Source organism: Drosophila busckii, chromosome X, assembly GCF_011750605.1.
Source record: "Drosophila busckii strain San Diego stock center, stock number 13000-0081.31 chromosome X, ASM1175060v1, whole genome shotgun sequence".
NCBI lineage: Eukaryota > Metazoa > Arthropoda > Insecta > Diptera > Drosophilidae > Drosophila > Drosophila busckii.
This window is the reverse complement of record NC_046608.1, coordinates 14,331,431-14,389,200: the sequence shown is the minus strand read 5'-3', so window position 1 is coordinate 14,389,200 and position 57,770 is coordinate 14,331,431. Positions and strand designations below refer to the sequence as shown.

At 40.8% G+C, this 57,770-nt stretch overlaps 2 non-coding genes across 2 annotated transcripts; one reads left to right on the top strand and one right to left on the bottom strand.

The window, feature by feature from the left end:
* The first annotated feature begins 39,933 nt into the window (after positions 1 to 39,933).
* Positions 39,934 to 40,015, top strand: Trnas-aga. The gene has a single exon. It is a non-coding gene; the product is annotated as a tRNA-Ser (tRNA).
* Positions 40,016 to 52,960: 12,945 nt separating this feature from the next.
* Trnas-aga lies at positions 52,961 to 53,041 on the bottom strand. The gene has a single exon. It is a non-coding gene; the product is annotated as a tRNA-Leu (tRNA).
* Between the last annotated feature and the right edge of the window lie 4,729 nt (positions 53,042 to 57,770).

Below are 57,770 nucleotides of genomic sequence, written 5' to 3'. Positions count from 1 at the left end.
AACGAAAATAAAATGCAAGGACTCGCTCCGCTCCTACGAGGCACACACACTGACAAACACACACACACACACAGATAGTTCTCGCACACTCTGACAGGATTACAAGAATGCTCGAAGGACCAACAATGCCAGGCCAGTGCCAACGGCAACAAAATGACTGCACTACTAAACCTAGTTCCCCCCACCCTCCAACCCCCTCCCCGACAACACTCTACTCCCCTGTCCTGTCAGGTCCTGTCCTGCTCTCGCTCCTTTATCCCTCTAGCTGACGCTTTGGAGCGCGCGCTGCTCATCGTCATCTTCTGTTCGTCCTGCTTGTCGCAATCCACTGTCTCTCTTTGTGTGTGTGTGTGTGTGTGTGTGTGTGTGTGTGTGTGTGTGTGCACTAGTTTTTGTCTATATTTGTTGCTTTCTTCCTTTTTGGTGGCAACTAAATTCACATTTGTTGTATGTTTACCTACGACGATGGCGTCGTGGCATAGAAAGCCCAAGCATGCAACAAATGCAACTGTAAAAACAAATTGCAACACACCTCGACCTATCCCCAGTGCCAAATGACAGCTGCAGCTACAGACACATATAGTGACTATATAGTATGCAGGCTAAGCATATTGCTGCTAACTTCACAGCAGAGTGACTCTACACAGCTATCGATAAACAACAGCGAATATCGAAAAGCGATAGATCAACCCTCGGATTTCTTTCAAGCCTAAAAGTTATTGCTCTCCCATTAGTAAACAATCAATGTATGTACCATACAAATGGCAGTGCCTTACCTTACCAGGGAAACCAGTCTAACCTAACCTGACCTTACCTCGGGTCAAATCGCGCTTAACCACGAAAATCTCACAAAAATCTGTTAGATTTCAGTTGGCAATTAGAAATATATATTTTAGATATTAAAATTACCTCTGGCATCGAAATAATTCTCATTGCGGAGCGATAAAATGAAAATATGTGTAGCTAAGTAGATTTTGTCTTTAGAGTTAATATAATCGTATATATGTACTACGTATACTTATACACTGATGTATTTATTCCTATGAAATTCTAGAAAATAACTTCAAGTGAAAGTTTATTTGGTGAAGTCATTCTTTAATGTAATGATTAATATGGAATTTATGTTATGGAAATAAAGAATTGTTTAAATTATTGAGTTGCGTATGGAGGTAGCAAAAATTTTACATAAATTTTTCAACATTTTTCTTATGAAAAACAATGCTTAACATTTGAGGCACAAAAACAAATTATGATTTAAAATTAAATTTGGGAATATATAAGTTACTAATTGTGCTTAAGCTTTCGTTCGTTAGTCCTTTTCTTTTGTGAGTATTCGCTTTTTGGCAGGAGGAGAAAGACTCCAGAGAGCTTACCTATCAATCTGAATCGAAATCGAAAGCAGGATCTATTTAAATAAACTGCTCAAATTACATGCTTAGAGGAGTAGGAGTAGGAATTCATAAAAAAAAACTCAAAATATATTAACTTAGCCACAAATTTGGAATCAGGATGATTTGAAGTTCTGGCTTGATATTTTTATAGTATGAAAATAAAGTTCCAATCACAGCTAAAAACAAATTCAACACTTTCAATGGCATTGCTGAAACTTTGTAAGGCCTGCGCTTAATTAAAAGCATTTCAAACTGTACGGCCACGCAAAATATCCAGTAGAAGTTGCAAGTTGCTGCTGCTGCTGTTGGTTGCTCTCTGCTGTTGGCTGCTGATGATGTTGTTTGGCTTAAATAAATTCAATTCAATTTTTTAAGTGCAGTAAGCCGTTGGGCGTCTGGCGCTCACCGACGCTCTTATATGTATAAGTGAGTGAGTGAGCGAGCCCACAAGCAGCTTTTGGCCATGTTGCGTTGACCTTTGCCAGCAACAGCAACAGCAACAGCAACGGCAACGGCAACAATAACAACTGCAACGGTAATCAGTGCCACATAACGCACACAGGCCGCAAACTAAAACGCGCAACGCAAAAATCGTGCGTGCCCTTAAGACGCTCATAAAATAGGCAAACAGCGAATGCTGTCCATGACCACAACAGCCAGATGAAGATGAAGAAGCAGAAGAGTGGCCAAGCGGGCGGCCCATAACATGAGCGGGAGTGAGCTGGAGCTGGAGCTGGAGTCTCAGCTAGGCGTGGGTGTGCAAGGGGGCGTGGTGCGCCTGTCGAAGCGGTTCGAGGGGGCAGCTGGTGGCAGGTGGACGGGGGCAGGGCAGCGCTGCTGCACGTAAGGCACGACTTTTTATTATGCTTTACGTTCTTCGCGCTCAGGCTGAGGCCAACGGCGCCCACCCGCCTGCGCGTTTTTGTCTCGTCTCAAGCATCAGCCCAAAGAATCTCTGTTTTGGCCATTGCCGTTGCCAATGGAATGCATAACAGCAACAGCAACAGCAACAGCAATCGGCAACAGCTTTCATTTGGTGTGTGTGTGTGTGCGTGTGTGCGCGCGCAAAGCGAGAGTTCACTGTAGATTGAAAATAGTGCAACGAATGTCATTCGCATTGCCGTGGCTGTTGGCTCTTGGCTTAGAATGTTTATAGCGCCCGCAACGAAATTGAATTGTGTGCCATCCACAATATATAAAGTTATGTGGCTCTCGCTCAACCGCCAGCCACTATCAAGTGACCAAGATAAACCACTCACAGCCACTCAATAGCATTCAAAATCAATTCACAGAGAGTGCTTGCTCCCGCTCCCACTCCCGCTCCCACTCCCGCTCCAGGGGCAACAAGTGATTCGCCCAAAATCCAATCAGTGTTATTAAAGCCAAACACTCACTTTGCCTGCTGCTGCTGCTGCTTTGGCTAAAAAATAGAACTATATGGCTGTGGCTAATCTCAGTTATAAAGATCCACTAGACTCACAAATAGTCAGAGCGATTGGCAGGGATATTTTCAAAGACTGTGACTGTTAAATAGTTTGGGATAGTCGTAGCCATCCGAAATTTAAATTCACATAGAAGAGTAGTGTGGCTTGAGCTTAATTCAATTTTCCAGTCACCATCTATGTCTATGACTATGAATCATAGGGCAAGAGTTTTGAGTCTATTTAATATAGTCTAATTAATATATAATTCTTAATAATTATTATGCATACGGAGCATTTCCCAATAAGAATCGTTGGCTAATTGTTTTATACGTTATATTGTGATTGTGATTATTGTTATTCCTATTATATATGTCCAATTAACGGTAAATAAGTAGACAAATGAGAGTTGGGAAATGCTAAGAGCAAAGAATAGTTTAAGTCACATGAATGTTTACTCTACCGAAATGTTTTGTTGCAGACGCAATATGAAGGTGGAAGATACTGAGATATCAAATTTTATAGACTTCAAATTGAATATTTAATTCAATAAGTAATGCACAAAGTATTCCTGCACATTTATAAAAAGGGTTAAAAAATTGAATTAATATTGTGACTTGTGTGTGTTAAATTTAATTCTAATTGTACTAATTGCAAGTGAAAGCTGCAGCATATATTTAATTAATATTTCTTTGTTCTGTGTTGCGGGAATTCAATTAATCTGTTTGCTAATTGGAAATGATAGCTGAAGCATATAGCTAACCTGTAAATCAGACAACAATCAGCCAATCGGTTGCAGTCATTCAATAAATATTGTATACCAATTAGCGTTGATTAATACACACAACTGACAAATGTTAACATCAATAAGCCAAACAGAAAGAATAAAAGGGTCCGTAGGGAGAATAGAGAGAGGGAGCACCCTCTAGTGGGTAGCTGGCAAAGCGGGGGCGGGGGTGGTGCAGTGATGCATTCAATCATTAGTTGATGGTCAAAGTCGCTGTACATAAGCTCGGGTGCATATAAGAAGACTTTATGTAGAGCCCAGGCTATATAGCATATATGATGCGTTCTATTGCGCCCATGCCACGCCCTGATTGTGAGGGCCTCGAGTGTTTGATTGGCTAACCAACACACACACATACGCACACACACACACACAAATGCAGAGTAATACACACAGCATTCATAGCAGAGAAAAAAGTCATACGGCAACAACAATTTTTGCATTGCAAGGCAACATACAGCAAAAAAAAAAAAAAATGCAAAAAATACAACATGCAATTTATATACCCTGGAATTTTAAGAAATCACCTTTAAACAGTTCAGGGTATATCGAATGCTTCGAAGTATTGCAAATATTGATTTAACAAGAGTTGAAAATTAAGTGCGTAAAATAAAAAATAAGACATATGACATATTATTTATTTTTTTTTTTTATTAAAATTCGTTTGAAAATAAATTTATTAAAATTATTACACTTTTAGTGATTTTTCTTCATTTCGTTAATGTTTTTATTTAAGAATTTAATATGAATATTTGAATTTAGTTATTTTTGTGACAACTATAAAATTCTTATACTATTCAGCCTTTGCTTTATTTGTGTAATTAAATAATAAATATATTTATATTTCTATGAAGTATCCATAGACAGGGTATACCAAAAGTCGTTCACTTCGATTGACGAACAAGAGTTTGCATACACACATACACACACACACACACATACATATCGAAACACACACTTGAATGGACATTTTTTAATTCTTACTTGGCTTTTTGCTGTTGTTGTTTTTGCTGCTGCTTCCTTTTGCTAATCAAAAAGCACAACAGGAACAGAGAGAGAGAGAGAGAGTGAGATGGAGCAAGAGAGAGAGAGAGAGAGAGAGAGAAAACGAGCGCAGAAAGAAGCTAAAAAGAAAAATGCACCCACCACCCACAGCACCCAGCGCCCAGTTATCAAGCACTATCTGGTTTAGCCTTCAGCCTTCAGCCTCATGCTGCCCATGCCGGTTATGTTTGCAGTCGAATAAACAGCATCAATTCATCACACACGAAATAGGAAAGTGGATGGGGCGGGGGGAGGAGTGGAGGTGTGCGGGTGTGGGGTTTGAAAATGGAAGATAAGAAACGTAACGTAACGAAAGAGAAGCAAGAAGACAGGCAGTAGTAAAACAACGGAGGCAAAAAGACAGAGGCGAAATAAACAAAGCACAGACACGGACAAAATGGCGCCATGAGGCTCAGGCGCCAGCACAGCAATGTGGCAGCCACCAAAATGCAGGCCATGCCACAAAAGCAACCCGCATGCAGGCAGCCACACTGAACCCACCCACCCACCACCCACTGCCCAAGCACTTTACACACACACACACCCATAGCCCAGACTCCAAGTGGAGCGCACTAAATCAACATTTCACTTTGATGAATGATGACCAATGTCCAGGCGCGGTTGATGTCCTGCATGTACTCGCTGCATGCAACAACAGCAACAACAACATCAGCAACAGCAACAGCAACAACGACGGCGACTACAAAAAGACGGCCAGCGAAAAAGCAAAGCAAGTGGCAAAAAATAGCTATAAAGCCGAAAGCTGAATAAAAAAAATCAGCAACAGCAACAACATTTGTGGGCGCACCAGCAGCAGCAGCAGCAGCAGGAAAGTGCAAGGGGCGTGTCAAATGCTTGCCAGCAGCACTGGGAGCATGTTAGTCGGGGCGGGGGGCGGCTGCTCAGCATACAACGCCTACACAAACGAGCCTGAAAATAGACACGGACACTAATCGAATTATTGCCACTGCAGAGGAGCAGCAGCAACGGCAACAGCAGCAGCCTGCAACTTTGTTTTGGTGGCAAGGTGGCAAGCTGCTGTTGGCTGCCTCGGCGCAAGTCCTGCGCGCTGAAGCGCTCACTCTGCGCTGCCTACACGAGCAACGAATTTTTACTGCAACCAGCAGCAGCAGAAAAAAAATGCAAAGAAAGTGTAATTAAAAAGAATCTCGCCTGATATGTGTGCGAGTGTGTGTGTGTGTGTGAGTGAGTGAAAGAAAGCATAGCATACATATGTGGGCAGCTGATGCTGCGCATCTGCATGCGTGTATTTGTATACATGTGTGTGTGTGTGTGTGTGTGTTGCATTGATGACCAGCAGCCAACCAAAATCGAACAGCAGCTGTAGCATATACACCAAATTGTAAAATTCCCAGTGGAGTTTTGGGCGTTTGGGATTGGGGATTGGGGGGTTGGGGCTGCTTTTTTGGGGGATTTGTTATGTAGGTGCCGCAATAAACAAAAACGCGCGCATAAATTACAAGCGAATGCCACACACAGCGACAATTTTCAGCAAAACCAAAAATAGAAAGCAGATGAAGAAAAATATTTCGTTGGGAAATGTGCAGCGCATTGAATTGCTAATCAATGCTATGGTTCGTTGCTGGGATGGGAATGGGCATAGATGGCTGCCAAGGTAACGTCAGACTTAAAAGCAGTTGCGTAACCGATGCAAATTTAAACTGCCAAACGTTTCATTGCGAAAACAAAACTATGTAACAATTCATAATTCAACTCATAATAATAACAAATATTCAAAATATTTAGTCACTATTATTTATGGAAGTGGATTGAAAGTTGTGTAACTCTCCTCAAAGAGAATTGTATACTGTCCACTTGTCTGTCTGTCTGTATGAGCAACCAAAACTCAGAGATTCTCAAAGCTAAAGGCACCGAATTTGGTGTGTAGATAATCCTTATTCCAGAGCAGATCGCTCATTAATTTGAACATTTAATTTCATCTCTAGTGAATTGAAAAAAGAAGATTTGTTTTCAATGCAGCACACACATAAATAAATTCGAAAATATTTAAATTTCTATTTATTGATTTGAGTATCAAAAGTTTCATTAATTGAAATTCAGTATCTATAATTTTTAGCAAGCTTTTTATTTAAATTTTTTTTATATATATAAATTGAGTAAAGTAAGTAAACCGCCAGCAGCAATTTTTTGCTTGTATTGTAAGCAGATTGATACATTGAATACAATTGCAACGAAATTTCGCACACAACTTGTAGAGAGCTTCAAATAAAGAGCATCCAATTGAAAAGGTTTTCAGCTTACAGCTTAAGCTTTCAGTTCAGTCCGTCGAAAGGATATTACAAAAAGGTATTCTGGTGAATCCATTTGAGCTTGGTCTCAATTGGAACAAGTGGATTAATTTTTGTATAGCAGAGTTGGATTTTTTTTTGGAATTTCTCTGCAGTCGAAGCAACTAGCAACATTAACAACAACAATAGATGGCAACAGCAATGCGCACATGTGTAGACAAACTTGTTGTTGTTGTTAAAGCAGCGAAATGTCAACAGCGACAACAAGTACAACAACAACAACAGCAGCAAGCGCACGCGCAAACAAAAAGTCAACAATGTTTTGTTGTTGTTGCTGTTGCTGCTGCTGCTGCTGTTGTTGTTTTTGTTGTTGCTTGCGCTGTTGTTGCAGTCAATTGCATTGCAACATTTCATTTTCTGATATGAAAGATTTAAAGTTTGCAACATAAAAATGTCACGTTTTTCATGGTCGCCACGAGACGACGACAACAACATGTTGTTGTTGTTGTTGCTGTTGGTGTTGTTGCTGGTTGCTGTTGGCGCTGCGCATGCGCATTTGGGGGCCAATGGCTGAAGCAATAGTTGTCGAGTGTGCAGTTGAAGTTGTGGAGTCTATTTATGTTACAATTTGGCTGCTGGCAAAGCAGAAAAATGTTGCCAACTTTGTTTGCAGCATTTGCTGTTTGCTTGTTTGACAATGCGCGTCGTGACATCTGCACTGAGAGCTCAGCCAGCCAGCAGGCTCAGACTTAACAGCAGCACCAGCAGCAGAAGCAGCAGCAGCAGCAGCAGGTCGGGGTCGTCTTTGTGGAGCTGGAGCTGGAGCTGCGTCTTGGCCAAGGGGCAGCAAACGGGTTCTCTCGCTCGTATTAATTTGCCAACGCAACATTACGCACCAAGCAACGCCAAGGCTGAGGACTGAGGCCTGAGCCTGAGCCTGAGATTGAGCCGCTGACTGCTGCTGGTTTATAAATTTTTATTACCCACAGTGTTGGCTCTAAGCCTGCGACAGACGTGCACCCAAAGATGCCACTGATATGAGACGCTTGCAGCAGACAGCAACAGCAACAACAGCAACAACAAGAACAACAGCAACATCAGCAACAGCCACAACAACAGTAAAGATTTCGTTTCGTTACGTTTTGTCACAAATTAAACACGTTTTTCCACAGAACCTAATGAATAAACTAGCAAAAAAAAACAAAAACGAAAACAAAAAGAAGGCTAACAAAAAAGCTTTGCTCCCCGCTTGGCCTTTTGCCAGAGACAATCGTTAATGTTTGGCCAATGAGAACAACAACAACAACAACAACTGATCGACTGATGGTTGCTCTCTTGAGAGTTTGCTGATAAACAGTTAAAGCTTCAGTAAGCTGCATTCTCTAATTTAATTCATAAAATTAATTGATGCTTAGCTTAGTCCAACACACTATGGAGCATTCGATCCGATTTTGTGTAAGTTTCTTTGGTGTTTATAAATTAAATGAAATATTCCAAAAGTTTGCAGAAAATCTAATACGTTAATTCCTGAATCATTTTAGTTAATTAGTTTGCTAAGTTAATATAGTTACTCAAATCAGATTAGCGAGTCAACAAATCCATGTCTGTCTGTATAAGCGCCAAGATTTCTGGAACTATAAGAGCTAGGGACAAGTACGTAGGTCCGTCTATATCCCAAGCAAATCGATCTTATCTAATAGTTTTGCTTTTCTTACCCCACAAATTAAATAGATCTGACACGACCGCATCCTTGAATATATCAGCTAGCGTTTTGATATATGCAAAGCTAATAAAGTTTATATTCTATGAATTCGATTGGAACTATAACCATATTTTCCTAAAATTTCTATGCAAGTCTTTAAATTATTCGCATTAATTTGCGCTGATTCAACAAGAATTAGCTGAATTTAATATTTGTAAATATGTTTAGCTCATTTCTGAAGTAAAGAAAAGTTCTGAGTCGAGATGGGAAGTAATTGAACTGTCTTAATTAGCAAAGGACTCCCTGGATCGATGGTATTCTCTTATTTCTATTTTATGTTAATTATTATTAATAACATACATATATGTTCTTGAGCAGTGTTGTACAAATATACATAAACATTCTCCACATAGTGTTGAATAATTAGACTTAAGCACTAGTACAATTGTAAAGGATGATAACTGTAATATGAAATTGGCAAGTACAAGACAAGTTGCAATTTGACTGATTGACATTGAACTTGGAAGTTGAAGTGAAGGAAAATATCTGATTAAGGAAATTAGCGCTCTATATAAAAGGATAATTACAGTCCACTCTTTGATTGAATTGCAAACAATGCAATTTGTTATACTCATCCTGTGTTAAGACTTTTTAACCAATTGCAAAGAGAGGAGTGTGCAGTTTCTATGGCAATGGCATTAGCTCTAATCGATTCATAGCTTGTTTATCTCAATTACTTATCATTCAAATAGCTTTGGGATTATTTGATATTGTTTTTCAAGCCTATCAAAGTGATAGCTCTTGGAATTGTGAATAATTTAAAGATGTTACATCAAAGTCAAGAATGAATGGGTTTTTGTTTGACTTTTTGTCTGCATGTCCCATGGTGCGATGCTAGGCCTAGTTATAATTTGTTTGACAGCCAGCCTGGGTTGTTGTTGTTGTTATTGTTGTTGGAGCTGTACATACATAAGTGTTAATTGAACATGCTCGCAGGTACGTGTGGCAGCAACATGTTGCCAGAGGGGTGTAGAGTGGCAAAGGGTCGGGGGGGGTTGATCACTCGCACTGCAATTACGCACATCTAATGCAATTTCAATAATTGGGCTGCGAATTTATGGCACATGCTGGCTCCGAAATTACGATGTGCGAACATGTTGAGATCATAAAAAGTAAATGTTGCCAATGCTGTTGTTGCTATGCAACAATTCACACACATACTCACACACACACACACACACACAGACGAGGTGCAACAACAAGAGCAAGAGCTCTGTAATTATTTCTATTAAAGCTAACCTGCAACTGCAATTGCTGTCAGGCTGAGTGCACAAACGGGCAAGCTATAAAAATATGAAATTCTTTGCCCCAGCAGCAGCAACAGCAGCAGCAACAACAAAAGCAACAATAGCAACAAGTTTAAATTGAATTTGCATGCGAAACGCGCACGAGAAATTCTATTAGGCAAAAACATTTCGCAATTGCGTGCTGATTGTCAGGTTCAGTCAGAGAGTCTCAGGCTCAGAGTCTGCGAGTCCCAGAGTCCCAGAGTCTTGTCGCTGACCGATAGCTCTAGGCCTCTTCTGTCTGCATGCCACAGGCGGCAAGTACAGCAGTGTGGCAAGCTCTTTGCATGCGCGCAATTATTAGTTACGGCCGCCTGAACGCATTTTTGCGCATCCCCCCACCCCCGGTCCCACTCTCTACCCCTCTCGCGCCAGCGAGTGGCAAAGCGTTTGCGCCTCTTGTAATAATCTTAATTAAGTTTAGAATTGTGTCTGCGCGTAATTATGCGAAACGCTCTCAAAGCCCAGCCACGTATGCAAAGCAGCAGTCGCTGCTGCTGCTGCCACGCCCACTTGGTCGGGCCGCATACTCGCCAAGCTAAGCCACAATTATGCTCAGCTCAGATTGCTACCCTTGCCCCTCGCCCCTTGTGGCCTTGGCCACCCACTTTCCTTTTTAAGCTGCCGACGCTTTGTGGCTTTCTGGTTAGCTGAGCAGCAGCAGCAGCAGCAACAGCAACAGCAGCTAGAAGTAGAAGCTGCTGCTGCTGCTGCTTAGTCGCCTCTCTAGCTTAACATTTTGTTTAGATTCGCTTTAATTTATTTATTGATTGAATACACTGAGCAAAGCTCTCAGAAGTCTCTCAGAGTCTCTCAGCTGTTGTGGCATGTGGCATGTGTCTGCCCACAGAGAGAGTCTCGCACTCGATCTGCAATTTCTGCTCTAGGTTGCGCCCACTTAAAGACTTATCTATCTATCTATCTATCTATGTGTGTGTGTGTGTGTGTCTTTGCCTTTCTCTTCCGACTGGTCATTATAGTAAATTTGATTTGGATGCGCGGCCTCAAAAGCTGCCCCAGCCACATCATCAATACCACCAAGTGACACTTGCAGCAGCAGCCACCGCTTGATGGGGGGCGGGTACCTGGGGGAGGCGGGTAATATCGAACACGTAGTTAATCAATCCATTGGTGGTCGAGCAGCACGACGCGCCAGCAATTACTGTTAACTGGGCCGCCGCACTCTACGCACTTCACATGCCGCGTGGGCGGCAACAACATTCACAGTTGGCAACATATCGCAGTTAGCCCCCCCCCCCTTGCCACCTTGCCACGTTGCCATGTTGAATGCTTTTTTGGGTCAACTTTGGCCGCCTTTTCTTCTCTTTTATTTTATTTTTTGTGTTTGGCTGCCGCAATTAAAATGTGCAATGTGGCACATGCAACAATTTGAGGCAATGTAATTATGTTGTCATTAGTTTTGAGGCCTAAACCAACGACCAGGCCAGGCCGGGCCAGCGAGCAACACACAGCGTGCAGTCACTCCATCACTCAGTTAATCAGTTGGTCAATTAGTCACTTGGCCAGTTGACTCGATTAAATGCCAGCACACATTCGTACGTACGTACGTGTGTGTGTGTGTGTGTGATAAAAGTTTGTAATTTATGCAACACTTGCCGCTCTCAGGATTTTTAGCTTGATATCAACTAATATATTAAAGTCAATTAAGTATATATTTTGGGAATGTTTCAAGCTTTCAAAGACTCCAATTTAGTGAAAACGAAACTCGATTTACAGAGTATAAAGCAGAGCAACTGTGACTTTTGTATTTAGCAGATCGAACAAAATCATTAATACGACATATAACTCTTTAGATGGCACAGCTGGATTTTTGTTTTGTATTCAATGCCAACCATGGATATAAATAATATTACAAATATTTAATATAAACATTTTAACATTAATAAGAAGTCAAAACTAATCATATAAATATTTTTATTATATTTTTAAATTATATATTGGCGATAGTACTCAGAGCCAAAATAGGATGGGAAGACCCATATCAGGTCTGGGTTAGTGACAGTTTATAATAGATAAAAAGAATACAGTACTTAATATGTATTACGACTTATATCTACACAAACTACTCGGAGGGGCTCACGGAAAAATTAAATAAAATTAATCAGTAAGTATGAGGTTCATTATTCACTTATTAGATCATAAGGCTTTCTGAGGTGAGTTTAATAAATATAAGTAAACTAAAATAACTAGGATAAGCTATAAAATCAAATTATAAAATTAACTTCTAACTTTATTCCTATTAACAACACTAGCTCAACCAGCAACCATTTGGATGATTTGACATTTTTATAACAAATGGCAAAGGGTATTATGAAGTTGTGCAAATATATGTAACAGCGAGAAGGCGGCATGTCAGAACCCATAAAGTATATATATTCTTGATCAGCAAGACAAAATGAGTCGATATACCCAAGTATCCAAATTTGTATTTTATTTTTATTTTTATTCGGCAGCGTTGCTACTGACGCTGCACTAAAAACTAACTGTAACGCATTAGCTATTTCGTTTGTAAGTGTTTATGAGTACATGTGTGTGTATTTGCTGCGATGCATTAGTAAAAGTATATATAAAAGTTGGTTGCGCCCACTTGTTTAAAAACTGCTTTCGAATTTTTTACTTTGCTATACTTTACAATAACTCACAATTCGCAATAAGTTTAAATGCGGATCATAATATAGAAATCGATTGTACATTTGTTATTTGATAGTTATGTATCGTTATTGAACTGCTCAATATGTGGGATATTATCTTTGTCAAGCAATTCAAACAGAGATTCAAATGGTTTAAGTTTTTTATATGTTGATCTAATACCAAAACTTTTGACTCTTTTCCCATAATCCATTGTTGAAATTTTCATGGGCATGTCATAGGCAGTTACCAATTTAATATGAATCAGCAATGAATTCACCAATATCTGTCTGCTCTGTTTCTTATCCTATTCTTCAATAGCAATACGTTGGTGAATTAACAAAATCACCAATCGCTACAGTCGCATGAATATTTATTGTCCTGTAAAAATAAGATCCTGTTCGATTTTGGGGCAAGTGTAGTTTTGAGGCTTATCAATTAGTTCCGCACTTGCTTACAACGGTTTCAATTAACAACGCAGTTGCAATTTATTAAGTTTGATTGATCAGAGCCAGAGGGCATGCCAGGCATGGGCGCTACCGAAGCAGCTCCGTGGACCCCAGAGTGGCAGCTTCGGAGTCTAAGTGGCTGGCAGGCCTTTGGCTTGGCTGAAATTTGCCTGCCTCGTTGGCTGATTGGCATTTTGGCATTTTTTGGCTGCCGTAGCCGTCGAAGGTTTCGCACCTTGAACACACGCACATGTGCGGCATGCGGCATGCGGCATGTGGCATGTGGCAGGGGTTGCAACTTGCCACTCGCGTTGTTGCCGCAAGCAAAGAGCGCTTCCTTGATCGCTCAACAACTTAATTGAAAGGCTGCGACTGCGACTGCGACTGGGGCTGGGGCTGGGGCAAGCTGCAGCTGCCTTATCAGCGCCATGCCAACAATTAATTCCAGCGATTTGCCTAACTGTAAACTTGTAAGTATTTCGCTCTCGCTTTCGCTCTCTCTCTCGCTCACTCGCTCACTCTCTCGCTGCACCTTTGTTTGGTTTTCACAACAAAACGTAAATCAAGAAATTTAGCTAGCCCACGCGTCAGTTCCCAAGTCTGTGACTGCGTCTGCGTCTGTGGCACGTTGCACGTTGCTGTGACTTTGGCTCTGGCTCTGGCAACAGGTGGCGCGATCTCTGCGTGCGCCTTTTGCATATTAAAAAATTGTTTTTGGAGCCGTCGTCTGTTTTGGGGGCTTCATGACTGGCCGCAGCGGCGACCTGCTGGTCTCCAGCTGAACGTTGCACGTTGCACGTTGCAATAAGACACAATGGGTGGTAAATTGAAGCTTTCAACTGTGTATGCCTGTAACTCCAGCTTCGACTCTAGCTCCGACTCCGACTCCGACTCCAACTCTGACTGCTGGCTGTTGTTTCCTGCTCTTTCAATTTCATTTCATTGGCGGCTGTTTTGACATTGTGCGCCGCTTTAATTGGAGCGCTGTCATTAAAGGCACGCAATTAAGCAAAAGCCTGCATTTGCATGTACTTGCATGCATTAACACGCATGCCTACATATGTATGTACCAGGGACCGAGACCAGAGACCAGGGACCAGCGGCCAGAGACTGGGGGAACTACTCGTACTCCAAGTGCCCAGGTTGCTCAACTTAAATATTTAGAATTGCAAAAATTAATACTCTTACGCATTTAACGAATCTTACGTCATCTTAAATTAAGGTTTTGCAAAAATAAAGCAATACCTAATATAGAGAAGTGCTAATGCTTCATTTACATTTATTTATTATTATTATTAGTTATTTTTCAAGTTTCTGAGAGCCTTCTTTGGGCTTAAAGGCATAGGGATATTTTTTGCTTCAAATTTAAAACAAAAGAATGTTTATGGGGTAATTCAAATACTCGGGCTTATCAAACGATGGGCTACAGAATTTGATAACCCTTACACAACAAAATTACTTTAAACATCTCTTGATTGTCCGATTCTGGAATATGGCTCTTGCGTTTGGTCTCCACAATACTTGGGCCACCAGAATAGTATTGAATCAGTTCAAAAAATTATTATTATTATTTGCTTTGCGAGGCTTTAACTGGGTTCCAGGAGTTGATCTACCATCTTATAGTAATTAATCTCCCATCGTAAGCTAATTGCCGGATTCTGTTAGGCGTCATGTTTATGCTTAAGTTAGTTAAAGGGGAAATCGACTCCTCATATTTGTTGAGTCAACTTGATTTCTCAGTGTTCGGTATCCTCGAAATTTTGTTCCTTTATCACTTAACGTTTGCACAACTTATTTTTCACTGCATGAGTCCCTTCGAGCTGATTACAATAAATTTTATTCTGCTATTAACACAGAGGCCGCTGATTGTATTACTAAAATATCTATTTTAACTAATAATAATTAACACTTACTAAAAAGTAGTAAATATTGTATTTAAATTTATTTATTTATACATTTTTAACTTGCGTTTTAAGAAATTTTTCTCAACTTTTTCAATTTGAGTTAGTGGAACTTAAAGCTGATCTAATGAGCAATGCTACGAGTTGCAAGTGGCCTCGTGGCAGCCACAAATTAACGGTAAACCATTTAATGGCAACTTGCCAGCTTGAAGTTCAGGTGTAAAATATCACACTGCCAACGGCAACGGCAACAGCAACACCAAAAGGAGTAACCAAAATTATTTTAGAGCTCCCAGACAGTTTATTTCATATCATTGCGCATATATAGGATAGAAATAGAAATAGAAACAAACAAGGAGACAACTCAAACTCAAAACTCGAAATGGCTTAATAATTAATTTCGACGGCGCTCGCTGTCCCACGGCGCAGGCATGTCCTTTACTCCACTCGAGGAGCAGAGGAGTATGAGCAGGGGTGGGGCTGGTAGTGGGAGTGGGAGTGGTTTACGGCATTTTGGCTGGCTTGTAAACAGCAAACGGCGACATCCGTTTGAGATTTGAATCTTGTGGCTGGCTGATTAGCCCCACTTAGTGGGAACGGTATTAGGCCACTTGACAAAATTAAAGGGATTGCGGCTTTGGGCCAAGTTGCTGGTGGCGTCACCAGCTGCGGCCAAGACGTGCCGAACACTGAACAGAATTCCAAGCCCAAAATATAATCCGGAAGCACGGACATAATGACAAACAGTGCGCTAACCCGAGACACTGCCAAAGACGTAAACCCAAACGTAGCTGGAGCCAACGCAAACAGACAGACAGACGGACAGACGGACGGGCGGACAAACGGACAAACAAATGTCGTGTACTCTACGCTCAGTTCATTTTAAGTCTTGTTGTTGTTGTCACAAAAAATAAAATAAAGAGATTATAAAATACAACGAGCCAGAGGCGGACGGACGGACGGACTGACTGTTACGGGCGTTTTGTGGCCCGGCCATGAGCGAAGCGTCTCGGCTTCATTTTGGCGTGCATAGAAATCGTTTGGGCTCACCTGGATCTCTGCGCTACTTGCCCCCAAATGCTCATGGGTCATAAACGAAGCGTAACCTCCATTCGTTTGTTGGACTATGCTTAAGCGCATCTGCTAGTCGCATAAGCCGCTTTGCCAAACACCTACCACAAAAAAAAAATAACAAAACTCAAGTGAATGTAATGCAAAACAACAAATTGTTCGGAGCTCAAAAGACATTCCACAGTGCAAAATGGAATAAATATCCCACAGTGCGACAAATAAACAAACAAAAGACCACAAATTGGGTTTGCATCATATATCATTAACATATATGTATAGTTTTAATATTTATTAAAGAAAAAATGAACAAAAAATATTACAAAAATTGTTTAAATTGTGTTTAAATATTATTATTATTATAAGACCTAGATATGTTTTGATTTGGAACTTCTTGTATTCCTTAGATTGCATAGAATGGTGCTCATTGATGGATCTATTGGAAATACTTGCTGGGAGCTCAACAACAACAACAACAACAACAACAACAACAACAACAACAACAACAACAACAACAACAACAACAACAACAACAACAACAACAGCAGCAGGAACAACAACAAAAGCTGCGGACACGCTATCAGCAGCACTTCATCTTGATTGACATGCGCATTGAGCGCGTTGACATAATGATGGACAGACTTGGAGGCAGCGAGTGCGCAGGCGCAGGCGCAGCATGAAGCATGCAGCATGCAGCAGCAAGCAACTTGCAAACTTGCAACAACAAGAGAAAAAACGAAGCGTGACAAACATTGCCGCAGGCCATGCGTTGACTCAGATGTGACCGCTGGGATGCGGCAGCGATCAGCAGCAGGGGCAACAAGCCCAGGCCGCAGCCGCAGCCGCAGTTGGGCCTGTGGCATGCAAATGGCAGCGCCGCTCTCTCATATATGCGTAATGAGCGCGGGCTGCTTTAATGAAGTCCATATCCGTCGGTGGGGACGTAAATCGTAAATGAAATCGAAATCAGCAAGCGGGCAATCGATCGATGCGACCTTTGAGATTCGCCCATCGCCCAGCCTAGGATATTTTTCAATATCAATTTTCATTGTTTCGTCTGCTGGCGGCGGCGGCTGCGACTGCGTCGTCACTCAGTCGGCGCACGATCTGGTAGACGATGTGCTATCTGGAAATAAATAGACGCCAATTAAATGCTTGATGGTCATGTTTTGTGGTCCCAACTGAAGAGCCCAAAAAAGAAAAACCCAAAAAAATAAGCGAACAAACTCCAAGCGAGCAGCAGAAGCAGCAAACGGAAATAATTTTACAATAAATTATATGAAATATTTTACGACAGCAGAAGAAACCCCAAGCAGCAGCAGCAGCAGCAGCAGCAGCAGAAGCAGCAGCAGCAACAAAAATAAATATGACACAGAAAGTTGCAGAACCCGTTCTGAAGTTGCCCCTTTTGTGGCCGTTGCCGTTGCTGTCGCCAGTGGCAAGTGGCAAGTTGCAGGCGAAAAGTTTTCGAGACATAACGGCGTCTGGCAGGAGTGCCGAAGCCGAAGCCTTCAGCAAAGATGTCCATGTCCATGTCCATGTCTTCGACAAGACCTCAGTGCAGTCTGCTGGGTGCGCTTCGCTCGGGACTGTGGGTGGCCGCTGAGCGGCGGGGAGCGGAGAGGAGAGGAGAGGGTGGGTGCATAATGATAGCAGCGACTATCAGCAGTCAACTCGACAACGACGACGACGACGCCTACGTTGCCGTTTATGGCGTTGCAATTGAGGGCGCCCCCTGATAACTTTTGAGCACAGTACGCTGCACAAGTATACACACACACACACACACACATACACACATTTATTATTGTTGTGCCAATATTTTGTTTTGCATTTTATATTTCATTTTATTTGTTTGTTGGCCTAAAATTGTTGCAACCTGTCGAAACTTTTCGCTGCAAATGCCACAGACCTCCCCAACCCCCGCCCCGCCCCAACCTATTGCGCTCATCAGTGTGCATAATCAGTTGCAAGCGTTGTTAACTCTGCTTGTGGCATGTCATTTGATTTTGTTGCTGCTGCTGTTGAACGACAAGCTACAAATTCGTTTCGATTGAAATGCACTTTAGCACTGATTAGCAACAAATAAAAACATTTCTGATGGTTAATGGTTTCCTTATGTTTGGGCATCTATAGTTTTTAAAATACAGTTTATATATATATGAATAGACTCAACATTCAATGTACGATTATTTAATTAATTCTAAAGTAGTTAACATTTTTAATTTTATGCTGTGGATACAAATGTCAGATTCAAGCTCTTGAACCTTTTCAGATGAACAGTGTATATATTATATATAAAATGGTTTCAACTGGACCAGAATTTTTACCTTGAAATCAAGTTCAATTCAAGAATTACAAAATAAAAGTTGAGAAAAATTGAACCCATGTCGCTTAGGTTGAATAAATATTGACACACATTGAATAAATAGTTATGGATACGATTAAATTACAAACATTAATGTAAGACAAGCAGCAATATATATTACAGACCTTTTTGTAAATAACTGAAAAATAAGGTGAATAGTAAGGAAAATTAATATTTTGTTGCATATCCGATCCATACTTGCCACAAGTTTCGGACAGCGCTTCTTCAACATTGAGTCTTAGAATCCGTCCACAAATCGAAAAAATTATTGACTGCGTTTCTTTTTATCACAACTTTTACATCATTCCATAAGCTTCATATAGAATTTAGGCGAAAGCATTGAGGCCAAGCCACTACAAAACTTTGATGGATTCGTTCTTCAACCACGAAATATTTTTTATTTTTATTTATTTATTTATTTAATGTCAACTACGAGCAGTCGACAGCAAAAGAAAAAATTACATTATAGAATTTATATACAAAATATGTAAAATTAATTGGATGTGATTTGCGTCGTTATCTTGATGGAATATTCATATCAGAGAAGCATTCTCAATGCATAGATCTATCTATAGATCAGGAAAATCAATTATGAATATGGAATACGTTTAGGGTTTTGGTTCACATTGATTTCGTTTGAAAAATTTAATTCTGCCAACTGACTTTTTGTCGTAATTAAATGCAAATGAAATGTTAAAGGAAATCGTTGCTACAGTCGTTTATGGATATGCAAACAAAGCTCCATACTACGTATACCTACGTATATATGAAAGGTATGCATCTTTCAATATGGCACAACATACGTGTGTGTGTGTGTGTGTGTGTGTGTGTGTGTGTGTATTGAATATGGCTATTGCTGTTGCTGGCATTGCCCAACATCCATATCCTGTTTAATTAGAATTTTGCTGTGGTCGCGCAGCGTTAAACCAACCCCACCCCACCGCTCCTCTTCGTAGCCCCCCTTTGATAGAACTCTGCCAGGAGCACGGCCGTCGTCACCGTCGCCGCCGAGCTGACCAAGCCGCCTTCCGCTTTGCATTGCTTTTTCCAATTCAATTATTATGAAGACGGGTTTTGGGTTTGAGCTGGCTTCGGCTGCGCTGAGTGCTTGCCACAGGACACAGCGTCCTGCTGGCATGCGAGTGTGTGTTTATGCATGTGTTTGTGTGTGTGTGTGTGAAGAGTGGAAAAAAAAACGCTGGAAAAACGCAGCGGCAGCAGCAAAGTATGTTAAAGAAAAATGGCAAATGGCTAGGCGGTGTGTTGAGGGGGGTGGGGTGGAATGGAAAATAGAACTGTAAATGCTCGCGATATTGGCATATTGGAAATTCACAGAAAGCTCGCTGTCTCGCTCGCACACACGTTTGCTGTCTCGCTTACGCGCGTGCGTTTCGTTTTGCTTTTTTCCCATTCACACAGCTGCTGATTGAGACTTCACTTTGCAATCTATTGTAAATTGATGAACAGCACACACACACACACACACACACTCACACACACACACACACATAGACATGGGCACATATACATGCTGCAGTAATTAACGTGCAGGCGGCACATAAGCAAAGCCAACCCAGACCCACACACACAGCCACACATGTATATAGACACCCCAGCTTTATGTGTGGGTGTGTGAGCCAACGCATGCAAATCCCAGCACAGCGCAGCGCAACGCGCGACTTTGGCACACACATCGAGTTGGCGGGGGGGAGCGTGGTGCACCCCAAACCGTCGCTGGCTGCGATTGTGGCTGGTAGCGTGTTGTCTGGCGCTGTTGCTGCGTTTTTTTGCACGCTGCACTCGCCCTGCGATTGGTCATCGATGAGCCCACGACGACGACGACGACGACGACGACGACAGCAACAATGGTGGGTCTCAAATGAGTGGAGAGTGTCGATGCGTTCTCAACTCAAGGGGCTGGGGCGGCAGCAAAACATAGCAAAGCGCCCCGTCCATGAGCAACAACAACAACAACAACAGATGCAACAACTGCCCCCAAAGGGTTGACGCTGCACCTTGCAGCAACAGCAGCAGCAACCCCAACTGCACTCGCCCTGCTGATAGGCTTACCAACAACCCACAACTAGCTTTATTAAACTCTCCGCTTAAAGTGCAAAGTTTATGGCGCCCCCAAAGCGGCCAGACGCTGCCACAAAGCACAAAAAATCGCGAAAAAAAAATTGAGTTGAGTTGAGTTCATCGTTTTTGGCAATATTATGAAAACATAGGCACGTTGCTGACTGGAATTTAATTTTGATAAAGGTACCAAAAATATTGACGATACATCAGAAGTTCACAACAGCAACAGCAACAATGGCAGACAGTAGACAGTAGACAGTCTGCCTGTCCGCCCAGAAGAATGAACAGAAATTGCCAAACCCACACACAGGGACAATGCGAAGTATCCATAGGCAGAGTCGACTAGATACATTACCTAAAAATTAAGTATATTTAAATATAAGCTTAGTTAAAATTACCAAATATAAATATATGTAAGCAACAGAAAATAATTTTTAAGCGCTTTGAAAATATGCACTGCAATAAATTTTCATTTATTATTAGTATTTCAATTATTATGAAAAAGTAATTAGAAATTAAGAATTAAATACAGCAGATATAAATTCCAATTACAAATAATTAAAATATGTTTTATATTTATTTCAGTATCACTAATCTAAAAAAAATATTTTTACAAATAAGACAGACAACTGACTTAACAAAACTCACTGATATTCTTTTATTCACACTATTGGTAGAGTTCTCATAGAGTTTGATGAAAATTCAAAAATATTCAGGATAGATAGATTGCTCAAAAAGTATCGCGAATTTCGTAATTGTTACGAAAATATACAAGCATAAAAATTTTGTTAACTCCAATGTAGCAAACCGAAACTTTTAAATTTAGTTTTAAAGAATAATTCGTAGTTCATAGTTGACTTGAAATAAATAAATAAAAATAAACTAAGATGGCACTTTAAAAAGTAATTTTTGTCTTATTGCTTGGCGTCTCGTTTGATATCAAAATATATCGAAAGTTGTTGGTAAACATTGAAATAAAATATTGTTATTATTATAATTTATATTCCTTTCATTTACATTGCATTTAAAATATATATTTCGTTCTTCTAAAAACAACTTAAATTAATTTTAAAGGTTAATTTTCAATGATTTCGTGTGAGGTTTCAGTCATAGATCCTCTTATCTATGGATCTTCCTCTATGTGGCTTAAAATTTCTTCAAATATTGCGGAGTTTGTTCCCAGGCTTCGATGCTTGAAGGTTCCATTAGAGTTTAACCCCGAACACTGCAAATTCCCAACAACAGGAGTGACCGAAAGTATTAAATATTGAAAGAATTTCATAAATTTTTAAGCAAAGCAATTTATATAAAATATTTTTAAAAACTTTTAACTTCTATCTCAAGTATTTTTTTTGGTTATATTTTAAAGACATGTAAATTTACTTACCACAGAAAAAGATAATTATTGCAAAAAAGTTGCTGAAATTAATAAAGATAAGTATGCAAAATTAAATGTAGTCCATGCTCTGGAAATTATTCCAGATAATTATATCTTAAGCTTCAGTACAATAAAATATTACCTAGAATTTTGGAATAGTTGAATAGGCGCATAAACTTGGCTTAGGGTATCGGATCGGCATAGAGCTTGGCCGACTGCTCTACACTGGGCTGAGCGCATATTTTGATGAAGCCCAGTTTGAGGAACAAAAGAGACCTCAATTTTATTTTTTTGTATGCTGTTTGTTTCTATATAGAAGATACACACGTTAACCAAATTTTTGCACAACCTGCGGAGACAGAGAGGGAGAGAGTAGGAGAGAGAGAGAGAGAGAGAGAGAGAGAGAGAGAGAATGTGTGTTGGTAGTAAGCATGCATATAAAGTAAAAGCAAATACGGCGAATATACGCATACATATGCACAACTATATGAACATACTAGAGCAAGAGAAAGAGAGCGAGAGAGGGAGAGAAAGCGGGAGAGAGTAAGAAAGAGAGAGGGATGTGTGTGGGCGCTAGAGAGAGAGAGAGAGAGAGAGAGAGTGGCATATGGGAAAAAGCCGTGGCCAAAACCGTTGCCAGAAACGTCCGCATTCGCGTTTACTTTTTGTTTTTTTGCATACACACACACACACAAACACACACGCACACTTGTACTATATATATATATATATATGTATGTATACATATATTGGTAAAGGATAAACTACAGCATGTGCTTGGGCTAGGTGAGCTCAACGGTAGCAACGGCAAGCTAAGCCAAAGCGCTTCATGTGTGTATGTGTATGTGTATGTGTTTGTGTGTGTGTGTGTGTGTGTGTGTGTGTGAGTGGGCGTCTGCCCCACCCTATTTATGTAGTTGTATATATATATGTTTATATATCCGTAAATGTCAGACGACATCACGCTTCAGTGGACACACTGACGCTGAACGACGAGCAGGACAAGAAGGCAGAGCCGCCTCCTCCGCTGATGACCGACCAGAAAGCCTTTGCCTTTGCCTTTGCCTTTGCCGCTGCCACTGCCACTGCCACTGCCACTGCCACTTTGGCCCAACGTGCGGCATGCGGGACTTGTCCGCAAAATATTGGCGCAAGCATTAACCAAGTTTGGGAAGCTGGCGGGCAAATGGGCAAATGGGCAAAAGGGCAGAGCCTGCCGCTTGCTACAGTTTGAATTATTTGAAACAATATCCTTATACAGCATAAAAAAATTGCGATACAATTTCAAACGATGACGCTGGCGACAAAACAAAAAACAAAAAGAAATCTGTGAGCCAGACAGGTGTTTGCGCCTTTAACAATAAAGGCCGTCAAAAGGGGGAGGGGTGGGGGTGGGCGAGGTTCAATGAACGGTGTCCAAAAAAGAATTAAACGTTTGTTAAAGTGGCAAGCAAGTTGCTCAGCCGCAGGCCGCAAGCTTGACAATGCAACATTATTCTTGAGGCGTCAGCTGTTGCAAGTTGGTTTCGTTTCGTTTCGTTTCGCTTCGTTTTGTTCCCTTTGGTTGCCAAACTTGGGCATAGCTCAATCAATTAGAAGCGCTGTCATAAGTGCGGCAACTGCGACTGCGACTGCAACTGCAACTGCGTGTTGTGGCAACATCAATAAGCTGTGTGGCAACATGCGTGTCGTACGCTTTTCGGCTGCCCCGCTCATATCTTATGTGATGAAATTTATGCTTAATTAAAGACGACACAAGGCGACTCGACCCAGACGCACCAAGCGCACGATAAGCGAGTGTCAGAGAGAGAGAGAAAGAGCGAGAGAGAGTGGAAACTGGTTGGCAGAGACAATTAATGCGATTTTGAAACGCACAGATCGACGCTCTCTCTCTCTCTCTCTCTTTCTCTCTTTTTTTTCTCTTACACCTTGGCCTGACTCTTGGCTCTAATTCAATTAAACTGCCCGCACACGCATGTTGCTGCACGATGGATGCACGTCTTGCAACTTGCAGCTTGTGGCAAGTCGCTTCTCTGTCTCAGTCTCGGATTCGAATTCGGATTCAGCTTCAGCTTCAGCGTCAGTTTGTGTTTCAGCTTTTTACTTTTGCACTCATTAGTCTCCCACAACGTGAATTAAGATAATCTGCTGATGTTGCTGCCGCTGCCGCTGCTGCTGCTGCTGCTGCTGCAACGACGACAACTGGAAACGTTGACTCAACGCTGAGGCTGCTGCCAACTTGGGTTGCCAGGCTGGGACTCCTCCAATTGGATTTGTGACTTGGGCGCTTGTTGTGCAAATGAATTGTTTGCTGATTTCGTTTGAACGATTAGCGCCATGGCACACATGACCCCACAACTCTCTCTCTCTCTCTCTCTCTCGCTCACGCTCACGCTCGCTCTCGGAGCAAATGCAAATGGCCAGCAGCATGCTTAGCAATTAGACTAATTGCATAGCTCCCAAGCATACATTTGCTCCAGCTGCAGGCGTAGGCGTTGACCATGTCCACACACACACAAGAGCAGCCCAGCGAGCAGCCAATGTGTGTGGCAGGCTCACCTGTCTGTCTGTCTGTCTGTCTGTCCGTCCGTCCGCCTGTCTGCTTGCCATTGCACATTGCGCATACGCACTGTGAACGCAATAGGCTATTGCAATATATGCCTGCAGATTGGCCAGTCACTCAGAGTCGCTCGCCTCGACCCTTCGACCTATGTGTGGACTACCCTCAACTGGGTGCACCCAGCAGCAATCGTTGCAGCAACGCCTACACACTGAGGCAAGCAGCCAAAGTGCGCCCAACAATTGTTTGCAGCCCTTGATGTGGCTATAGCGCCTTGGGCAAGACTTTTGTTCAATTATATTTATATCTTGACTTTTCTTGACATATTTTCCCTTCGGATTAAGCTCATTTACATTTACAGAGTAGATTCTATTTGATATATAGCACTTTCAATTAATTAAGTGTTATCTTTAGTGTTCTTTTTATATTTATCATTTGTAATTTGACATTTGTTATTCACTTTGTAAGTTATTTGTATCTATTTCTATCTAATAAATACGGATTTAGTTGGTTTTCCAGGAATATTTATAGCTGTCAATATAAATTTGATCGTCTAATGCGCTTAGGAATGTTAAGCTCTATTTATTTCCTATCTTGATAGATTGTAAATAAAAATAAAAATAAATAAATGTATGTTTTAAAATCGAAGCATATATTTTTTTTTATTTATTTCGGAGCAGACAGTTTCTAATTAACATGGCAATAATATGAACAAAAATTGATTAAATTCATTAATCAATGAGCTCTCTCTTTTAGCCCAAGCTGCTCTTATACTTCCAAGTTCTATATGCAAATATAGAAAAAGTGTATTGAGTAGTCGCCTAGCTTGTGGCTTCGCTGCTCTTGGAGCTCTTTGCTTTTTATCCTTTTAGACACAACTCTGCTGTCCAGACATCAAATGCCACCAGCAACAACAAAACTGCGCTGTGTGTATGTGTGTGTGTGTGTGTGTGCCACAAGGCATGCAACATGAAGCAGAGGCCAAAAGCTGCTGCCTTGGCCAGATGATTAATCGAATTAGTTGCTTTTCTTTCTTTATTTTTTTTTTTGTTGTTTTTGCTTTTGTTGGCATTTTCTTTTTTATTTTGCATTTACATTTTCTTTTGCACTTGGCTACTCCTGTCTGTGTGTGTGTGTGTGTGTGTGTGTGTGTGTAGTTTGTTGCATATTTTGTTGCGCACACGCACACACATACACACATGCGAGACAGACAGACAGCCCAGTGGAGTGGCAGCTGACCAACAGTGTCCGTGCCGGATTTTTTGGCAATGCTCCACCTCCACCCCCGGCTCAGTCTTGACCAGGCTGCGTTGTTAGCATGCAAAGGATGCAAAGCAACAACAACAACAACAACAACAAAATGTAGTCGAAATTTCACATTTCGTCTGATGAAATGAAAGCCTCGGCCTGCTGCCAGGCTACAAACGATTGCTGAATGGCAAAAAGGCTGTAAGCAACGTGCGGGGGTGGGCGAGGGGTAGTAGGAAGAGAGAGTTGGGGCTGGCGGGTGCTTTGGGTGCGCAATAACTGCAAATTGCATGGGCGGCTCTGAGCGAATTTTTTTTCCGTTCGCTTCTTTTTTATTTTTTTGCTTTTTGTTTTCTCTCCTCCGCTTGTTGTTTGCTGCGGCGTTTCATTTGATTTGCGCTCGTTGCTGCTACATGTGAAACGCAATAAGAGCATCAAAGTGCAATACACACACACACACACGCACATAGACACACATGCATAGCTATGTGCAGCTTGGTAGGTTTTCATTTGAGCTTCAGTTTATGCTCCTTTTTTTCCATTTCATTTTTGTTGCGCTTGTTCGTTTTCTTTGGCTGGCGAATGATTGTTGCATAAACGTCGCCTTTCTATTGTTGCTGCAATATGTGTGTGCGTGTGTGTGTGTGTGTGTGTGTGTTGATGTGTGAGTATTTGGCATTCATTTGACGCCCTTTTGTGCACTTTGTGCAGTCCTTTGAGTGGCAACTGCCGCAGCAGCAGCAGCAGCTGCTGAGCTCCCTCACTTGCTATTGGCGGCCAGGCCATCATGTGGTATGCGCAATATACGCAAACAAACAAACACACACACACACGCACAGAGGTCGTTGTTGTTGTTTACAATTAACTGTAGCAACAAATAACATTCATAAAAAAATTCTTTGAATATAATTTAATCCCAAACAGCTACGGCGACAAATGAAGAGAGAGAGAGAGAGAGCGACTGATAGGGTAGACAGAATCAGCAGCAATTATAGCAAAAGGTCTTTGTCTAGCCAAAATAAATTATTAAATACATTGCCAAGTGTTGGCCAAGTAAATAGACTAACTGTGATTCGCGCTCAGATCTACAGTGATGCTATAAAAATCTAAATGCGCTTACAAGTATTACTTATAATTATAATAAGCAAAGCTACAAGCACATTTAATCATTTATCATTAACTAAATCTTTCTACTCGACAAAAAGATGAGCCAATAAAAAGAAACTAGCACACCTTAAAGGTTAATGCCTGTCTTCCACACCTTTCTGTGTGCTATCTCTCTCTCTCTCTCTTTCTCCTTTCCTCTGTGTGTCTTTGCTTTACACATTATCTGCCTCTGTTGCTGCTGCTTCTATCTTTTTCTTCGGCTTGAGTTTGTCCTAACTGAGCTTAGCTGCCGTTGTAAGCACTTTGCTTTTGCCAACTGCCACAAATACAGGGAACAACAAGGGTAGGGGTGGTGTGGGGTGTTGGGAGTTTGGTTGGGGTTGGAAACGTGCTAAGCTGCTTTCATGCAGCTAAGTAAGGATATTAATATGCGTCCTTGCAAATGCAGATGCAGGCGACCAGTAGACGCATTATGGAGCTCACGCACACGCCAAAAAGGAGTTCGTGCTGGCTGTCAAGAGGGGGTGGCAAGGGGGGACACTGGAGAGTATATAAGGTTAGCCAGGGCTTGCCTTTCTTTTGGCCACTTTGCGTCGCGTGTGGCAAGCAAATGAAATTGCAGTGAAAATGAAAATCTAACGCAGGGAAAATGGCAGAGCAAAAAAAACTGGGGTAAACAAGAAAGCACCGAAAAAACAGAATAGTGTAGAAAGCAAAATAGAAGAAGAACACGGCGGAGAAGAAGCAGCAGGAGCAGGAGCAAAAGCTCGTAAAACGATATCCTTGAAACATAAAACTTGGCTTGGATTTGAGGTTATGGGTTTTATTTTTTTGGGGTTCGAAGCAACCCTCTACCTCGAACCCTCCCCCCCTAGCAACAACTAGAACACAGTCAAACTGCTTGCAGCAGCTTCAGCTACAGCTCCCAGCTCCAGCTACGTCTTCGTCTTGGTTTTGGCCGTTGCGAGTCGTTGTCGTATTATAAACATCATTCATTTTGGCCCCTTGTGCATGGGATTAAGGTTATTTCAAGGATGCCGCTGCTCAACTGCTGCAACAGCAGGGAAAGAGAAAAAAAGAACAGAAGGGAACAGCAAAATTCTCCTTTTGCGCGTAAACATCATCAAAATTCATCAATCTCTGCCAAAAACTTGTGAAAAACTTGCTTGCTTTTTTTTACTTTTCTTCCACTTCTTATTCCCTTACACTCCCCCCCCCCCCTTTCTTTTTTTTTTTTTTTTGATTTTTTAGCGAGCGTAAGAAAAATGCCGGCATGAAAAACACAAAGTGAGTGCAACTGCGTGCGAGTGTGTGTGTGCGTGTGTGTGTGTGTGTGTGTGTGTGTGTAAGGAAGGAAAATGCACAACTGCGTTTGAGGACAACAAGGACGTTTGGCTATTGGTGGCGTGTATTTTTTTCTTTCTCGTTTATTCTTTTTTGGCATTTTGCGCGCAGCGACGCGTGCTGCACGCAGAACGACAGCCTGACGAGCCTGACGCTGCCCCAACCTCCACCCACGCGCCAGCAACAACAACAAATACAAATTTCATCCTGTGCTGCTTTTGCTTATTATTTAGCTTGCGCCTCTGCTGTCATCGTCGACGTTCCCGCTCCCGTTCCCGCTCCTCCATCCCTTTCTTCCAGCGTCAGCGTCGTTGTAGCGATAACCTCAATTTTTGGCACCATGGCCAACAACATTCTCCACTCCACTCCACTCCTCTCCATGCTCCGTGCATTGGCGCCTTGGTCCTGCTCAGATTCTGATGCCAGTGCCTTGCACTATTTTATTTTTTTTATACATTTTTACGTTGCTCTTCTTCTTGCTGCTGTTGCTGTTGCTGCTGCTGCTGCTGCTTCTGTTGTTGTTTTTGTGCTGATAAAACTCTTTTCATTTGCTTGTCGTCCTTGCATTGCTCCTTGCGCCTTGCGCCTTGCCCCTTTACCCATTTGGCCATCGCCTTGCGCCGGCCGCCTTTGCTTAACGCTTTTAACAGTAATGACGAAAAAGTGTCAGCGTCCTCGACGAAGGATAATAACAAGTATGGACAGGCGCAACAACAACAACAACAACAACAACAACCTTTTCCCAGCCTTGCTGCCATTTGCTGTGGCGTCTTCTTCTTCTACGTCTTATTATTATTATTTTGTCGCCCACTTTTCTTATTGTTGGTGGCTGCGACAACGAGTTGATGTTCTTAATTGATGAAGAAATTTGGGTTGTGATAAAAACGAATAGTGATGGCAGCTGCAAAAGAAATACTGGGAGAGTGACTGCGGGGGAGAAGAAATGGGGAGAAAGGCAGAGCAAAAAAATATACAGTAAAATAAACAAACTTAAGTGAAAACAAGAAAATAGAACCAAAGACTGCACAAACTCTCGTCTATTAGCCAAATGCATCGCATAAGGAGCAGATTTCAAGTGAAGCAACCGAGAATATTTAAATGCTCCGAAAATATTTTGAAATACCATTAACTGTATGTGCTAAATGGAAAACAAATATGGGTTACTTTAAGTTCATGAGGGGTACCGGAGAAATCTCTACAGATTCAATACGGAAAGCATTTATTTTATATTGCATGGAATATTTTTATTGTAGCAAAAAATCCCTTTTATTCATTATAAAGTGTTAAAAGCTTGAAGCTGATTTTGGTTTAAGATTCATCTGAAATTGTGGCAACTCAGCTTTTGAGATATATCAACGTCTTTCCGCGAAGGTTTTTGACTCAAAGTTTTTGTAATGACTGCAACTTATGCCCTTGTAAAATGTTATAAAGATACTTCTTATAGCTAAACAGATATTTAAATTTTTTAAGTAAATTTTTAGAAAAAAAAAATACTTTTTACTCCTTTCAATGCTTGTCCCTCTTCCACTTTTCTGTAATTTAGTTAAACAAAAGTCTCAATGGAATTAACTTTATATATATATATATATATATTATTTTGATCATTAATGGTCAAAAAAACTAAGTTACAAATTCAAATAACAAAAGTCTGGGCACATCTAATGTCAACACTTAGCATGACTAAATTAAATAAAATAATAAATAGGCTTGGTTTGGTTTCATTAGATATTGGATTAAATACTTCAGTTCAAATGCGAGCTAATAATAATTAATTATAATAATTAGCCTATATAATTTTTACGTCATATGCTCTAATTATTATATTATTATTTTGCTTCCAATTAAAGTTTTCAGCTTAATACTTTTGCTTATTTTTGGTATAAATTTACTTCAAATTTTCCAATTTAATGTGTGAGGCGCTTTGCACTTTGCTTTTAGCAACAGATTGAGCTTTAATTCTATAAATTGGCGGGCTTATCTCTGGTGTGTTTAGACAGCTGAGTGTCTAATTGAAAGAGTTTATGTTGGACGCCAAGTGGCACATACAACATAAGCCTAAAGCCATAACTCAGCGCATGTTTGGTGGCAGGCAACACACACACACACACACACACTCTGTCTGTGTGTGTGTGTGCTTGTGTAATCTTCGCACTTTGCACGCTTTTTTGCAGTTTCAATTTCACACAAATTCTGCCTAATCTATGTAAATGCGATTAAACGCTTTCCTAAAAGAGGCACACACACTGACTGTCTGGGGCAACGTGCAACTTGCAACAGTCGCAGCAGCAGCAGCAGCAGCAGCAACAACAGTCGTCGGACCCATCAAGTTGGCTGCATCAAGTTTAATGGCCAAGCTTTAATGAACACGACCAGCAATGGAATCGGACTCCAAAGCTGAACTGAGCTGAGCTTCGAATCGCTGGCAGCAGCAGCAACAGCAACAACAACAACAACAACAACACGTTGAACTGACAAAGGACACTTTCGGTTTGGGTAGCTTGAACTCGACTGCAATGCTGACAAGGTTAATGCGCATGCGCAACGCATGAGTCTTGTTTGATTTGAAGATTTCAGGGAAATGCTGCTTCGAGCTTCGAGTAGCAGCAACTTCGATCCTGGCCAGTAGGGCTCTCACCTGGGTCTCTGGCCAGTCAATTTGTGGCCATAGCTGCTCTTCTTGTTGCTGCTGCTGCTGCTGCTGCTGCTGCTGCTGTTGTTGTTGTTGTTGTTGGCTGGGCCACAACTTAATTACACATTCGTCCAATTAAAGTGTGCAAAAAGCAATTCATCATCATCGCGAGCGCTGAGCCCCGTTCCGTTATTGCTGGCCAAGTTCTAACAGCAATTAAATGCGAGACGCTCTGCCAACTGTGGCAACGTGTTGCTGTTGCTGTTGCTGTTGCAAGTCCAGCTTGTCTCCACGCAGGTGCAATCGAGCTGCCTCTTCAGCTTTTCAGCGTTTCGTTTCACATGCAAGCAACGCGTTAAATGATCATATGGGTGTACACATATTGAAATGGCATCTCGAACGATTTGACGGCGCAGTTATTAAAATGAACTCAACTCCAACTCCAGCTCCGACTCCGATTCCACTTGCAGCACCATTAAAATTTACCGATATACATATATATGCATGCGTGTGTGTGTCTGAATGTGTGTTGGTCAATTTGACTAGCGGACAGTTGAGCCGCTGAGCAATTGGAGCAGCGGCAGCTCAACTCAGTTTGGCTCAGCGCAGCAGCAGCTGCAGCTAAATCCAGTTCCGACTTCGACTCGGAAGTGCCACACACACACACACACACACACAAGAGAAAGGTGTGAAGAAAGTGCGTTCTACATTGAGGCCACCGTAATTGCAACAAGCGTTGAATGCAACATCAACATGCAACAAGAGCAAATGTTTTTAGTTATGATTAATTTAATTATTAATACATTTGTGAGTCTTATAGTCAGACTAAATATTTTGTACATGTATATCGTATTTCAATTCATTATAATATGCATATATTACTATGACTTATATTTGTTACTACCGCTGCTTATAAAAGAAAACAAAATATGTGAATATCGAAGGCTGATGTTTAAGAACTTTAAAGAGAGCTGTCAAGGCAAAGTTATTAACCATTATCAACAGCACTAACCACTCCTAGTACTACGAACTGTCTATTGTTCGTCTAATGCCAAGCTAGTTAAATTGATATTTATTTATTGTTGAATGGGAAAACAAAATTAATGCATTAGCAGTGAAAATGAATTTTATATTAATATGTATTTTATGTTATTATTAATTTTATTTAGTGCAGAGCCAAGAATTAATTAAACTAATCTAATAATATATCAAGTAAGTTCAACACAAAGCTTCAATTAAAAATAATATTAGTGTAATTAAATATTATTATAACTTATGTTAGATGTTGACACGATACAATAAATAAAAACGATTTCATATTTTACAAATTTATTCAAGCATTTTTACCAACTGTAAGTTAAGAGTTGAAACTTCATCAAATAATGTGTATCATGCATATTTCATTATTGTGCAGTTCCAGTCAAATAATAAATTGTAAAGTAATAAAAAAATAACGAACAGTTGAGCCGACATCTATGTTTAATAAATTAGTGTGTAATGAATGAATTTTAGAACTGGAAGAGCTGAGATTAAAATCAATAATTTGATTTTTAGGTGCTTACCGAAGTGAGCTCTTGTCATTGAGCTCCACGCAGTTGAACCTGCACTTGAAGGCATCATTTAAGACATGACCCAGCCCCAGCTCAGCCCAGCTGAGGCCAGCCCAGACCAGCCCACTCATTGGCCGTTTAACTTGGCGCCGTCTTAGCCCCCGTGGCAATGGCCACAGCTGCAGCTAATTGCCAAAGCAAACACTGAGCCCGAGAGACTGTCATTAAATGGCCGTACAACGTTTATGATTGAACAATCAAACACGCCCACAACAGACGCCCACGGCCCAGAGGCAGCGGCAGAGGCTGGGGCAGCAAAATGGCCCCGCAGGCCGTTAGACGCACTCAGCACTAATTACAGCCACAGCTAGAGAGCTGCAGTTACTATAAGATACTCAGATACTAAGTTACTCAGATACAGATACAGATACAGATACAGATACAGATACAGATACAGATACAGATACAGATACAGATACAGATACAGATACAGATACAGATACAGATACAGAGATAGAAACAGTTATAGCTAGGTTGAAGGAGTTGCGAGTTGCAAGCGTTGCAAGTTAGTTGTCTATTCATTAAGTTAAACACAGGTTGCAAGTGCGTCACTGCTTCCCCAGAAGCTGCAGCAACGGACAAGTGCAACTGCAACTGCAACTGCAACTGAAGCTTCCGCTTGTGGTTGTTGTTGCTATTTTAATTGCAGGCCCTGGCATCACACGCACTTCATCAACACACACACACACACACACACATACAGCTTAGCAAACTATGAATAGTGTATGTTTGTGTATTCAAATCAAACTGACTGACTGACTGACTTGCCACAAGATTTCCGCTTGCATTGAGCTATTACTGTTGTGTCTGTCTGTCCGCCTGTCTGTCCGCCTGTCTGTCTGTCTGTTTGCAATTATAAACTGGTTTAGTTCTATTTAAATTTAACTGCGCTTGTAGCTTCTCTTCAGACAGATAATCTTGCTAAGTATTTGCAGAATTTTAGATTCGCTTGCCAACATTTTCTATTCAAATTATGAATTAACTCCACATAGTTAAAGCATTTGAAAATATATAATGTTTTATTTACTATAAATATTTTTTTATTTATTCATTATTTCCAATGCACTTTGACTCTTTTTTATGGCAGAAGAAAGCAGGGCAGTGCCCCTAATGTATATGTATTCTTGATCAGCAAGACAAGCTGAGTCCATATAGACATGTCCGTCTGTTCGTCTGTCTGTCTGTCTGTCTGTCTGGATGTATGAGCAACTGATTCTCAGCAACTAGTATAAGAGCTGGAGCAACTACATTTTGTATATAGATGCTGCTCTACCCGAAATCCAAACGTTTTTATTTTATTTTCTTTTATTTCTTCCCGCTTTTCGGCAAATCGAAAAAAAAAACGGATTAAGCCCACAATATTAATCAATTAAAAAATATTAAAAAATCACAAATACGCTTTGGCATGTTTTCCATTAATGCCAAAAATTTCAGAACGATCGGATAAGGAGTTATTTACTTCTCAATTTTCAATATAGACAGCGGGCTGCGCTTGCTGACGCGCCATGCAAACTTCGCTGCCAACGCAGGCGTCAGCGTCGCTGCTGACGCTGCAGCGAGAGCGAGCTCTGTGTTAGTTTATTTTTATTTAATAATTACTTTACTTAATCTAATTGAATAGGCTAAAATATTTAGTTTAAAAAATTATTTATGCTAGTTAAATTATTAATTATTTTAATTGCTTTTTTTTTGTCTCTGTATAATTATTTTGATACAGTATTAATTTTGCTATTTAAAAGAAAAAATTAGTTCTTAATCAATTTTAATCTTTAGCTTGAATTTTTTTGTTATTTTTTCTGTGTTATGCTAATTAAGTTAAAGTAGGAAAATAGACAACTAACTATTTTTATGTTTAGTCTGAATTAAATTTTATAAATCTATAGATTATATTAATTGTAAGAGTATTCCTGCGTTCTGGTCTGGTATGTTCGAAGATTTCTTGCAGAGATTGTTGCCTGCCCTTTAAGAATTTGCATTGAATTTTGTTTGCTTAAAGTGGGAAGCGCGTTCGAATAAATATTTAATGGCTATAATATACTAATTATATTCAAAATGTCTCTGCCTCTACCACCATTACAAAAATATATATGTTGCTATGGCTATTGTTGTTGTTGTTGTTGTTGTTGTTGAACCCGTCCATCCCCCACTCCCCCCAATGTGAGTGCGTTGTCTAATTTAACTTTTTCTATTACATTGCACATTGGCCCCAGTGCATTTGTCACACCAACAGCAGCAGCAGCAGCAGCAGGACCAACCCTACGTATCCTTGAAAGACACTGACAATTTATTCTTCTTTTTTTTATAAATTTGTGTGTGTGTGTGCGTTTATTTTTTTCTGTAGCGCAATGTCATTGTGTGACATTTTCGCGTGGGCGCTGAGCATGGCTGAGGGGCGTGGCAGTGCCAAGGGGCATGTCCAAGCAAATGGAGGGGAATGCATTTTAAGTTTACTCTACTTAACTTAATGCCAGAGACCCCCTCCCCCACCATACCCAAGAGCAAGAGAATCAAAATAAAATGCAATGAAATAATAGAAGCGAATAAAACTTTTAACCCCATTTCGCCAAAACAAACCTAAACATGGTGCGAAGGGGTTCGCCGAATTGGGTCAAAATCTCAAGCAAGGTTGCGAGTGAGAGAGATTGAAAGGGAGATAGAGACAGCTGGAGTACATAATTGGGGCAACCTACGTTGGCGCTATTATCTAACATAAATGTATTGTTATCGATACTATCGACATGCTAAATACATAATTATGCTCAGAATACAGGGAAGAAGCCACGATATCAGGTTGTTTTGCTGGAAGAGGAGAGAATGAACTATGAGTAATAAGGCCATTGTTATCGATACTATCGATATACATATACTATGAGTTTGCATAACAGGCAATTTAAACTAGAGAATTATCTCGCTTCATAATACAGATTTAAGCCAAATGAATGAAATCAAAGTTGAAAACCCAAATGGTTTCTTCTCCTTTTTTGATGGCGAAAGGCGAAAGGCAAAAGTTGTTTGATGCACAAAAAGCTCAAAGGATCAAGTCGAAAGTGGCAAAATAAACAACATGCTAATTGGGCAAATGTTTAGTCGTTTAGACGAGCTTAGCCATAATACGCCAGCAAATGCAGGCAAAACTTCTCTGCTCACTCACAGACACAGACACAGACAGAGCATATGCATGTGAGTGAGTGTGTGTGTGTGTGTGTGCATGTAAAAATAGTTTTGCAACTTTCTATGGGAGTGCAATGGACATGGGTTTTCGATGGGTCCAGCTTCTGGTGCAGCAGCGTTGGTGCCGCTTACGAAAATACCGGGAACCTGCTGAGCGGGATTCACAAATTGCGGGGCAGCCCCTGGGGGCGTTAACTTGGTAGCTTCTGCCATGTCATTTGCACCACTGACAAGTTATTAATTAAAAACTAAGTTGAAGACGATAAGACGCTGGCGCAGCAATAAATTGTATCTGCGAAAATCAAATGGGCACAGGACCGGCCCGATCGAGACTTATTCTATATTGACAGCAGTTTAAATTGTGGCGCGATGCCTTGAGCATTTTATTTCGTAAGATTTGCACCCGCATGTGGCATAAACTAATCGAAACATTGTCAGGGAGTGAGGAGGGGGAGAGTGAGGGAGACGAAGAGCTGCCCCTACGCTTGCGGAGTTCCATTTGACTGCATGTCCGGCGCAGAGCTCAAGCAGCGAGGACCAGGACCAGGACCAGGACCAGCACCAGCACCAGCACCAGGACACTTTCGGTAAAACAAACGAAACTTAATTAACAAAAGGCACAGCGACAGGTACACAGAAGCTTCTCTGTATGTGTGTGTGTGTCTGTGTGTGTGTGGAGGGAGCATTGTCGTTCGCTCTGTTTTCGGTTATTGGCACCTCAGCCCATCGATTCACTCTCTCTAGCTATTTCGCTCTCGCTCCCTTGGGGTCAGTCGTTTGGGGCTACTATCAATGCGTATCTATTGGCTCTCAGTCCTCTCACCTAGGCATCGCTTACACATGACGACGACGGCCCAAACTCCAATCAAACAGCAGCGCCCGCTGCTGCCTGCTGCCTGCCACATGCAAATGTTTAACTTTGTGTAAAGAGCCCCGCCTCCCCACCCGCCCCACACAACCCTTTTGGGTTTCAGCCTTTGCCTTTGCCGTTGCCGTTGCCTCCGCCTCTGCTGCCCTTTGCCGCTTATCTGTCTGCTGCTGGCCCCAACAATAATCGATGGCTGGAATTTATTGCATTTTGTGTTTATTTAGACGATTGCCAATGTCCGTGTGTACGCGTCTCACAAAACGAAAAGTACAGTTGTGCCCAAGCAGCTCTCTAACAATTCAGTTATAAATTGCCCACAAAACGATTGAAGCTCTTCACAGTTTGATAAACGAACTGCACTAGTCCTGCTCAAATGTATTGTGACCAATAATCGCTCCAAGGTTTATTTCCCAAGTGTGACAAATTTTCGAATTTAAGTGCAACTAAAATAAATATTTTTATATTTCATTCATTAACTTTAAAATATCAATATAAACATTTTATAAATATATAATACTTAAGCATACTTCTCTTTAAGGTGAACAAGTATTGGAGTTAAATTACTTGCTCAATTATATGATTTAATATTTACATATAAAAGAGTGTCCTATATTTTTCAACCTATTATTTTTTAATGCTGTCCATTTGGGAAATTTCGGATATTCTAACTTTAATACCAGATAATGCAAGTAGAAATATTTCCAATATTTATTTTCGGATTTATTTAACACAGGCCTAACAAAATAGAAGCGAATGCTTATTCATGTTTGAATAATAAATTGGTTTTCCAAATAAAAGGCTCACTTTAATATAACCATATACATTCTTATATATTATACATATTGTAATGTTAGTATTCAATAAGCAAAGCTAATCTCTCATTTCAGTCTAGTGTTAGATAATTGCAGCTGCTTATGAAGGTGCACAACTGAGAGTGACACGTTACGCATACGCCGCGTGTAACAGATAGAGAGAGAGAGAGAGAGACCTCAAGCTGCGATGCACTTTGCCTGGTCGGGAGGATAGAAAGCCAAGTGCAAGTTCGAATTTAAGAAGAAGTACCGTTAACAGGCTTAATGCTGCATTTATTCATTTGAAGAGAGGGGTGGGGGGTGGGGGGTTGACTGATTACTAAGAATGTCGAGCAGGCGCATTGAACACCCCAATGCACATAATCCCTTTCGCACACACACACAAACACATCAAGGCATGGGTGTAGCGAAGGGGAGGGGAGGGGGCGCACTTGAAGCTGCTTCATCAATATAGTTGCGTTCCAGAGTTTTACTATTTTTCAGGCGCTCTCTATGCACACTAGACTAACAAAAAAAGGCGCTCTCACCCACACACACACACACATAGAGCTAAGCTGAGCGCCACCCACCCAACATCAATAATCCCCAAAAAATTTTTAGCAGCTATAACCCAAAAGAAAAAGAAAAATAGAGTAAAAATAAAGGAAGTTGAACGTCGGCGCCAGCAGCGGCTTTTTACGCGCTGGACACACACAAAACTGCCCAAGCGACGTCGACGACGCCACAAAAACTGCACTAGCAGCACCAGCACCAGCAGCAGCAGCAGCAGCGGTGGTGGCAACGGGGGAGACACCCAAGACACCCACATGTGTGTCCAGTGGCGACGGCGACGGCGACGACGGCGAACCAATCCTAACTAGCGCCTCTTTTGCGTGGGTGTCGCATGGCGTAGGCGTGGCCAGGCAAGGGCAGTGAGTCCAAAAGGGATGGAACGAGGTGTGGTGGGTGGGAGGGGGGTGGTGGTGCGTAGGGTTACAAGGCGCCGCCTAAAAACCCAACTTCGTTGTCATAGTCGCCGCCACGTGAGCCGGCCTCAACTGAACTATGCAACACACACACACACACACACACACACACACATATACACACATACACGTATAGAGACGCGTGTGCTCTCATGCCGGCTGCGTTGGTCAGTCAAGAACGCTTCGAAAATTTGCACTCGAAACTCACTCGAAGCTCACGAATAACTGCACCAATGCCAAAAACTGAACTTCACATTCGAATGTGCGCGCGCTCTCTCGCTCTCTCGCTCTGTCTGTCTCTCGCTCTGGCGCTCTCTTGCGCACTCTCACTCACAAATGCTGCCGCCGGAGCTGCTGCTGCTGCTGCCGACGTCGACTGCGACGCTTGAGTGAAACTTTGAGGCTTGCAGTTTGCAATGCGCTCTTTGGGCAAAATGCTTACTCTTAAGCTCTTGCAATCAGCTGCATGTTGCGCTCTCGCTCTCTTTCGCTCACATACTCACACTCTCACACTCTTGCTGCAACATTGATAAAATGTTGCCAGCGCCACTAAAAGCCTTTGCTTGTCTCATTCATAATGTTGATGCATGTGCATTTGTTTCTCAAGTGCCTCAGACTACAAGTTAGACATATAGTCGGGTGGTGTGTGTGTGAGTGGGTGGTGGGTGGTTAGGGGGTTGTCTATTAGCAGTCGTTATGCATGCACGTAACTGCACTCGGAATCAATTTGCTGCGCTCATCGATAATGCACCAGTGCCGGCACAACTAACAAAACAAAATGGCGCACATCAGTCTGACGACAACAACAGAAACAACAACAAGAGCGAGGCAAGTTGCAACTGCAACAACTGACAAGAGACAAGCATTTAAATGAGGCTTAATTCGTTTTTAATAGAGCCAACAAATTGTATTTGCTTTCAAGTGGTTTTTTGTCTATCGACGCTATCGACTGCCAAACAATCTTGCAACTTGCTGCTTGCTACTTGCAACACCACAGCTCCTGCCACACAGCTCGCCTTGACCGTTCGTTCGTTCGTTTGTTCGCTCGTTGGTTCGTTTGTTGCATGTGCATGTTTTACTTGTCGAATTATTTTTTGAAGCCTGACTTTTTGTTTGCCAGCGCACAACGGCAACAACCAAAATTCTCGCTACCCAAATAAATAGTCAATTAATTTGACTTAATAGACATGAGCGACAACAACAACAACAGCAGCCAGGAAAATAAATAGACAAATATGGCAAAGGCAACACAGAACATGAGCGTGCGGCATGTCAATGGCAGCAGCAGCAACAACAACAACAACAAATTATAATAAAATAAAATATAATAGGCAACGAGCAATGAATAAGGAGCACACATTTGAAAAAGTTTCTATAGAAAATGCATAAGCAGCTTAGGGATTGCAGCAGCTGTAACTAAAATACAAAGGACAGCAACTAGCCAACGGTGTAGACAGCTATGAGCAAAGGGGGCACATTATGACGAAAGTAAGAGTAAGTAAAAATTATGAGATTGAAAGCAAAAAACTTTGAAGATATAACTGCATAAATGTGAACTCAGCCCCTACAAATTATTTGCTGTCGACGCCCATGCTACTATCATATTTAATCAGCCAGCCACAATAAGTGCAATTCTTGAATTACTCAAGTGTTAACTATTGTCATATCATTCTAACGCATCTCCCACAAGGGTTATTCTTAGTCTGAAACAGTGCTCTTATCTTAAATAATTAAATGGGCTAGACGATAGTTCAGCTGCTCACCAAGCAGTCGTGGCCGAGCGGTTAAGGCGTCTGACTAGAAATCAGATTCCCTCTGGGAGCGTAGGTTCGAATCCTACCGACTGCGAATTAGTGCAGAAATTATAGTTTTAATAACAATTAAATTTACTAATATCTCTTTTATATCAAACTATCTGTAGAATATTAATATTATATTATTTGCAATTGTCTCTTTCTAAAATTTCTATAGACTTAAGCCCACTAGAACAGGAAATGAAGTTTATTACTTAAATTTCTAAACATATGGCTCTACTTATCATCTAAAAAAAAGCGTACGCTTCCGGTTAAGGGACACAAGAAATATTTTCCGACTTCACAACCATTTTAAAAAGGGAGCAGCACGAATTCCCTAATTCCCTAATGGATCGCACCCTGTAAGATTTATTTGCTGCTACGTGGTCACTTGACCTTTTGAATTCTTATCTATCTACCAATATTCGAAATAAGAACATAAGGCTAACTTGCAACAGCTATGGATAGGAAGGAATATTGCTTTAAAATAACTTACAAATAAATGATGGCAAGGGGAATAGTTCGTCAAAACTTTCAAGCGAGAACATTACTAAAAAAAAAATCAATTGTGAAAAAACAATGCAACAAAATCCTTATTATAGCCTTATCAAGTGAAGGCGATACGTGGCAAAATCTTGCCTAAGCCCATGAATGGATTTCACCAGAGTTGCCACCTGTTTGTTATATCTGGGCTGTGGGTAAATAAAATCTAATCGAAAAGAAAATGTTTATCAGTTGCTTCAGACTAGAAATGTTAGAAATTATGTCAATTTGTTAAACAACAATTAAATTGTTGTAAATGAGACCTCAACCCATTTTTAGGAGTGCTCATTAGGTAACTTTCATTAGCATAGTCTCCATGCATGCCAAAGACTGAGAAGGTAACAGCTGCTTACACTTGAGCAATAGTTCCGCTTTGAATTTTATGTGTGCAACTTGCAGTTGAAGACAAACATAAAAAATGGGCGCAGTCAGCTTCTGTATACACTTTGACTACACACTCACAAGCACAAACATACAAGACAAATAGCCCCTAAGTTGATTACCCGAAATAATCGGCATCGCTTGAGAAATTCAAAAATCGTTTTTGTTATTTTTGAGCGTAAATAGTTTTTATCTATTGTGGTGGAGGGGGGGAGGAAATAAAAAATATAATAAAAGCTATTTTAATTAGGTAGAGGAGCACGTACATCCAAAATTTAGTTGCTCAAGCTCTTATAGTTGTTGAGAATCAGTTGTATATACATACAGATAGACGAACATGGCTATATCGGCTAGTATTGTCTTGATCAAGAATATAAATACTTTATGTGGACTGCCAGTCGTTCTTCTCCCTGTCACATACATTTACACAACTTCGCGATATCCTTTTCCATTTTTTATAAAAGTCCCAAAGTGTATAAAATGGCAAACATGACAGCGAGTACCAACTGCAGTTTTCCTTACTGTTGCTCTTTCTCTCTCTGTCTCTGTCTCTGCCTCTATCTCTGTCTCTGTCAGCTGTCTTGTTTGTGGTTACTGTGACCTTTGGCCTAATCAATATTGGCACACAGCTAATTTTTGAAATTGCAATAAACTAATTAAATTATAGCGTCAACTGTAATGAACAACGGCACGTAATGCACTTTCCTTGTATGTGCTTAAACATTAACCGAGGCAGCGGCAGTTACGCAGTCACAGTCACAGTCACAGTGACAGATAGAGTCACAGTTGTTGCATAAAACACAACGAAATGTGCTTGACCAAGTGTCCTGCTCAGTTCTCTTTGCATACCTGAGCAAACAAACAGAACGGAACGCAAGGAAACGAAACGAGAAATTCTCATGCTGCAAGCAACTTAATGCCACAATAAATATTGCAGCCTTGCGTCGTCGTAATTCGTTTGCTGCTGCCAAAGGCGCTGCATCAATAAGGTCCTTGTGCACGCAGCCTGCCATTGTTGGCCTTCCCTGGCCCTTCTCCCAACCCCACCCCACCCCACCCTACCCCATCCCGCTCTCTCATGCATGATGTGTCCTACGCCATTTTACGGAAATGCGTTAAGCTTGCACCCAGCACGTGCTGCTGCTAAGCCAAAGCTGCCACACAGCGGCACGCAATGGCTACAGCGTCCCCCCCCCTCCCTCTTCCCTTCCCACTCCCACTCGTTCCTTCAGCAGCAGCAGGAGCAACACCATCCATAGTCAACGCTAAGAAGGACAAAAATTAATGGAATTTCTGCCTGTTTTTTATGCTCTATTGCCATGAAATGCGCAGAGCTCAAGCGTATGCACTTTCATCAGAGGCTTAAGGGAATTTGACTTCACGAGAGAAAAGAAAAAGTGTTTCATGTCAATCGTTTCACATATATATTATGGCAGCTAATGTCTTGTATAAATAGCAGCTAAATTCTTACGTTGCACCTCAAATGTTTAATAGAAATAATAATAAAAAGTGTTTCATTCCCACGTTCCATATAAAAATGTTTCATTTCCAATTAGTGTAAAAAGTTTATAATTGTTAATTAAAACCATTATAAAAATTGTTTCATTCCGACGATTCAAAAACGTTGAAACAAATGTTAAACAAATATATGTTTACTAATAAAAAGCGATTCATTCCCATATTCCAAAAATATATTTACATCTGTACAAAAATCTTTTCAAGGGCTGTTCTATTCTGTATGTTCCTAAGAAAGCTACAGTTCAATTCGAGCTGTTCCATTCCATCAGGCTTCTGCATTAGACTTCTACTTTCTGTTTCTCTGCCATTTCATTCCTCGCGTAAGGATATGCAGCAAGTCGTTGCAGCTGATGCTCCTAGCCATAGTTTCTTTGACTACTTGCGTTTTTCTTCTGCTTATTTTTTTATTTTCTCTGAACTTTCGGCTGGCAGGAGCCTGCTTTCAGTTTGTTTTTACGACGGCAAGCAGCAGCAGCAGCAGCGGCGTCGGCGTCGGCAGCAACAACAAGGACAACAGCAACATTCAAACATTTGCCAGCAATGACGATGATGGCACTGACGATGGCGTCCACGTTGCTGCTACGTGCTTTGGCAGCTGACTGCAGTTTGCTCGTTGCTATTTTACGTTTTTTCTTTTTCTTTTCCTTTTTTTTTGGCATGGCTAGAGTCTTGGCCTGGGCTGCCATCGTTTACGTCGGCAATTTTGCACTTGATTGCAATTTTTGGGGGGCTGCGCAATTTTTGCTCGCTCTTTCTCTTTTATTATAGCATAGCTAGAGGATTTCCTACACAAGCATCCGCTTCAGCAGCAGCAGCAGCAGCAGCAGCCATTAGCCTAGCACGGCATTGCGTATACGTACTGTGGGCCGTGCTCCGTAGTCCGTGCGCCTAATACTCTGTGTGTGTGTGTGTGTGTAGGGTGCATTATTTTCAATTAGGGCGCCACGGCAAACATAGTTAATCATCAAGTTGACGCGTCGCTGTCACTGCTTATAAATAATCGACTCGAACGGCCGCCATTTTGACTAAGGCAAACGCCAACGCCAACGACAGTGACAACATAAATTTTGGATGCAATCTAGAGAGCACAGTAAACAGCAACAGCAACAGCACAGGTCCAAAAACAAAAATAAAAAGGGACGAGGCGCAAAAACAAAGGCAAGTCTAAAGGCACATAAAAATAACAGAGCACAAAAAAAGTAAAGCGCAACGTAAGAAATAAAAATAATAATACAAAAAATAAAGCAGAAAAAAATGCAACGTTGCACACACACACACACAGACGTATGTGACATGAACAGCAGCCACGCCCAATGCCCAAACGCCCACGCCAGCTCACATCCTTGCCACGCTGCGTGTTGTCAGGCAAACTAAAAGTTTTGCCATGTCACGTCATTCGTCGTTGGCAGCGCCCAGTCCCCAGTCCCCAATCCCCGCTGCCCGCTCCCAGCCCGACGCTTGGACGAGCCTGCAGTCTGCGTCCTGGCCTGGCCTGGCCTCAGCTTGGGCTTGGGCTTGGGCCTGGGCTTGGCTTTCAATGCCCGCCCGCTACGGCCGGCCGTGGCACACACTCTATATATACACATGGATATATTTTTTATTTTTTCGGCACATTTACGCCCAAGCACAGACAGAGATAGTGGGAGAGAGCGAGAGCACACAGAGCAGAGACACATTTGTCACGTGATGGATTGCAATGGGAGTGACATTTTTATTTCACTGATGGACGACAGCGCACAAAATGAAGCTCGGGTATAAAGAGAGCAATGCAGCAAATACAATACGTAACAGAGCCCGACGAGGAGGAGTGAGTGGAGTGGAGTGAGCTGGAGCATGAGGCGGACAAGCGATTTAGCTGACCATAGAAGTTCAAGCTTAAGCTATAGTTAGTCAGAGTTTCCAAACAAAAGGGATATAGCTTCAATTTAATAATTTCATCTTACCTTCAACGATTTAAATTGCACAAATAGCATCAAGCAAAGCATAACAAAATTAAATATATTTTATTATGAGTTGAGTTTATTTATTAAATATATAAAATATTAGCAAACAAGAGCAACATAAAAGTCAAATGAAATTAAAATTTAACTGACTCAGTTACTAAGCGCATTAGAGAATAAACTTTATTTTAAGTAAGCCAATTAATTGAGAGACTGAAAAAATATATATAAAATAAAGAACTTATATATCCTTTTTATCTATGGCAACAATAATTATTTTATTATTTAAAGCACTCGTCAAAATTACAATTTTTACCATCAGTGCTAAGATTTTAGTTTTCGTATTCAATTATTTTTTATTTTCCAAATATTTGTTTAACTTTCTTTGAAATCAATTTGTCGCGTCAGTTAATTGTTCCACATCCGAATTGCATTTATCTACATATATAAAATTACATATGAGAAAAATAACTAATATAAATATAAGGTAATCAAACTGAATTGAAGTCAGACTCAATATTAGCCATTGCACTTATTCATGCTTTAACTGTATTTAATCCAGTAATTGAAGGTGAAGTAAAGTGGCTGCTTACAACGGTAATTCTTATAGGCCAAATATATCAAATATATCACAATTCACAATTTGAAACTTTAGCGTTTGGCTGACAACTCGAAGCGATTTATGTGATTTATTTAAATAAAAGTGTAGGATTGAATTTAAAATCTTTATAATATGCCAGATTAATACTCCACTTTAGAGCTAAACAGCTCTTTTAGCCAGTAAGCCTCGCTCTTTAAGGACTTTGCAATCATTGCTTTAAAATTCGTGGGCCAAACTTCCAGTCCGCAGATTTGGGGGCAACTGCGAGACGCTTGCACTGCAATTGTGCCACAAAATGATGAGCAGTGCGGCAAATGTAAATGCAAGCAATGTGTAGGGGGGGGGGAGGTGGGGGAGCAGGCATTGAAGCAGCATATATATTTTTAATCGTGCACAGGACTAGGAGGGGCAAACAATCGAAAGATACGTCCTTTTGTTCTTAGCGCTCAATTGAAGGGACAAACCGTTGCAGGCAAGTCAATGGCTTAACTGCAGGAAGAAGAAGAGCGCAAAGGCCTACAACGGATTCGAAAATAAGTCTGAGCCGCCTAATCAGCAATGAAGCAAGCCCAGCCAAAAAAGTATAAAAGCAAAGGATTTAATGGAGTCCAACGTTGCCTCCAATCCAAATTGCCATAGTAAGCAAATCTTTATAAAACAAGAGCACATTAAAGTTGAGACAGCGATAAAACAAAGACTTTAAGCTTTAAGCACACAACTCGTTCATAGATAAATTGTGAATAAAAATAATTACCCAAAGAAATTAAATTAAATTACAGGACTCGGCTAATGGAGTCTGCAACGCTTTCCACAACTTTTGGGTTACATTTTTTATAAAACAAAGTGTTTATTTTAATAGTCTACAAAGCTTAGAGAAAATTTAGTCATCGAACTTGCAGTTCTACATCAGTTGACAAATCGAAGAGTTCTCTTTATTTAAACATCAAATTAGTGGCGGGAATTTCTGAAATCATAAGCTCTTGCTAACAAAAAATGCTATAAAAATCGAAATTAGTCTGTCTAGAGACATCTCTGTATCAATTTTTTGTCACAGTAACTCGACCTGTGTTTAAATTTCAAACTACTTAGTACAAACTTTTTGCTGACTGGAGTTGCTTGCTCGGTGTTTTATTCTATTTTTTAAATAGTTGCAAGCGAAGAGATATGTGGTTGGCTGGGATAATTGAAAGTACTTGTGCTTGTGCTGTTGAAAGCGAAAGTGTTGCACAACAGCAACAGCAACAAGAGCAACAAAGTGGCAGCAACAGGAACCGCAGTTGGCGATGCCAGCAGACAACTGAAATATATTTTATTATGGCGCGCACACAGACAGCAACAACCAGCCATATATACAGTATATACATTATGTATACATCTCTGTGTGTGTGTGTGTGTGTGTGTGCTATTATGTGGCACAAGCGTTGCTCGTTGCATAAAGCTACTACCTACATTTTATTTGATTTCATTATGTTAAAAAGTTGTTCAAGAGTGAATCACGGACTAGAGAACGAGAACTTCTGTACGTTTGCCGGCCAAAGCGGGCGGGGGTGAGAGTGAGAGGCTGAGTGGCTGATGGTGGGGGCTTGGGGGGTTGCTAGTTTGCTTGCTAGTTGCAGTTGCAACAAGAGGTGGCAAGGTTGTTTGCCAGCAGACAGCGCACAGACAGGAGCAGCAGCAGCAGCAGCAGCAGCAGCAGCAGCAAGCCAAGGACGTCCGACACTGAGAGCGCGCGCAAAGCGTGAGACTCTCGCTGCTGTGGTATATGGAGCATGAGACATGCGGCATGCAGAATGAGGCATGGGGCATGCTACATGGCATACACAGTCTACAGTTTAGTGTTGCTGCTGCTGCTGCTGCTGCTGCTGCCTCAGACTGTTTTGATTCTGAATCCGAGAGTCAGAGAGTCTCGTTGCCGGCGCCAGCGTCGCCGCCGCAGCGCAGTCGACAGCATTTTATTATCCTTATTTAAGTTTCAAACTTATTGCAAAGTGGAAAACTCCAAATGTCTGGCTGGCTGGCTGCCTGGCTGGTTGGTTGGTTGGTTGGTTGGCTGGCTGGTTGGCTGCTGCACTAAAAATATGGAAAACTTTGCAGACAGTCAGCAGCCACAGCAGCAGCAGCAGCAACAACTACTTGCAACAACATTGAGTGCAAGGCTTAAGTGTGCAGCTGCGGGGCAACAGCAAGCAAGGACGTTGCTCAAGTTGCGGCAAGCGCGAAAACAGCTGCGATACCAACAACAACAGCAGCAGCAGCAGCAACAGCAACTAAGCATTCAAATAAAAAAGAGTTATAAGTATAAATTCACTTGAAGCACTCAGCGCATACTTTATGCCACACACACATATGACCCGTGTGTGTGTGTGTGTGTGTGTCTTTTATATGGGGCAAATAGTTTCTGTGCCAGTTTTGCACTTTAACACAAAACTTTTTTCAACTTTAACGAAGGTCGCGGTCGCCTAGCGCCAACTTGCCGCAAATTCAATTATCAAGTCGATGTGCTTGCAACGACAACAACCACAGCAGCAACAACTACTACAACTTACACATTCTACACATAGTTTAAACTATGTACTTACACTAGCAGCCATAAGTCTTGCGACGAGCAAATGAACTTAAGTTAAATCAACCAAAGCACAAGCTAGAAAATCAATAAATTTTATTTATTTTATTAAGCATTCTATAATTTCATTGGCAACATAGACGCTTCCTTCCTCGTCTAGCAATACCAATAAGAATAATTTGAATAGTTATTTACACATTTAACATATTAATGAAAATCAAAATCAATCAAAACAGCCACGAGATTCTTTAGAAATCTTAAGTCGAGCTTAAAGTTGTATAGCCACATGTTGGACTAAGACTAACGAATTTTCACATATTATCTATTTTCATCAGATATTATTCCATTAATAACTTTTGTGTTTATGACCCGAGACAATGTTAACAGCATATAATAAAATGATTATGAGATTTGTATCAAAACTCAAGTTCATATATTAAAGCTATTGCAATGAGCTTAGCTAATTTAAGGGGAAAGCGCGAAATAAATTATAAAATAATGTTGCTCAAATCGAGGACAGACATACAGGCAGCCCTGGCTATATCAAATCAGCTCGACAAAAATATATACACTTTGTGGAATCTGCATTCTTATTTAACTAACTTATAAGACTCGCCGACCTTTGTGCTCTTTTGGTAGTGCCCCCAATCCATTAGCTTATCAAATTTAAAGAAAAACAAAAACTTAACTTTTAAATATTTTTTGTAATCACTAACTATTATCGTCGACTGTTCATAGTTGACATTGAATAAATAAATATATAAATAAAAATTTTAGAATATGTATATATAAATATATATATATATGTATTATATGTATAATTGATACATTTTTATTAGCACTAATCAGCATAGGAAATCTCGAGTTTGTTGTCAAAAAACTTTTGTACTTTAATTTGAGTTTTGCAGCGAAGAATTAGTTGAATTATTTTTGTTCATCAATCAAGGGCTGCTGCTAACTTGGGTCTCCTGTTCTGATAGCTCTTGCCATTCCAGGCTGCAGTCGAGATACATAAATGCTCGTCAGCTGCCAGCGCAAGTTGCCACAACTTGGGGCAGGCAATGCAAAATCGCCTGCTCATAACTTTGCGACAATTTAACAAGCCGCAAAAACGCTAAAGCCAAAGCTAAAGCCAAAGCCACACAGTCAAGTGTCAGTCGACGTCGTCGTCGTCGTCGCCGTCGTTGCAACAGTTGCAAGATTTTGTTTGCTGCGTAGTTGCGACTTGGACTCACACAAATACAAATGCGAAGACAGAGAGTCTCAGCTTGGACACACTAACGAAATTGGCAATTGTGACATTTGCGGCAGGTTAGCAACTGTTGCTGTTGTTCGTTTGCGTTGAGCAGCAGCAGCAGCAGCAGCAACCGCACAGCAATTGCCGCCAGAGCAACAGAGTGAAGTTGCATTGCGTGCGGATGCTGCTGCTGCTGCTTTTATTGTTGTTGTTGCTGTTGTTGTTGCTGTTGCTGTTGTAATTGGCGTGCGGTCTGTGAGGCGCAACAAACGCGTTAGCAATGCAATTTATGTGCGTTTAGACGCATATTTTGCCAATTAAATATTGCGATAAAGCATGCAGCCTATAACCGCATGCAACAAACACAGAGAGCAACTTGCAACTTGCCCCCCTGCCCCTTCCCTTGAAACTGATAAATGCCGCTGATAGCATCGCTGACGTTGGCAATTTGGCTGAAATTTATTTGTGGCAGCTAAGCCAAGAGAAAGAGACAAAGACAGAGAGAGAGAGTGAAGAGGGAAGGGGGTAGGGGGTAGGGGGGCTGCCACTTGTTGTTATACCCTTTTGCACTTAATTGTTATTTGCAACTGTTGTCCGTTGCCAGCAACATTCGCTGTTGCTGCTGCTGCTGTTGTTGTTGTTGTTGTTGTTGCGCAACGCACTTTATGCGTTTGGTTGCAAATTGACATCTTTCAATTAAACGACAAGCGCTCGCCGTGCCACGCACATCATTGCCATGCCACAGAACGTTGCATTGTGTGACTTTCGCAGATCGTCGCATTTGCTGTTGTTATTGTTGTTGTTGCTGTTGCTTTTTCATCTGACCAGCTGTCAAATGGCGCAATTGTAAATTTTTGTTTTTGTTGCTGACAGCAGCAAAGTTGGCTGAGTTTGAGCTGCCAGCAACATGTTGCACCGTTGTTGTTTGTTTGTTTGTTTCTCGGTGTGTGTTGCACAATGTGCACTCAAAAATATTTCACTCGCTGCTGCTGCTTGCTGCTGCTGCTGCGTCTATGACACAAATGTGCAATATTCAAATCTTTGGCAGCCACAAAGACGTTGACACTGTGTGGTATGTATAGACGATTTGGGGGCAGGCAGGCAGCCAGACGTGGGCAACGTTGAAATGTTGCGCATTTTGAAGTTTGATGTTTGATGCTTGATATGCGAATTTGGGCAAAACGCTTCAACAGCAACACACACATAAATGGCAACAATTGCTGCTGCTGCTGCTGCTGTTGTTGCTGCTGCTCATGCAACTGCCAGCAACTTTCCAAATATGCATAAATACTATTGTTGCTGCTTTCGTAATGCGTTACTATTTACATTAATTATAAGTTCATTGATTCATGCACCAGCGATTAATATGCTCGCAATTTTACTTTTAAGCCAACTTCAATTCAGATTAAGTCTCTGGTCAGGTGCTAGCTAGCAAAGTGTCCTTCGCCGGCTGTTTAACATCCCATAAGCTGCTTAAAATAGCAGAGCTAATTATTCTCTGTATAGCGATATGGGAAGTCCTTGTACTTCTTATTTTTAATAATTAGTATTGAAACAAAGTCTTTTCACAGCAATTGTTGATTTTGTTGGTGATTTCATCACCAGAGAATTCACCAACTCTAAGTAGTGCAAAATTATAGCGACATCATTTTGGATTTCAGGTTGTCTGTTCTAGAATATGAAACAATTCAGATGCTAGTACATTTGCTAATGAATGTGAATTGATTACTGCCTATGACATCCTCATACAAATTTCAACAATTTCTTGATTTTGAAGGGAAATAAAATTAATCGAGAGTTTTGTTTGTTTTGTTTTCATAGGGCATTCAACACTTTTTACAGCAGCAAGTGTCAAATACAAAATTGAATGTGAAATATTGCTCAGTTATTAATATTTGCAGAACATCAATATAACTCGAGTAGCTTGCACTTGTTCTTAAAAATCCAAGGGCATAAAATCATTTCCATCGAATTGTGAAATATATCACAGCTGCATAGCTGCTGTCCCAAAATTCCAGCAATGCCAGACGCCCAGAATCATATTTGGCCGCAACAAGTGCTTTTAGTTAGAAATAGGGCAAAAACGAACTAAAGTTGTTAATACAACTGTAAACTGTACACTTAAAAGAACCGCTAACAGCTGAGTACAAATTATAATCCACTCAACATTATTACAATTGTTAGATTTGAGCTGGAAAAATAAGCTAAAAGCAATTGGACCGACAGATAAAACTATGCCAAATAACATAAAGGCAAATATATTTTACATACCTGCGCAAATATTTGACATTTTAACAATTTGTTAATTTGTTAATTCAAAAAAGGCAACAGCACGACTTAAAGTCATTTAAATATTAGAGGGTGATTATCGACAACTCAGGCGTGCATTCAGTCAAAACTAAAGTAAATATAAAAAAAAAATAATGTTACGTTTTGAGAACATGAAAAATTTTACTTTATGCCAAAAAGTCTGCCCAATGTGCAACAGACTCTCCCATTACTCCACCTACAATTATATCCCAATACAATTGACTTATAGATTTTTATCAACGATCCACCAAGCTAAATGAACTGGACGAATGAACAGGGTTGCAACAAAGAACAAAAAATGGTATTTGATAATAATTTGGATTATTTGTGAGAAAACTTAAGAAACAATAAGATGCAAGCTATGCAATTATTAATCGACACCACTGAATGCGTTTCGGTATTTAATGCAAAATGAATGTGACTCAGTCCAATTAGATTACAACTTAAATTTAATGGAATATATTCCCAATGAACTCTGGCAAGTGTATAGTGAGTGCTGAAAATATACACACAGCAGCTAGCACAGTGGACTGGAGTATCATGTTAAAAGCCAGAAAAGTCTGAAGACTGAGACTGAGCTGAGTTCATTGTCGCGTAAAAAGTTGCGCCTCAAATTAACTTTTTTCCAGCTACTTGAAAATGCATAAAACATAAAAAAAAACGACTAAGAGACAACAGACAACAAATTATGCTGCTGTTGTTGTTGTTGTTGTTGTTCGCGTATCATTTGGTTAATAAGAATGTTTCGTAATTAGAATGTAATCGCCCCCCTCCCCAGCCGCCACCCCACTCGTCGGTCTAAGAGCAACTGCCGCCCAATTAAATGCATGAAAACGAAACGAAATGGAAAATGAGTAAAATTGAGACGCGGCCAAGTTGCGATTTGCGTATAATCCCAGTTTGGAATTTATGCAAAAAGTTCAAAGCCAGCACATGTGTGTGTGTGTGTGTGTGTGTGTAAGACCAAAGGCGGCTTCTTAACATATGAACGTGTATTAACATAATTGCCGGGCAGTGTAATTAAAAGCTGAGTCGAGAGGGCCTCATGTCTAAATCGTATGCAGCTCTCTATATATCCATCTATACCACTCTCTCTCTCTGTCTCTGTCTCTTTTTTTAGTTGTTTTTTTTTTAGTTTTTGTAACTACAAGTAATTTTAATGCTTTTGTTGTTATGTTAAACATTTTTTAATGCGCGCGCTCGCTTTCAGCGCTATTATTTTAAATAAAAATTAAATTAAAAATGCATTTAGCTGCAGCTTGAAGCCAACAGACAACAACAACAAACAGCAAATGAATGAATTGAGCCATCAAGAGCAAAGTGGTAAGCGTTGCGACGTCACGCAGCCGTTTGTTTGGCCAAGGGAAATGGCCAAAAAAAAAATTAATAAGAAACATACATATTTAAGCTAAAATACATACAATCCATACCATAGCATATATATATAGCAGCAGTACATACGATATATAAAAAACATGCCAAGAACGTGTTGAAAGCCATGTGTGGCATGAACAGGCGACTGGCAACTTGCAGCAACTGGCAACTGGCGACGTCGTCAACAAAGCAACGGGGAGTGGACCTGTGGAGCCAAAACGGCGGCAAGTGGACACTCGGCAAAAGACGCTTCTCTCCAACTCCCCCTCCCCCTCCCTCTCCACCACCCCTTCACATACCATTCACACACATTTCCATTGGCGTGTCAGTTTCACGTGCAGTGGCAAAAGGTAATTCATCTTGTATTTTTTATTCTTTTCCTTTCTTTACCCATTTTGTATGCTTATTTATTTGGCTGACGACGACGACGACGACGCTTTCAACTCAATTGCTTAGGCTGCCTCGACTAATAAACACACTTAATTACTTTTTGGCTGCCATACAAAAAAAAAAAACAAAATGAAAACCCATCACGCAGCCGGTAGGATTCGAACCTACGCTCCCAGAGGGATCTGATTCTAGATCAGACGCCTTAACCGCTCGGCCACGACTGCTTGCTGGCGATCAGCGGCGTTCAACAATTTATTAACTTAATCATAGCTGCTTAAGCTAAAAATAGCTCTCGATATGCATTGAAAGTTGCCAAATAGGCAAATATGTGTTTTGTTGCTAGCCCAGATAATGGACTTGAGCAACTTTGAAGAGCTTTCGATAATTAAATATTCAGTTGAGATTTAGTCAAGATAGTTCGGCTGAATGTGTGCAATATAATAAATAATATATATATATATATATGTACTAAAAGTAAAATGAATTTTATTATATATCTATATTTTATTTATAGCAACATAGCATTGATTAAACAATTCAATTTACATAAATTAGAAAATGCAAAAATATAAACCAGATTTTGTTTCAACTTTTCAACCTTAAGTTTCTTCAGCAATACCAAGTTGACATTGTGTTGTATTCTATTTCTTATTATTTTATACTTTAAGCTGTCTGAATTGATCTAAATTTGTTCTAAGAGTATTATACAATTAAAATTTTGCTTTTGCTTAACAACTCAAGTTCGGTTATATTTTTATGAATTGCTAGTCAACTGATTTAAATTTCTTGAAATGGGCACGCAGTTCAATAAAAATAATCTCTCTCTTTTTCTCTCTGCTGCTGCTGCTGTTGATCAGACCAGTGATTGCTGATTATCAGCAATGCCGAAGCTAAGGCACAGTTGCAACTTGCAACCGCAGCAGCAGCAGCAGCAGCTCAGTCTGGGGCACAATGCAGCGCGGGCCTTGCAACGCGCTTGATTTTAATGTGCACCTTTTGTTTTGTTGCTGTGGCAATTGCAAATGTAATTGTGTGAGAATGAGCGAAAGAGAGTGCGCACAAAGGGCGCACAAGTGAGGGGCGGGCAGGCGGGGCAGGGTACTCGTAAGCTCTCGAGTCGACTCGAGTCAAGTCGAGTCGAGTTGCCTGCCGAAATGTCAAATGCCAGGCCATATTTCTTAAACGCCAAATACTTTTTGACATAATAGTCCAATTACCTTATCGCGCCATCTGAGATGCGGTCGCCGGTTGCAGCAGCAGCAGCAACGACGACGTACGTTGTAAGTTGCTGTTGTTGCTGTACAATGTTGCTGCCGCCACCATTGATGCTGGGCAATGGCAAAAGGCGACGCTGCGCGATTATTTATGGCGATCAACATGGGCCCAGTAGCTGAAATTCCATTTAAATTGCGTACAACAACAGCAACAATTGTTTTTATGCAGCAGCGTTGGCGGCGGTCCCTCTGATGCAGCAGCAGCAACAGCAACAGCAGCAACAGCAGCAACAGCAGCAACAACAGCAACAACAACTAGCTTATGGGCTAAAGCAAGCCAAGTTGGCTAGTTTACGGCTAGAACTGTTTCAAAAATTGTTAGCAACTATTGCTGAGGGGGGTAACAACAAGGCTCCCCTTTTGGCGTGCGCCCCTGGCTTTTACATAGTTTTCAGCTATTTTTTATTTATTTACATTTCTGCATTTGAGAAAACGAAAACAAATAAACTTATTGCAATATAGAATAGAATAAATGATCGGCTATCCCTTTTGTTAGTTCTGCTGCCTACGCCCTTGGCTTTTAAACATATTTTTAGCTAGTTTATTTGTATTTGTTTTTTTTTCTTCCTTTTTTTTAGCTTTGCTAGCTCAGCACTGACAGCAACAATTGGCGGATAAAAACACCTTCAAAAGCCCATGCTCAACATCTGTTAAAGGCAGGACAATCGATTTGGTGTAAAGTGTTGCTCACACACACACACACACATACACGTACACTCTGGGCAGTTGTAAATGAGTCTCGAGAGTCGCAAGCTGCCCGCGCCCGTAATATGTCTTGTTGCTTGTTTGACAGTTGTTGTTGTTGCTGCTGCAGAACAATCGCAGCTTTATTTTTAAAACGCAACTACGCGCTGCCCGCTGCCCGCTGCTCGCTGCTCGCAGCGATATTGATCTTATTTCAATATGCCAAGCGATACCGTTTTCGATGCTACTTACTTTGGCTTTTAATTTGCTGCTGCTGCTGATGCTGCTGCTGCTGCCAGTTGCAATTGCAGTTGCAATTTCCTAGTGGCAGTCACTTGTTGTTGCCAGTTGTGGTTGTTGTAGTCGCACCTAGGACTTGGACTTGCGTCGGCATTTTGCCATTGATCTTTGCCTTTTAGCTTTGGCTTTGCTTTATTTTCCAGTTGTCAACGTGGGCGAGTTGCAGCGAGCGATCGAGCGATCGAGCGAGCGAGAGAGCGAGAGCGAGAACTTGAGAGGGGCGTTAACTTAGTTTGATTTAGTAAGCAGTAATTACAGTTGAGTTGCAGCCAAGCCCAGTCAGCTACTGCTACTGCCTAACGATGGGGCATGCAACATTCTGTGGCAACCTTATAGACAGGCTCTAAAAAGCGATGCTTAAGCAGCCAAGTGCATAAGCTGTCTGCTCTGTTTTAAGCTCATAAAACTAACAACAACAAATTGAAATTGCATGCGCCGCTCCGATTAATTTATATATAGTATATATGACTATATGCATATAGTCTGAAGGGCTGCCGGCCTCATTGTCTTGGTCTGCTCATTAAGAAAATGTTGCAACAACAACAAAAGAAATTGCCGACAAATGCTGCGCTGCTTGTAAAAGTTTGTAGGCATAATGTCAAATCAGTTTATGCAAATGGCAGCAGCAGCAGCAACAAGTGGTTGCAACTCTTGAGCTGCTAATTTGTCATAGATACGGCGCAAAAAAAACATATGACGTCATCCCTAGCCAGTAGACAAAGCATAAACTTTTGCCATGCCAAACTGTTTGCTTTATTTCAATGTTGCTGCTGCTGTTGCTGTTGCTGCTGCTCTTCTTGTTGTTGTTGTTCTTTTGTAGCAGTTTCGCGCGAATTATCAAACGCTGCACTTTTTGGCGGCTGTTCTCAGCAATCTTTTGTGTAATTGGAAGCTGAAGCTTGGCGGGCAAAACGTTTTGAACCCGCTGCTTAGCCTTTGGCGTGGGAATAGCGCACACCAAGCCACTGCACAGTGGTATGAAAACAGTCAACAGTTCCACAAATATATGTGAGAACATTAATTAATATCATTGAATGGAACATCAAAAATCATTCAGAAATCAGAAGGAATATATTGAAATTATCAAAATTATAGAGCAAATTAGAATCATAGAACATTGATAAGATTTACTTAAATTAATATTAAAAACTTTATTAAATCAAAAGCGAAAAGAAATCTAAATCGACATTACATTACATTTACACACACTTTCCGCCCACTGTGCGACAGTGTGTTAAGCATGTTGAATGAAATGAAATAAATTTTTAGCCGAATTGCCACTTTGCTCTGCCAACGCTGCAAATGAGCAACAAGCAGCCACAGCAGCAGCAGCAGCAGCAGCAACACCAACAGCAGCGGCAGCGGCAGCGGCAGCAGCAGCAGCAGCTGCACATTTGCATCAAGACAGCGTCGGAGTCGGAGTCGGAGTCGAACGGTTTCGAACGTTTGCAACTTGCCCAGCTGCGTTTTGTGCATGCAACACGAGCTGCAAACACTCAATAATTTGCCTGTCCTGGATCTTGTTGCTGCCGTCGCTGTTGTTGTTGCTGCTGTTGCTGCTGCTGTTGTTGTTGTGACTTGCGTTCGCATTTCATTCGAGCTTATCTCAAGCTCGGCTCGTTTTCATGTCTTTATTTATAATTTTATTGATAAAATTGACATTAATCGTGCGTTTAAGACGATTCTTATCGCATTGCGTGCAAATTGCTTACAATTTTACAAGAGCCGCATTCACTTTGCATTTGAAATAACTGCCAAGACATACGATAAGCAACATTGCATAAGAAGTTCTTCATCAGAATTGAATTGATATATAAACAAGCCTCGTTCATTGAAGATATGGACTGGTCAGCGCCTCTATTTGAGGCACTGTAACCGCTTGAAGCGGGAGAAGGGAGAATATAATCAAAAATATAAGATCAATTGTTAGCCTATACTATAATACATATACATATATCTATATATAATCAGTTCTTACTTATTAACGTTTCTATTGAGCATTTAAAATGTTCAGAGACTCAAACTGCTGCTGGCACAATGGGCAATTAGACTACATTTTTGTCATTTACTCAAAATGAGATGACTCTGAGATTTAGACTCTAGCATTTCTAGCTTTAAATAATGTCGGTATGTGCCTATTCGATTTTGAGTCTGCAATCCCAAAGGAATGGCTAGAATAAAAAATAAAAAAGAATTAAATTTCTTTTTAAATTTACAGAGTTGGTGGCAATAAAGCATTACATTCTATCTTTGGAGCTTGTTAAATATTCATTGCTTCATTTTCTGGCTTGCTTCTTCTTTGAGCACTGGATATTGCCGAGAGTTTATGAATGGGTTGGGTTAAAATAGGTTAATAGCACTTACTATAAAAGCAAAGTTTCCCATATTCCTGCATTTTCATGTATCATGTCTCTGATAGTTCATATACATAAATTTACATATACCAACAATTTCAGCGCATTATCTCTAATTCGTTAAAGCTTGGATCATCTAAATAAGCATAAACTATACAAGGATCACACATTTTTCGGCAAAACTTAAATGCAGAATTTAGGCCTAACAGTAAGTTAAAAAATATTAAGTTCTTGTAACACTCTTAAGTTTTCATAATTTTTGAAAAACAAGCGAGGCAAATGCTGCTTTGACCAAGCGGTACACACAACTAGGAGAGTATAAATGTAGGTAAACTAATCTC